The 72,089-nt window shown below is 46.2% G+C and overlaps 1 protein-coding gene and 1 long non-coding RNA gene across 2 annotated transcripts; one reads left to right on the forward strand and one right to left on the reverse strand.

Moving 5' to 3' along the window:
• Positions 1-14,486: 14,486 nt before the first annotated feature.
• Positions 14,487-22,583, forward strand: LOC125947202 (uncharacterized). Its single transcript, XM_049671603.1, has 3 exons — positions 14,487-14,584; positions 17,778-18,000; positions 22,450-22,583. The coding sequence occupies exons 1-3, from the start codon at positions 14,516-14,518 to the stop codon at positions 22,581-22,583; spliced, it is 426 nt and encodes a 141-aa protein (XP_049527560.1). The 5' UTR covers positions 14,487-14,515.
• A 14,269-nt stretch (positions 22,584-36,852) lies between these two features.
• Positions 36,853-39,010, reverse strand: LOC125946960 (uncharacterized). The gene is made up of 3 exons (XR_007468027.1): positions 38,866-39,010; positions 37,682-37,770; positions 36,853-36,896 (listed from the first exon to the last, which is right to left on the reverse strand). It is a non-coding gene; the product is annotated as an uncharacterized LOC125946960 (long non-coding RNA).
• Positions 39,011-72,089: the final 33,079 nt, after the last annotated feature.

Below are 72,089 nucleotides of genomic sequence, written 5' to 3' on the forward strand. Positions count from 1 at the left end.
GGCCAACAAACTGGTCAGGTACGAAAATGTTAACCGGACCCGGTCAAGACGAGAAGTTTGCATCAAGAAGTATGTGCTGGAGATCATAGGAAGTGCAGTTGGTGCTGTTTACAACATCCTACTGCCCTGCAGCAGCAATTATGTAGGACAAACAGGACGACGACACAAGGACTATCTTAGGAAACACGCACAGACCCTCGACACAAGATGGGGAAGCAACCTAGCTATTGATGCTGCTTTGTGCAGTTGTATATCAAGTTTTGAGCAATGAAGAATCCTCATGGCACATGTTCAAAACATACAAAACTCGCAGAATAGCCCCCACAGTGTATACACTAAATCTTCTAGACAAATTAAGGTATTTCAGATGAACTGCTAGAGCGTTCTGAACTGGGCTGGTTGGTGCATGTATAGGAAGGAACTGAATGGTGCCATAGACAGCATAAAGGGAATGTGTTGCTGTGCCCTTCACCTTCACTTCATTGTGGCAGTAGTGCTGTTCATTCCCTTCAAAATATACATATATTTTGGTCATCTGACCACGTGACACAGCTGTGTGCTGAAGCTATATTTTAGCTTGTTATGATACCTTCCAATGTCACACGCAAATCCGTCGAGGCATCTTCACCTATTATAGTAAGCTGAGCAGTGGCTAACAGTGAGCTTAACTGTGGCTACACTTAGTTACCATGGAGCCCATGCATGACAGTGTTAGAGGTCAGTATGCAGGTGTTTTTGCATACTCATAGAGGCAAACTAAACGAAGAATTTTTATTGGTGCATGTTTTATCTGTTGCCTCATATCCCGAAATCTGGTGCTATTAGCGTTTTTTGAACACAACTCATGTGCAACCGAGACAAGTATGAAACAATCCCACTTTCAAGTCGACGTCCTCATGCTGAACCAATTGGTTGCCCCAGGAAGAACAAAACAACATTTATCTTTTGGATGCATCTGCAACAATTATTATACTTGTATAGGCATTGTCATTCAACCAACATTTGCAATCAATGTCCATTAGGACTGCATATGCATGACTGATATACGATAGAATGGAACAGCTTACCAGAACAAATAGCACAATGCAAGACTGCTTTGCCACTGGTGTTGCAAGGAGGCCCCCATGGCTGAGAAACTGAATGCAAGGCGGCACACAGACATCCTTCACTGGTGCAACAGCTGCAAATGAAATACTGATATCAGTTACTTTCTGACCGGTCATCCAAAGCAAAGCACAAACATATTTATATACAATTACACTATTGCATATAAGCTCGTCACTGAGTTACTGTTATTGCTGTGAGATAGCTCGCAGTATTTTATAAAGTGCTAATGGCCTCGTTTAACTTTTTGCAAAAAAAAAACTTTATGAAGCACTTTCTATTAGAAAAATGAGCTGACAAAAATTTTGCCCTGCATAACTTACAACACATGCACGCATTTTAGAATTATTGCAGTGATGCGTGTAAGCTGAAAATTAGGCTATGCAACTCGAGACAGTAAGTGTGAACCTCCCTTCAACATCAGTGTTGACATATAGTTTGGCTTGTTTTTACACTTGTTAGGAATATATATAACTTTGGAACGTCCGTAATGCACGTTTGGCCACCACTATTCTATGTCAAGGTTAAGTTAAAAATTACTTTTCGCATGCATTTGTTTTACAATTACGGCCGCATATGGGCAGAACTTAAGCGGCAATCCTCCCTCCCAGAATACGTGATATGCTGACGTACTGCGTCAGAACGTTAATCGTCAGCCTGGTAGCTGTAAAAAAAAACGAATACAGATTGCCAGGTAGAAAATAATCCGTTTCCTTTGCAATGACTCTTAACGGGTATCACGCGGACAACTTTCAATTGCGATCGTTCACGATTGCTCGGGCTCTACAACAAACGAAAGGACACCGTGTGACACCCGTGTTCCCTACCACTGCAGGTGGCACAAGGTTATGGCAGTAAGCATGATCCACCGTCATTTGATTGTAATGAAGGGGCATGCACATCGAACATGCTCAATGAGGTCTTCATACATGAGCAATCTTCCAATCCCGGGCGTGAACACTGCGATTATGCACGCCCAGCCAAGGCACTGCGTCCGAAGCTTATAATAATGGCAAAAAATTTCACTGTGATGCAATGCGTCACCGAATATTGGTAACATAACGTTGCACCGCGTCGAGAGAGATACTAACGGGTACAACGCCTTCACTTAATTTTGGAACGCCGAGCACACAGCACAACACAGTACTGACTGGAATGCTAACGTCCGTAAACCAGCGGCCACATTAGACGACAAAGGAGCTACTAGAGGCGTCAACGCCGCTAATATTGCCTACACGTCTCAGTTGTAGTGAGTATGCATTCAACACAACAAATGAAACACCCCTTAATCACAGACTCGCAATGTCGCTTTGTCAATCCTCATGGCCAAGGAATCTCGTTAAAAGCGTGCTCACACAACACAATTGAGCCCATCACCGGCCATCGCGGAGCATTTCGCACGCGCGACGTGCACCAACAACGAAAAAAGGACACTTAAATCAGTTACTTGTGTAACAATCCAGCGCCGATTCCTTCCTATTTAGTGTGAAATCACAAATGCGACAGGAACACCACCTCCACCGTCCGCCATTAGCGAGTACTCGTACAGTTGTTTGTGCTGGAGGAATCCAACGCAGCGTGTAGGCGCGACGAAGGGGTGGTAAGCAGCGCCACCGCTCAAACCCTACCTGCTTCTTTTTGTGTGTTTACTATGCTCGCACGCGAATAATGTTCGAACAGCGTTATCTATGGTGATATATGTAACTGGCAGTGAGAGTAGACAGTGTCTTTTCGTTACATTCTTTGCGTGTTCATTTTTCACTAGTAACATGTTCAGTTGCCCTCCTCATGAAATTACGGACGGCTCTCCGTATTTCAAAAACGGAGCTCACGTCCGTCTTTTTTACGTAGAATCCCGCCGTTTTTCATAAACGGAGCTCACGTCCGTCTTTTTTACGTAGAATCCCGCCGTTTTTCATAAAACAGAATGGTCTACGTAAATTTTACGTTGGTTTTTGCTGTAAAATTACGGAAATTTTTTACAGTGTAAATGTAGGAGTCATATGTAGGTATGGTATCCTAACAGGATTCTTATGTGCTATGTTCATGCGTTTATGCTTTTATTAGTCACGTGCTATTTATGCTTTTTTATTAGTCCCTCAATCTGCAAAGTCTACATCCACGCATGAAAAACACGCAATGGGCTTGTCCGAGCTCCTTCGGCTGGCACTGCAGCGTTGCCCTTGAGAAATAAATTGTCGTCTAGGAAATAAGCTCTTTGAATAAGTTTGCGCGAATGAAGACGTCGTAAAATGTATTTGAGATGACCGTCATAAGTATACCAGCACGGGGAACAAACGGAAACAGTGCAGAAGGTGCCCGGACAGCGCCCGAACGGTAGCAGACGACAAACGCGAGTGCCCTGACATCGCGCAAGCGGCGCTCGCAGCGCCCCTGTAGGTCGTTCTCGGAGAATCCGAAACTACAGTTGCAGAAATGTGCAGCGCCACATTAGAGTAACAGATGCCATTAACCTAAATAGAATTGAATGTAGCGTAAGTTAAGTACCTAATGACATTCAATATTTTACAAAATTTCATATTATATTTTGTAACGTTAATTAAAAAAGCAATGGGAAGAACTCACGAGCAAACTGCTCATCGGCAGTTGCGTATACGCCGAGCTGATCCCGCCAAAACCAACCCGTGCGGTGCGAAGGTTTTACGCTTGTCCCCTTGTCTCTCAAAATGACTCACATTCTCGTGAAATGGATCGAGGAAGACAAATGGGATGTCTATCCAATTAAATCGCTGGTCGACCCGCATGTAGGACTGAGGCTTTTGGAAGACCAGAGCGCATTCAGGGAATTGCGCGGGACGGTTCAGAACATACGCTGGAGCCCAAGTGACGATCCAGCGCCGGCAGAGCTTCTCTACATAGGTCAGTAGTATCAACTTTCTAAACTGTGTTTTATTTTTGTATTTTGCGTGTGTTATTACAGTACTACGTGTCTGGTGCTTGTTTCAGGTGAGCCACGGCATTTGGAGCGTAAGCGCGCCAAATTGGCCGCAGGTATTCCGATCGCCGGTACCCCACCCGCAGCAGTGGTTGACGAGGCAGCAGCCTCTTCTCGAGTGCGTGTAAGTTGTGTGGTGCACTGCAACATATAATGTGTTTTTACCGTACTTCATGGTGCATGACACAAATGAAACAGCAAGCACTAGCCACAGGAACCGTGCCGCGAGACGTGCGTTATCCCCGGTTGTGTTCCTGACAGTCGTAACGAAACTTTGTCTATGCGGTGTTCAGTTTGTCACCTGCTGTCGGCCTGTAAAAAGGAGCTAGGCTCAATTTGAAATATGCGTGGTGTTTGGAGCTATTAAGGTAGGCTGGAAGTTTCATTGTGCAGGGAGGAAGTCGACTATAGTCATTTTCCATTATTGTAGCATTGAGGTCATGTCCGTAAAGTTGCACTAGTACAGTAAAATCTGCCTGCAATTGTGAGTTTGTGACTGACCAAAAAATAATTTTTTTTCTCTTTCAAAAGCCAACGTAAACTGCGGCACCGGTAGTTTGCTGTGGCAGGAAATATTGTCGCGGACAGAAAAGTGCTTCACAAGATTACTTCAGAAAGACTTTACCACCTTGATTAAAGTAGAACAGTAGTGGAAGTAGAAGGTCAACGAGTGATATGGCATGACGTGGTCTCAATACCTTGTGTAGTTACTAATCTATAGGTTAATTTAACCTCAAGTAGCAGTTTGAATCACAGCATAAATTGCAGCTCTTGCTATCGATTCCTCATAATTCCATCTAAGAAGTCATGCTTTATTAATTTTCTCCATCAATTTTACTGGTTCATGTTCATTATTTTTTGTACAAAAAGTGCATGCAATGAGATAGTTAAGCAGGACATACAGCATGAGTTTGTTTTACATTCCAATTACAGCCAGTACCAGTTACAGTGTCAAAACACACTGAACAGGTGAGGCATTAACTAGAAGGTATTCACTCAATAATGGTGGTCATTGTATTTGTCTATGCTTTCCATCTTCCCTGGTAGAGCTTGTTTTAATTCACAATGTGCTTGTTTGTCTCAGATGCCACCTGTATTTTAAAGGCGAAGCATTTCTTGGCGATCATTTGCTACTTTGACAGTATCTATCTTCAGGGTGCTTTTTTTTAGCTGCCCCAAATTTTTAAACTTAGAAAAATGTAAATCTTGGTCACGTTATATTTACCATTCGAGTGTACGGACTGGCGGCCTCTAGATACAGAGCAATTTCCGCACTTACGTGCGTAATTAGCGAAGTTACGCTAATTAACTTTCTAATTATCAACAATAGGTGGCTACAGCAAATGAGTACTTTGGGGCCCGTAGTCGACACTACCTAGCCCAACGATAAAATTTTGAATAGCGGAGTTCAAGTGGGAGCTACGCGAACAATTAGTTCCCCGTGACAGGCTGCTTGAAACTGAAACTGGCCGCAAAAAGAGCGTCTGTGTCGTCGATGTCGCCATCCCCCTGCCTTTCGTCACGTCTCCGACGTCACCGCCGGTCCGGCCCAACGAGCAGCTTGCGTTATCTCCTTGCTGTCTGCGGCGTTGACCTAACGCTTCAATGCCGGCGGGCTGCCAAATTTACTTCGTCATTCCGTTGGGCGCACGTAACCCTGTAGCGCTAACCCCGCTCCTTGGGCTTTTAGATACTGCAGGCACGGCGTCATATCAGTCTGTAGCGTCGACTGCGAACGCCGCACATAGCAAGGAGATAACGCAAGCTGCTCGCGGGCCTGACCGGTGCTTACCTCGGAGGCGTGACGAAAGGCAGGGGGGCGGCGACATCGACGACACAGACGCTCTTTTTGCGGCCAGTTTCGGTTTCGAGAAGCCTGCCAAGGGGAAATAATTGGTCACGTAGCCCTCACATGAACTTCGCTATTCAAAATTTGATCGTTGGGATAGGTAGTGTCGAGGACGGGCCCCAAAGTACTCTTTGCTATAGTCACCTAATGTTGATAGTTAGAAAGTTAATTAGCATAACTTCGTTAATTATGCACGAAGTGCGGAAATAGCTTTGTATGTAGAGGCCGCCAATCTGTACACTCGTATGGTAAACATAACATAACATAAATAAGATATGTATCTTTCTAATTTAAAAAATTTGGTGCAGCTAAAAAAAACCCTGTATCTATCTAGCCGCCTACGTCTTTGTGCTCTTATGGTCGTTTCGTTAACTTGGTATGTACCAAAATTGGCATACTATGACAAGAGTATATTACGAACACAAATGATCTCATGACATGTAGGTCATGAAACAGCTGTCTATGTCTTGGTGCTCTCATGGTCGTTTCGTTAACTTGGTAGGTACCAAAATTTGCGTTGTGTGACAGGAGTGTATGATGAACATTAGTGATAGGTTATGTCATGACATGTGTGTCATGTAGGTCATGACAATGACCCAGCGAAAAAGGCTAAGACTCAAAAAACCACTTAAATGGGTTCGGACGTGGGTACTAAGTGAAGAAAACATTAAAGGATTATGGTAGAAGTCCTGACCATGACTGAGCAAAAATGACAATGGCTCAGCGAAAAAAGATTAATAGTCAAAAACCACTGAAATGGGTTTGGACGTGGGCAGTAGGTTAAGGAAAAGGCTAAAGGTTGATGGTCAAAGTCAGTCATGAGCATGGCTAAGGCTTTCACCTTAAGGTCTCTTAGGTGTAGCTAAATGGACTCTTGAGGACTCGTGACATGAACATTATGACATGCATGTCATGTAGGTCATGAAAGAGCCGCCTACGTCTTGGTGCTCTCATGCTCGTTTCGTTAACTTGGTAGGCTCCCCTCCCCGCACATTGCTTCGCATAACATCGATTCCCACAGGGCGTGGGATCTGCTGGCTTTTTTTCTCTGTACGTTTTCTGCTCCTTGCTTGCTTAGGGGCATGGTAAGTGGTGATCCGAACAAGGGTTTGCAGGAAGGTAGAGGCTTGCAGTGATCTACAGGTGCTTTAATAAGGGATGTCTCTGGAGCCAACAATTTGTACAGGGGCCTTCCTCTGGACAAAGTTTTCTGTCGTAATGATGACTTTTGTTGAAATGCTGACTCGAGACAGCCTTTGTATCACTACCGTATTTATTCGCCTTTTTTTCCAGAAATGTTACCCCTAATTATCTACCAACCTATATTCTTGATCAAAGAATCTCGAGGTATATTCGTGATCAAAGCTAGCAAATGTACCGAGCTAATGGAGTTCCACTGTGGAACAAGGCCGCCGCCCAAGCCGCGAGGGTCAAGGCCACAAACCAGAATGCCCCGGCATGCATGTTGATACATTACGTTGAAGCTGCAGTCAGGCAAAACAAATATAATGGAAATAGGAAATTTGCGGCAGTTAAAAATCCAACAAAAGCAGTAGCGTAAATAATAAGTCAAAATGTTCCTGGTTAAAGAAACACACTTGTTTATTGGTTGTCAGTTTGTTTTCCCTTTGCGGTGCCATTTTGCATTAAGTGTACGTGACGGTTTGCATTTGCTCTTGCGTGGCTGGGTGACAATGTCACGTCGGCAGAACTACACCGCTGACTTAAAGTGTCCAGGGGTACCTTTTGCCGAGAACTCCGACAACTTCGCAACTCAGTGCAAGTTCGTCATGAATGAAAAGCTGATTAGGGGTTGGAGGAAGCAGCGGGAGCAACTTTTAGCGCGCAACGGGCGGCGTCGTGCTTTTCGCGGCACAGCAATTGGGAGGCATGGTGCTCTCAAGAAATAACTGAGGCTTCATGTAGAAGACAACGTTCCTGGCAGTTCTGACCAGTATGTGGCTTGTGGCAGCGACTAGCTGAGCCGAGCATATTGTAAATAAAGCTGTGTCATGTTCCAATTTTTTCTGTTTCTCAAAAGATATGGGTCGACCTATATTCTAATAATTTTTTAAAATTTCTCGGAGAGCATAATATATAGGGGTCGACCTATATTCGTGCTCGACCTATTTTCGAGTAAATACGGTCTAGTAAGTGGCGATGGAGTTCGCTAGGGATGCACATACAGAAATACATGTGACCGCACTCGATTATCTGCCGGCAGCCAAGAAAGATGGCAAAATGGTGAGCACAGCCAACAGCAGCAAATAAGTGACAAGCTATCTTGACACCGGGGGTCAACAACAGATGTCACTGATGTAGCATGCAGCTTGCAAGCTCTAGACAGCTGTGTCGGCGTCTGTACAGCAGCCATAGAAAATTAGTCTTGTCAGAGAGAAGCCTCAAGACAAAGTGTAACTGAGCCTACATGTACTTGCAGTGTCATTTTTAATAGAGATGGCCGGTAGTGGCCTCTGGTCTATTAAACACACAGGGGCTTCATGCAAAAAAACAGCAAAAATCACTATTAGCGGTTGAGTGTCTACTTCGCACGTTGTGTCGATCAGCAATGCTGCTTGTGCATGGACTGCTATCCTGTTCATGTTCATTATATTATGTTTAATGCACATTAATAAGTGTTTTTTGCTATGTGTCTATTACCATTGTTTAGCTTCATAAAATTGCACATTTCAGGAATTACAGGACACACCATGCTGCACCTGCTCAAAGCGTGTGCAGGAGCTCGAGGAAGAGAATGAGCTTCTGAAAAAGTGTTTAGATTTGTCGGCACTTACGAAAGGTAATTTGATGAACATTTGCTTACATATTTATGAGTACATGATGAGTGCTGCTTGTAGCTAGACGGCATGTGTGTGTTTGTTGAGTAGTTTGCTGTCATGGTGTGGAAACTACATATGCCCTACCCATAGGAAAAAATATTTCGAGGTTTTTTAGTTGGCTGGTCTTTCTGCAATTGCATTGAGGCAGCTTTAAAGGAGCCATGACATGGTTGTCCAACTATTCTCAATTTACCACCATTAAAATAGAGGGGCCAATGTGCACCAAAGAAAAAAAGAAAATGGGTGCTTATCGCACATTTTAACCCGAAATTTTAACTTGAAATCTTTTCCCCTATGTCCCTCCGATCGATAACGACCACCACTTTGTCCTGGCATTTGCGACATCAAGAAGTGCAAGGCTGCTCCATTGTCATCTGTTTTGAGATTCCAAAACCATTTACATGCCATGTTGAATTGTTTTTGATACGCTCTTGCACATAACGACAGAGCCAGGGTGTTGCCAGTATTTCATGCGAGAAAAAGCGCATAAACCAGAGAATGCCTGCAAAAACTATTTTGGGTGACAGCTGAGATGCATATGGGGAAGTACCCTGCACAATACCACTCACAATTACCATTCAGAATACACTTTGTTTTGTCACTTGCCAGTGCTGTCAGGTTGCTGTATGCTTTAAATGTGATATGACAAATTCATTTTAAAATTTTCTGTCACACTGAATGTGGACGAATTTTGCCAGCTTGTTGTAAGACATATATTGTTTGGTAGCGACCTGCAGCCGCGAGTGAAGACCTCCACCGTGAGGCTGTCTGATCGGTGACTGGGTTATCTAAACACACTTGTGTAGAAGAGCTCTACTGACGCTCTGGAATCGCCAAACTCCAGGACACCATTCAGGCTAGAGCAGGAGTCGCGCATCGTTGGGAGTTTCCCCAGGGCTGGCTGAGTGCTGCTCACTTTTGATGGGTTGAACATGGCTTCCTTGCCAAGCAGCAATGTTCCCCTTTCTACTGGGACACCACTATAACAAGACAAGCAGCTGTGATGTCACAGGGCATTAATGAGACAGCGACATGAGCACAACAGAGAAGAATGAGCCGATTGAGCCACGTGGTTGACTGATACTCTGGAGTGGTATTTACAGACATGTCCTGGGACCCCACGTTTTGTATACCTGCCCTCTCCTTCGTAGCTACAGTTCTTACTGACACACAGCTATAGCTTCAGCCACCACCCATGACTAGATCTTTCAAATTGCAGGCAAAAAACGGAAGACACTTTGTGGAGACTAAAGTGTGAAATGGCAGACGCGTGACACCATTGCCAATGGTGATTTGGGGCGTCGGAAACACCACAAAGGCACACAACTCGCAGCTTGCAACAATGACACCGCGTTCCAATGCCAACACCGCGTTCTGGGAGACCCGCTGCGTGACTCTATCTCTCTCGCTCTCATAGCTCGCAAAACATCTACCTCGCAGAGCAAGAGTGTACAAATGCCCCAGCTGTGGACGAAGACGACGACGCTTGAACACAATCATAGTTCGCATAAATGCATTGTCTGCAGGCGTGACTGTATAGCCTAGTGGTTACGACGCTCGCCTTGGGAGCGGGGGTACGCTGGTTCTAATCCCGCCTCGTCAAGAAATTTTCTTTTCTTTCTTCGTAGTTTCTTGCTACGCGAGCCAATCAGGAGGCGCGCACCTGTGCTTAGCGACAGTGTCGTAACAACAAAGAGGTGACCAATCAGGAGGCCGGAAAGCTGTGACAGTTTCTGCTAACGGTAGATGAAATTGACAATGAGCCATTAAAGGGGTACCTTTTGCCGAGAACTCCGACAACTTCGCAACTCAGTGCAAGTTCGTCATGAATGAAAAGCTGATTAGGGGTTGGAGGAAGCATGTCCTCCTTTGTCAAAGAGGCTGGCCTGCAGGGTCAATAATAATATTGATGTACTCTTCCCTTCACCCCACTAAGGCATGAGGTCATTATGAGTGATTAAAGATGTATTCCTCCATTCATTCATATCGTTTAGCATGCAATGCATAATTCACGCCTTGATATACTGGGCCTGGAAAGTGCTGCTATCCATTGCAGAGCATCAGCCACAAGATCTACGGCAGCAGTTTAGTATACACAGACTCAGCGGAGGCTCTGAAAGCTTTGGCTTGCCTACTGGTCAAACACCTGTCGGCTTTGTGGTCTATCACATCAAGCTTTTGGCTAGAACCATATAGTGTAGGGCTGGCGGGCACAATATCTAAGCACAGGTGGACTGGGTCCTCGGGCACATGGGCGCAGCGGGAAACGGCACTGCCCATGGAGCAGCATGTGTTCTTCTGAGAGTCTTATCTTGACCACGACTACCTGGTTGTTAACGCTCCTCACATGCTGGACCACTCAGAGGTATGCGAACACTTCAAGCAAGAGGCCAGGTGATGCTTACACTCAACCATGCCACCAAAAAACCACGCCTTGCCTCATGGTCTGCACGCGAAGGGCAAATTCCCGTACACCAGGTGCAAGCTTGTGCCACCTAGACTGGACGTACTACTTGCAAAATGGAGGCACTTTTGGGGGAACTCCTTCGATGATACCCACGCGATGGTGTTCATATAGACGGCAATGTTCTAACCATGTATGGGTGTTGTCCTATAGATGACTGCCCAAATATTAGACACTTGTGTAAATGTTCAGGCCTCGATATAATCCGGGATAAATGCAAGCCCAAGGCTGTGGGAACCCTTAACGACTGGCTATACTGTGCAGGCGACACATGCGGCAATCTAATTGCGCTGCGGAACTTTGTCAAAGAGGCTGGCCTGCAGGGTCAATAATAATATTGATGTACTCTTCCCTTCACCCCACTAAGGCCTCAGGTCATTATGAGTGATTAAAGATGTATTCCTCCATTCATTCATATCGTTTAGCATGCAATGCATAATTCAAGCTAGAAAAGTTTGTTAGTTAGTTAAATTGGATTTTATGGTGCAAAAGCGACTTAGGCTTTGCTGTGCCAGTCACAGGGTGGTAAAGTCATGGCACCTTTAAGGTTATGCGGCCACTCTTCAAGTACCCAAGTTCCATATAAGAGGGCATCTTTCAATTTAATTTTTGAGAGGGCCCTACACGCTCCTTTCCTTATTTAAAAATTATACTTGTACTTTTCTTAATTGAAAAGTAGGACTAATTTGTAGCCATACTCCATGTGAAATTGCAAGAAGTCGATACACCTTTACAAATCGATTTCGCATTGGTAACAATTCCTTTACTTTCTTTGCCTCATACTATGTTTTCAAGTTGTAGAATTTTGCTCCATGTTAACTGGGCAGAGGCTCCGACAAGGGGGCTGTGCGACATCTGGTGAAATGCATTTGTATACATTATGCTGGGTGTGTGCCAAACTTCATCCTCGAGTTCTATGACATCCTCTGCTACTTTGACTATAGAAACCAATCGATTTTAGATATCTTAAGACAAAAGAACTTAAACTGTACCTATGAAAAGCTTGCCTAATGAATGACCACTGTCATTCCTTTAACCCTTTCAGTGCCGAATCTCTTTAACATGCAATCTTTTTAACATGCAATGCGTAATTTAAGAAAAAAATTTGGTGTCATCGCCTTTTAAAGAAGGTCCTGTTCTTTTGATGCTTTTAACTGATTAGTTTGAATATGTGGAGAATAGAGCTGCACATTCATGAATACCTTGCATTGAGGTACCTCACACTTATCGAGAGAGGAAAGAGAATGCTGATTTAAGAAACGCAAATGCTGGCTTAAATGCTCCTCTGGCCTACTACTACTACATTGTGCGAGAGTAAGGAGAGAAAAGTATGGGGTGATGATTGGTGTAAGAGGACATACAGATATAATGTTAAAAGGTTCAATACCAGCACGGACTTTTCGAGCATTCAAGAAAATTTAGTACTTGTATAATTTAATTAGCTGCTTAGTAGATGTTTCTTAGCATTTATTGTTTGTGCTCATTTACAATCGACAATCTCTAAGCTACGATGGTCCTTTCGTTAAAAAATGTTTAAATAAAAGCTGCCCTGTGTTTAAAGACCAACTGAAGCAAACTGTTACTTTGGGTAAATTGGCAATAAATGTATAGTACATTCTATTGAAGCAACTTTGGCAAAGTTGCAGAGCTGGTAATTGTGTAACTTTATTTTTGGAAGCCTGTACCTAAATGGGCACTGAACCACCCCTCGAGCTTTGTGAAAAAACAGTCCACGGACAGCATATGTTGCTGTGAACATCTCAGCCAAATTTTGCAGTCGTGCGCGTTCCGTGGAGCTTGCAAGTGGAGCGCCAAGTCAACTTTTTCTCAAATGCTCTTTTGCACAGAAGCCTTCTCATTCTTGTCAGTCTGCCTTATTTTGTAATATTGCAGATTCCTATGCATGGCTGCTATTGGCCAATAGCTGACATTAACCAAGAAGGGTGTTTGGATTAATGCGCTTCCTCCTAATTTCACTGTGTATATTATTGAAGCATAGACAGGCTGATGTAAGTGAAAATCTGCTTTCAAATTATTGATAATAATTACATACTTCCCAAAGAAGCCGACCATCGTCTACTCATGCTCGGCCACAGCCGCCTGCGTAGAAATGAAGCTTTGGTCACCCTGCTTATCGGTGTCATAGCTGTCGGGTCTCGCTAATTTCTACTAGTTTTGAGCACTCAGCTAGCCTCGAACCACGTGAAACTTAAGGTCAGACCACATGCACTCTTGCCAGCATGCGCTCACTCCTGGCTGCTTCTGGTTAGACACCTTAACAGACTTCGCTTCATTTTGAGTTATTTGACAGTGCTTCAAAATGCGGAAGTTGGATGTGGCTGCTATCCGTTGGTCCAGTCGGAGCAGGACAAAGCCCGTCCACACCACGAAGCACGGCAAGACTTGAGCATATGAGCGCCTGTTGTGCGCCAAGTAAATGTTGCGCATATGCACTACAGTTGCATGTAGCTATACCGTCTGCTGCGGGGTGTTGCGACGAGTCCGCTCACTGAGGACAACTGCGTTTGGCACGTCGTAGGTTTCAAAATCAGAAGTAGTGGTGTCTACGTGAACATGCAAAATTAAATTTGAGCTGCGTGCCACATGGATGTTCAGTAGGCGGAGCATTGTGGGCATGCTCTGCACCGCTGTAGTGTTTGCAGTGCTAGGCATTGAAGGAGCATGAGCACCAAGGAAGGGTTGTTTGATTGCCAATAACTCCGCTACTGCTAAATGTATTAAAGTATTTTTTTTTGCAACAAAGTACTTCTGAAATAGTCTATTTTAAATTGAAATGCATTTCTCCACTTCGATAAAAACTGGTTCAGAGCCCCTTTAAGCACATGTGCACGCACCTCATGGTTAGCAGATATGTAAATCCCTGTGCGTCACCTCCAAGATTTTTCCATGCATCGCAGGCGGCACCTAATCTTGGAGGTTATGCCAAGGAATCACGTGCTACGAGTTATGCCTCACTTTCAACCAGCGATAATGGTAGCATTTTTTCAGTATCAGTATCAATAACGTCTGCTTTTGCAAGCCTTTTGTGATGCCTTCACTTATATTGAAAATATAAAATTTTGGATGGAGATTGCTATGAAGCTAGGCTTTTCGTGTTGCCCAAAAGTTTGTTACAGTTGGCTTTTTAAAAACTGGTAGTACAGTGGTATTTGTATTGAGCTATTTATGCTCTTTGCAAATGCGTAAAAGTTGTGCCAGCAGCTGCGCTGCTACAAGCTAATCTTTTTTGCTCCAATAGCAGGAATTGTTAAATTTCTCTGTCCATTACAGACGCCGCCAAAATGGTCAAGCGTCTGAAGTTGATGACAGAGGCCAAAGAGAGAGAGCAAGCTGTGGTGCCCAGTGTTAAGGTATCCAACACTTGAATTGCATTTGTAGTAAAATTGTTTTGCACATTGATTATACAGGAATGAACAGGGGACTACTGCATTGCAATAGCTTGGCTATAATTTTTTTTTCACTTTCGACTGCAAGCAGACGAGGCTTTTCAAACAAATTAAACTTCAGTAATTTGCAGCCACATACCTGGAATGGTAGGTTATTTGTACTTTAAGATCTTTGTATGTATTCCCATTGTGATCTTTGTGATCATAGTAATCTTTAAGATCTTCGTATTCTTTCCCATAGTGGCACCCTAAGGCTTACACATAGTAATGCACCCATTCATGCATATTCCTTATGCATCGGGCGGTGTGTGCTCTACTTTAGTACCATAACCCAGTTGGATTGTTGAAGTTGTTGTGTGTCGTTTGTTGGAAGATGCACAAATTGGAAGTACTGAAAGCGCTGCTGCATACTAATACATAGCAAAATTCTCCGTGCCAGAGGTTCATAGATTTATATCTAGACGAAAATAATGTTCCTGTGTAATTATACCAATGGTATGATCTGTTTTACAAATCAGGCTTAGATCTGTGGGTTCTGGAGCAATGCTGTATTACTCTCTCCAATTGATAATCATACATATAAGGTTCTCTTCTTCTTGCCACTTGCGCTTCACTTTTGTTGTGTGCGTTTTAACAACTCAAACCACTACAGCTATTATTTAAAGTAGTCGCATGATGCTTTCAAGATTTTGTTTTATGTGTCCTGGACCTTAACACCTTGGAGACATATTGGCAAGCGTCAAAGCACCCTAGATAATTGACTTCTTTGAGCCAGTTTCGATTTGTTTTTCCCAGGAGATGTACGGGTCCTCACATTTTGACACAGAAGGTGGTCACATGGGAGAAGGACATTGCAGCATTTTGGCACTTGCTTCAGCTCACTCAGTGGTTCGTTATCCTGCTACATTTGACTGCACAAAACAGCATAGCAGACCAAGTGAGCCGAAGTGGTTGTGTAGCGTCGCAATGCTCTGCTACCACATGGCCACCTTCTGCGTCATGATGTCAAGACACATACACCTCCTGGGAAAGAAAACTGAATTCGGTTCGTCAAAACGCTCTTATAGTAAATTTTAGGCTATTATTATTATTTAAACATTATGCAGCACTATCGAGGTCTAGGACCTTCATTTAGCCCAAGAAATAAAAATGTCATACCAGTACTCACTCAGTCCAGAACTCCAAATTTTTTGTTCCCACAAATTATTTAACTACCCTGCAAGATGCAGGCAGGGCCCCTCTGGATCAGTCAATGCATATCATCTTCTATACTGGTGATCCCATCGTAATGAAAATCAGTGGTGAATTTATCCTATCATTGAGCCAAGTGTATACCTTGTTCTTTATTAAGGGGACACTAAAGACACCCTAAATCAACCTAAACTGATGAAGCATCTTTTCAAATCTTCATTTCAGATAATTTCATGAAACTAGGTTGATTATTAGATAAGAAAATGAAGCTCAAGGTTTCCCAAAACTCTAGCGCTGATGCCTCATTTGACATCATGGATTTCAAGTGCTCTTACGAAATTGGGTCATTTTGGCCCAGTAAATGTTCTTGAAGCTTTCTATTTTCGAGCTTTGGCTCTTTTATAGTACAATGAGAAACGGTTTTATTTGTAAAAGAAAAAAAAGTAATCCCAAGCAGACACCATCGAAATGTGACGTCAGAGCAAGCTGGTGCGAGAACTTGAAGGCAGCAGTGCCACCAATATTTTGTCTTGTGCCTTTTAGAGATAACTGTGCCTCTTGTCACAGTACCCGTGAATCTTTTTTTATTGTGGAAAGGTCATTTACAAATACGTCTGAAATTATTCCCTTTAGTGCTGATCTGCTGTGGTTGCTTAGTGGCTTTGGTGTTGTGCTGCTAAGCACAAGGTCATGGGATCAAATCCCGGCTGTGGTGGCTGCATTTCAACGGAGGCGAAATGCAAAGCCATCCATGTACCGTGCACTGGGTGCAATATAAAGAACCCCATGTAGTTCAAATTAATCCCGAGTCCCCCACTACGGCGTGCCTCGTAATCAGATCGTGCTTTTGGCACGTAAAATCGCAGAATATAGAATTTAATTTCTCTTTAGTGCTCCTTTAAGCTGTAGCATTCATTACCTCTGTAAATATCACCCTCAAGGTGTCCTCCATAAATATTTAACAAACATAGTAGATATGTTTCTACAAAAGGTGAGGCATATATGGCTACTGTCATGGCCTCATTGTGGTAATGCACCACAGGTGGTCTTCAGTTTCTCCAGTGTTTCCTTTCACATGAAAAAAATTGGCAGTGCAGCGAGCCTTTGGAGATGATTGGTGATGCTAATGCGATTACCATTCTTTCTTACATTTGGTGTTTAATTAGTGATGATACTTGATGAGGCTTCTTATGATAGTGAAACTAACGAGAAATAATTCTGAGACATTGGCGAGGGATACTTGCTTCTTAAAATTGTGCTTGTGCAAAAACCTGGGTCCACTCTGATCTGGTGCAGCCTGTGCTTTACGAGTTGATTCATTTCATTGATGAGGTGGTGGTTGGCACACCCTGCCTTTGTGGCTTATGTACACTTTGTACAGCTGAGTAGAATCTCAGATTACTTCTAGGGCACAGCAAATGAATCCGATGTGTAGTAATTACGTTATTGTTGACAGTCTTCCTTTTCACATCCCTACTGATGTTTACCGACATAAGCAGCAGTTACCCAAGTTGGCGCAAAAGAGGTTCATTAAGAGCGGCACATTCCCAGGGTCACGTAGCCCGTGACCCAAGCTGGTCCAATGGCTGGTTATGAACCATTTTCTCTCAGCATAGTAGCACGATGCTTTACTCATTAGACCATGGCAGGAAAACGGTTAGGCATAGGCAATGGCAGGAAAACCCAAGTTAGCAGGAAAACGGTTAGGCATAGGCACCCCAAAGTATGTGAAGTATCCTAAGAATATCTGAGTTGCCTGAATGTTTTGGATAGTTTGGTTTACTTATATTTATCTTGTTTGTGCTTAATAAAACCTTGTTTTCGTGAAGCATGTGATATCCAAACAGCACAAGAAACTATGAAACTAGTCAAGTAAAACTGGCGTTCTATCTTCAGAGTACGGCTGTTGTCTAAACATGCTTAAAATCCTAGAAACAACCTTGCTAACATTTACTTAAACGTGCAGATCGACATAGGTGGAGGAGTCCTTGTGGAGGAGACGGTTCTGGCCCAGCTCACAACGGCCTGCCATGGGGGGCCCGGGAAATTCGCAAGGGCCTTGCTGCGCCATGTTTTTACGGAGGAGGAGCTAGTCGGCCGCTCACTCTTTGGTACCAAAAATACCAAGGGGCAAAAAGAGGCCCTTGACCCGACCAGGGTCAACGCTGTGATAGGTAAGTACCCTGCATGCATTCCAGTTGCATTCTTGTATTGAGTTTGTATTTAAAATTAGCAACTTGCCGTTAGCATAACAAATGACTTTCAAGTAGCCTGTGTCTGTAACTGCATGCTAGAATAGCCTACCATTTGGAATACCAGTTCATATGATCTCAAGTGACATATATCACAAGAAAGACAGTAACCTCCACAGTCAAATGCTCCTAAACTTTAAAAGCTGCCTCAACTGCTAGAAGTTGGTAGCACCAGTCAAAATGTGCATTTGTGCATTAGTAGGGCTACTTGAGTGTGATTGCAATGAAGAGTTCTCTGTAAAGCATGCTACCTATCTAGTGGCATGGGAGTATGTGCTTAAGTAGCCTGAAAGTGTTATTATACTATAGGAATTATGAAAAAGCTATGGTCAAGTACAGTTATTGCTAAACTCAAGTGACAGCATGGCTACAAAACTTCAGCAGTCAAAATGGCCCTCCAGGTTCTGTAATGCAAAACACAGTGGTTTGACCTATTTTAATTAACAGACCACATTGAATTATAGTTGCTCTTGTCTTGAAGGAGGTCCATGTGGTGGCAGACAGTAACCTTTCAGCAGAAGGAGATTAATTGTATGCTTGGTGAAGTGCACCAATGTCATGAGTCGGACGCCGGCGGTGCACGAAAAAGAAGACGACGAAGATTGCGGAGCGTTCCGAACGGCGCGAGCAAACGTGTGGTCGAGGCAGAAGTGAGGCGAAGCACCATTATCGACGTGGCTCTTGGACGGGAAGGTCGCTTCGTCAGCTATGCTCTGACGACGGGAGAACGGAGAACCCGGCCACAAACCCGGCCGCAAGAATCCCTCTTCCTCAGCCGAGCCCGATCAACCGATAATCACCGGGACACTGGGCCGCCACGCACATCGACGGAGGGCGAAGAACGCTTCGGTAGGCCTAACCAGGCAATTGACACGGCAGCGGCGGCTACCGGGGCACCAGCCACGTACTCGGTCAGGTCAACGGAACCACGAGTCGTCGGAACTTACGGCATCAGCGACACCCCGAATGAATACGACTTGGACCCGACGATAGGAACTTCAAGTTGACGGTCTGTAAGAACCCGCATTTCTGCTTTGCGACGCAGCTAGGCTGAAGCTAGGGTGGCCAGACTTTGATGAGTCAGGGCTAAGACGGACTTAAGACCTTAAGACGGCTAGAAATCGAAATAGAATATTTATTGGTAGTTTTGTATTTAGTCCGAATTTTGTATTTCTCACTGAGCGAACATTTTACCGCGCTTTTACCGTCCTTGTACATATTAAATCCTTGTTTGCTGTGCTGCCAGTCGTATCTCTCCTCCCTCGAGGGTAATGCCTGTGCGCAACCCTCCTGCTCCCAAGTAAGAAGGTGACAAAAATTGGCGAGCCTGCCAGTATACGGCCCCCAATTTTTGTCACCTTCTTACTTGGGAGCAGGAGAGTTGCGCACAGGAATTACCCTCGAGGGAGGAGAGATATGACTGGCAGCACAGCAAACAAGGATTTAATATGTACGAGGACGGTAAAAGCACGACGCACACAGAACTAAAGCCATAATTTAACAACAATGTTCGCTCAGTGAGAAATACAAAACTCGGACTAAATACAAAACTACCAACAAATATTCGATTTCGATTTCGGAGCCTAGCTCCGTCTTAAAGTCTCTAAGTCAGTCATAGCCCTGACTCATCAAAGTCTGGCCACCCTAGCCCCGGCCTAGCTGCGTTGCAAAGCAGAAATGCGGGTTCTTACGGACCGTCAACTTGAAGTTCCTCTCGTCGGGCCCAAGTCGTATTCATTCAGGGTGTCGCTGATGCCGTAAGTTCCGACTACTCGTGGTTCCGTTGACCTGACCGAGTACGTGGCTGGTGCCCCGGTAGCCGCCGCTCACGTGTCAATTGCCTGGTTAGGCCTACCGAAGCGTTCTTCACCCTCCGTCGATCTACGTGGCGGCCCGGTGTCCCGGTGATTATCGGTTGATCGGGCTCGGCGGAGGAAGAGGGATTCTTGCGAAGAGGACCGGAACCATGAGCAGCAGCAGCCGGTCCCAGGAGCTTCGCCTGGACGTCTCCGAGGTCTACAGCTACACATGGACCTTGCCAGCGTCACGAGCTTTGTGGCCGGGTTCTCCGTTCTCCCGTCGTTAGAGCATAGCTGACGAAGCGACCTTCCCGTCCAAGAGCCACGTCGATAATGCTGCTTCGTCTCGCTTCTGCCTCGACCACACCTCGGTTCACGTGATTCAAGCGCTCGCGCCGTTCGGAACGCTCCGCAATCTTCGTCGTCTTCTTTTTCGTATACCGCCGGCGTCCGACTCATGACAACCAAGCATTTCCTTACATTAAAACCTGGGCTAATGCTGCCTTTTTTTCACAATAATTATGCCATAACCTTACTCAATGCATTGCTGTGAGAACAATAGCTGTTAAGTTACGTGGCATAATTGTTTGGTTGTTTCGATCAAAGCACCAATAGGGACACTTGCCAGCTTCGTTGTCAACATTGCTATGTTTAGCGATGTCCATTCATTCTAGGCACTCAACCTATTTATTAACATGCAATTCATCACATTGTATTCTAAGATGTGGCAAGAACAAATGCATTTATTTGAGTTTTCCCCATGTTTAAATAAAATGAGCAGACCTGAATAGGCTCTTGGCAGCTACTGTCTAAGGCTTTTTCCAGACCATGAGACATGTTCACAGCTCCCACTCAGAAATTATTGGAAATGTCTCCTGCTTTCTTACTTCAAGGGTGCACTTGCCTGTTTACAGCGTTACTAGCAACCAGTGCTCAAGTACTATGCATTTACATTTATAGAAAAATTGAATGGGCTTTGTAGGTGCTCATGTTTAACCCTTTTAGGATCACATATTTTCTGGAATTATGTCCCCCAATTTAAGGGTTATATTTTTTATTGTGGATTTAAGTTCTTCAGAGTGACTTTTCAGAGGAAAAAATGGGCAAATAATTTTTTACGTCACAAAGTGACAAACGTTTCTTAGTGTCCGAAGTTTTACAGCATGTTTATTGTAGCATGCAGGACAAACTAGCATAACTACATTTTTAAATGTAGTGACTTCACAAAACATTAAACTAGGGGAAGCAGGAATACTCCCAAACTACTGCGGTGAAGGGCACCATAGAGCGAAGAGAAAGATCAGTTTTGGAGGAAGCCAAAGGGCGACAGCCTAATCAGGATTTTTGTAGAAGTCACAGAAGGTTGCAGAATCTGTAACGTGATGCTAGGTGACACTTCATTCTGAAAAGGCATGCTTTTTTATACGTTCTGTCACCGCCTCATACGTATGGCCGTGACCACACGACTTGTTTCTGGCATTGTACATGCATGGCAGTGACCCTCAAAGGGTTAGCGAAGCCAGTTCACTTACATATTTCTCTCAGAAGACTGATCATCTGTTTGTATAGCTGTCATGTTCTGCCTGTGTTAGCGTAACCAGGTTGGCGCGCAACTGCAGTAAATCCTCGTTATAACCAGTATTTTCTTTAAAGTAAAGAGGCATAAGAATGGCCATTATAAGGCAAGAAGTGCACTCCAGTAGCATATGAGCTCGTAAATCAAATTCTAATATACCATACTCAATTCTGGTTGCATAACCGTATTTGGAGCAAGGAAAAGTGCAATGAAGTGCTGCGCATTTTAGTTATGAAAGTTGAGATGGATGGATGGATGTAAAACTAATGAAAATCCTGAGGTACGCGACTCAGTGAGCAGCGGGCCACTCCCACGTTGGGACAGTCAGGCCATGCCCGACTGCCGCATCGTGGGCCCTCTGGACAGCCCATAGTTACGCCCCGGCATCGGGGCTCTTGATAGTGAAGAGCCACTTGTCCTCATTGATTTGTTCCATGCCTCGCAACGAGGGGCAACGCCAGACCATATGGACTAGGCTGGCGAAGTCATTGCAGTGTCTGCAAGAACTACTGGCATAAGTGTCAGGATAAAGCTTGTGTAATAAAGCCGGGCTGGGATATGAACCTGTTTGCAATAATCTGAGGGTCAATGCCTGCACTCTATTTAACTTCTAGTGAGGAAGGGGAAAGTCTCTCCTGCCGAGATAAAAGTTCAGAGAAATAATTTTAGTTGCCAGTATACGTTTAAGTTTTTTCACGAACAGTATGAAGTCTTTTTTTCCGCTATTTTGTTCTAAGCAAGCAAAGTTCACATTTTTCACATCAAGGATATTCATAAAGTTATTCTGTCACAGTGGGCTTTTTCTGTTTGCCTTCTGCATATTGTACTAAGTGGAGTCCTCCAGTGCCACTCCACTTTGAAAGCTGGTCATTCTCTGCAGTTGAACTCGCGAAAACTTTGAATAATCAAAACAAATGAAACACTTTCATTATAACAGGGTGTACTGTATGTCACACTCTTGCATGTGGAACATTGGTCTTAAACCTCATGCTGTTTTCCTTTTTTTTGCAGGCTTTACCTGTCACAAATTCCCCGCAACAAACATGGCCTACATTAAAAACACTCTGGCCTCACTGCTTGCAAGGGACATCAAGTGTCAGGAGGAGTCCAAAGCTGTGGACAGTGCAAGTGTGGTGCTCCCGTAGCCGTCAACATTTAAAAAAATTATTCTTACAGTGTTTCACCTGAACAGCCAGAACATTTTTTATCATACTGTTTATCTAGTCACCTGAAAAGCCCAGGTTGGATGGTTGACACGCAAGTACTGTGCTGTGAATAATAATTAATTGCACAAGTGTTGTGCTTAGTATTTTAGTAGATTTTATGTTAATTTTTAATATATTGCTACCAAAGATAGTGTTTCTTGACTATTAGGTATTTCGGGTCATTTCATGCCAAGACTTCCATGACAGCACACCATTTCAAGTTTGATAAAGTAAAAGTAGGCACATTGAGAAATATTACAAAAAATTTGGCTTCATACGTGCACCTGAAAGTGGAATGTGTTCTATTGTCAGAGTGGTTCTGTTTAAGTAAAACTACATATTAACATAAGTTTGTAGTAATGATTTATTTGCTATTTCAAAACAGTAAGAATTAAGAGGTAAAAGTTTACTTAATTTCAGAGTGCAACAAAAGCTCTCGGGTCAGCCAAATATGTGCTTTCTTTCATGTGCGCATGAAATCTGATGTTTTGCAAATTCTTTCATTGTAACTTCTTTTGTGGCACTGATCAAAACTTAAATGGAACTCACATGAGGAAAAACATTTTTTAGTCTTCCAGCAGGTCACTAATAGCCACGGTCTATCTGATAGAAATCTTAAGCAGTCAAAATTAATAAATCGCTTGGTATGTAATGACCTGCCCGGGAACCTATTAATCATGGCAGAAAACGCAACTGGATCGTGCGCCAAGCAATGCAGCACCCATAAACTGCTGCCATGGCACAACTTATCGTAATTTCCATGTTATTTAAAAGGTAGGTAATGTTTAGTAAAATTGGCACACACCATTTAACCAATAAATAAGAGTGTCTGCAGTGGGCTTATGCAAATTGTGCCATGATTGCTATGTCACTGGGTACCCAATAGAGAAAGCAAGTAAATTTTTAATGTTTACGGTCATGCTAGTCTGCTTGTATATTTATTTTCTATTTATTACAATTTTGACAAATGTGTTTTACTTTAGGGCCTTTATTCAATTTCATGATTGTATCAAGCTGCTGGTAGTTTGTAGATTACATTAAGAAGTTTTTGATCTCAAGGCACACATGGCTGTACAGTTTAAAAATGTTTGGCTAAAATAAACACTTCATCTAGAAAAAATGGTTTTTGTCCACATCAATTTTGAACTGTTGATTTTGTGGAGTATTGACTGTGTGTTAAGCCAATTCAAAAATGGGACAATGGTTCTGCTAGAAACTCTAGAATATGGTTTATTACAGGCTCAAGTGATTTCAGTAGTGATGCTCAGCACTGCGGTTTCAATATTGATGAAACTGCATGGTTCAATAATACTTCCATGGGGTTTCAATATTGATGTTCAACACTGCTCCAATAACACTTCAATGGGGTTTCAATATTGATGTTCAACACTGCTCCAATAATATTTCAATGGGGTTTCAACATTGAAGTTCAACAAAGCTCTAACATTATGTCAATGGGGTTTCAATATTGGAATTCAACATATTTCAACAATATTTCAACAGGCTTTCAATATTGAAACTCAACACATCTTCAACAATGCTTCAATGGGCTTTCAATATTGACATTCAACGTGGTTTCAACAATCCAACAATGACTTCTCAAATTGAAACGACTCAATGATGTTTCTACGAAATGTCGCGGGCCAATTTTCAACACCTCTCAACAATTTCCTCAATAATGTTTCAACAAAGCCTCAATGTGGTTTCAATGCCATTTGTTGACGTTGACCAATGACTTTTCAACAACATTTCAACAATTTTTTTTGTAAGGGAAGCCCTACGCGGCAGACTACAAAGTTCCACTCCCTAGCCCACTAACGCGCAAAGTCCGAGCGTCGCGGTATACGGCCCCCCAGTGGTCGCTCACGTGTGGTCGTGATGGCCTTGACACGCCGAATGCGTCGGAGGTGGCTTGGGTAGGCAGTGGTGGTGACGCGGCGACAGCCGCTTGGTTGGTGGCTCAGGATTCTGACGCCGGAACTGTGAACGCAGCAGACTCCCGAGAGCACAGGAAGTGCCAGATCTCAGGAACCGGCCAGGCAAGGGACACGGGCAGGACCTCGGTTCGGGTGGCTTGCGACCCGTCACGAGGCTGCCCAGCGATACACCCGGGTAACCCTCTCGGGACTGCTTCCACGAAGCTTCTTCGGCCCTCGTTCGATCGGCCCTCGTGGCCGCAGCTGCCCGTTCGCTCGTGTCTTCCTCTTCCTTTTCCTCTGCCACCAACCCTCGTGCTCTCTTATTTGCCGCGTCGTGTCGCATATGTAGCTGCCATCGTCGTCGTCTTTCACCACACTACCCCCCACACAAGAAAGTTGTTTCACTTTAAACAACTTTGTCATGCAGAGTGGGCTTGCAGCAGGAGGACTTGACTTGTTGCACTGACACATAGCGCACACAGTAGACAGTTCACAGGTTGCACACAGTTCACACAGTATTAAAAAAGAAAAACACGCACTTGTATATAAACAGTAACAGAGGCTATGTACACACATATAAACTGGGATAACTAAGACACTCTGCTTAGGTAGTCTGCTCCAATATTGTCACTGCCTTTAATGTATTCGACAGTGAAGTCATATTCCATAATCAGTAAACTCCAGCGCAATACTCGGTTGTTCACATGCTTGGCGGAGTTAATGTATGAAAGTGGTTCATGGTCCGTTTGTAGCAAGAAGTGCTTGCCATAGAGATAAACATGAAATTTTTGGATTGCCCAGACAAGGGCGAGGCCTTCCCGTTCTATGGTAGAGTAGTGTGCTTCTCTGGGCAGCAGTTTCCTACTTGCGTATGCAACTGGGTGCAGAACGCCACCGTGGCGTTGCAGGAGGACAGCTCCGAGGCTTGTCGACGATGCATCTGTACGTAGGACAAACGGCTGTTCTAAATCTGGAGATCGTAGAATGGGCTGCTCAGAAAGTAATCGTCGTAGTTCGTCGAAAGCTTCCTGGTGACGCTGCTCCCAGACAAGTTTATTGGGTGCACGCTTGCGGGTGAGTTCTGTGAGGGGTGCTGATACCTTGGAATAATTTGGCACGAAGTCGCGATAGTATCCGGTAAGGCCCAAAAATGACCGGACTTCTTTTTTAGTGGTTGGCTTCTTAGCCGTTTCAATTTTCTCAAGGGTCTCGATCTGCGGGCGTAGGGCACCGTGACCTACAATATGCCCTAAAAATTTCACGGAGGTGAAGCCAACTTCACTTTTGGAAGGCTTGATAGTTAGACAGGCGTTTTTGACTTGCTGGAAGAAACGCCGAAGGGTGTGAACATGTTGTTCCCATGTTTCGGCGGCAATTAAGACGTCGTCGAAGTAGTGGTAGATGTTGGGGATACCGTCCACTACTTTTCTCATAAGCCTTGTGAAAACAGCTGGAGCTGTCTTAATACCAAAAGGCATAAAGCGGAACTGATAGAGACCCGACGAATATTGGAAGGCTGTCATGTGCTTGCACTCGGGATGCATGGGGACTTGCCAATATCCTTTCGTAAAGTCGAACTTGGAAAAGTACCGACTCTTGCCTAGCTTGGCGAACAGCATGTCTACTCGTGGTATCGGTTCGTTATCCATGATGACCACACGATTTAGCTGTCTAAAATCAATGCACAAGCGCATGCTGCCGTCTTTCTTCTTCACGACCACCACCGGGGATTGGTATGCCGAGTTCGACGGTTCTATAATTCCTTGCTTTAGCATTTCCTGGACTTCATCTTCTACAGTTTTTTCAATTGCAAAAGGTACCGGGTATTGCCGGACGTGCACCGGCGTGTCCGTTGTCGTTTTTAACTGGCACTCTACGAGATGGGTTTTTCCAGGTACGTCCGAGAATATGTCCTGGAACGTAGACAACGTTTCCTTTGCTTCACCGGCTTGCTCATCAAGTAATTCAGTGGCAATCTTGACGTCTCGGTAAGTTTCTTTCTTCAATACAATAAATGGCGGGTCGTTCCCTTCATCTTCTCGGGTGTTGACCGCTACAGCAGCTTGGTGTTCAGCCGATGGTAAGGAACATCTTTCCTCATACTTTTTGAGTAAGTTTATATGAAATGCACTTCTTCGTGTGCCCAAGTCAACGACGTAATCAAGGTCGCTTCTCTTTTCAATGACGGTGAATGGTCCCTTCCACGTTAGGATCAATTTGTTGTTCTCAGATGGTAGCAACAATAATACTTTGTCTCCCACAGCAATGTGTCGCGCCTTTGCCTTGCGATCATAATATTGTTTTTGTGTAATTTTCGCTTTTCGAAGCTCCTCGTGGGCTAGTTGACATGTCTGCTGCAGTCGTTCCCGCAGCTCTAATACGTAGCCGTAAGTCGTTTTGGTCTCTTCGTCCAAATGTTTCCTTGACCAAAGCTCCTTCAGGATAGTCATCGGTCGTCGTACGTAACGGCCATAAAGGAGATCAAACGGTGAGAAACCCAAGCTTGTCTGTGGGACTTCTCTGTATGCGAAAAGCAGTGGTGCCAAGTATCGATCCCAATTTTTGGGGCTTTCTTGACACATTCGCCGAATCATCTGCTTCAACGTACCGTTAAAACGTTCCACTAAGCCGTTTGCCATTGGGTGATATGGAGTAGTGGGTAGCCGTTTAAAGGTAAGTAGGCGGCTTAGCTCTTTCATGAGTTGTGAGGTGAATTGTGCACCTCGGTCGGTAACTATTTCCCGTGGGATTCCAACGCGGGAAAACATCGCAAGCAATGCCTCGGCAATTCTTTCCGTGTCAATGCTCGGTAAAGCAACTGCGTCTGGGTAACGCGTTGCGAAGTCCACCATGGTAAGAACAAATCGGTTACCATTAACGTAAGTAGGGGAAAGGGGTCCGATAATATCAATAGCGACTCGCTGGAAAGGAGTATTGATTATCGGCATGTTTCCAAGAGGAACACGTCCTACAAGGTGTTTTGGGACGGTCCTCTGACAAATGTCGCATGATTTCACGAACCGGGTGACATCTGCTTGGACGCCAGGCCAGTAGAATTCTTCTGAGACCCTGTCGGCCGTTCTCTTTGTCCCTTGATGGCCAGAGAGGATCCCTTCATGCGCTATCTTCAGGACGGAACCCCGAAGATCTCTCGGAACAACAAGCTGTTCGATTTCTCTTTTTGTCGCAGATTTATAACGCCGGAAGAGAATATCATTCAGTAGTATAAATGTAACAGTGGCCGATCGCGTAGTTTTGATCTTGCCTACGTCCGCGAAGCAACCACTGAGACTTCGAGCTTCCTTCTGTAACTTTGCCAAAGCATCGGGAGTGACGTTTAGCGGGTTTACAAGGGCTACTGGCAGCCTTGACGCAGCAACCATAGTAGTATCTTGAACTGGGTAGGTTTTCTCGTTGTCGTGCGGCCCACCCTCAGTACTTTCTTGGCAATGCAGTGCGGTAGGCTCCATCTTCGCATCTGTGCCTCCAGGTAACTCGAGAGAGGGGCAAACACCGTTAACAATGCCCAGAACAACATCATACAATGGACGCTCCATGCATATGGCACGCACAGTGCCTCTAAAGAACGGACCGTCCACTTGGACTTCAGCTTCGGGAAGGTATCGTGCAGAACTATCTAATAAATAGACAGTGCGCGTTTCCCCAGTAAACTTGTTTGCTGGCACAAGAGAGCGCTTTACAACGACAGTGTCGCAACCGGTATCTCTCAAAACAGTCATGGGTTGGCCTTCTAGACGCCCTTTTGCTGTCGGCATTCCTTCTGTTCGCAGTTTCGGCCCAACGGTGCTTTGCGCACCTGAACCAATCTTTTCAGAACTGCGGTCTTCAGTGTTTGCAGCATGTGTGCTCTGTTCTTGCCACCCATCTTCTTCGGTTGGTTGGTGGCGTTCAGAAAGAGAACACGAAGCCTCGTTGCGGTCCTTGGGGTTTTTGGTAATGCCTTCCGAACCAAGGCCAGGCTTCTTCCCTTTCCAACCCGTCGCAGCTTTAGATCCGCTAGTCCTAGACCAGCAGTCCGACGGCTTGTGTCCTCGCTTGTTGCATATGAAGCAATGGGGCTTCGCTTGACCGCTTGATGGCTCATTAGCTTGCATTCCACTCTTCACATACACCTTTTCTTCTCGACCTCTAGCCAGATTTGTCAGGCCTTGCGCTTCGAGATAGTGATCCGCTGTTTCTGCTAAACTGTCCAGACCTTTGCAACCTCGCTCCTTCAAAAAGATGGCAAGCTTCTGATCACATCGTTGCAAGAATTGTTCGGAGACAACCTTGTTTCTCAAGGCGTCATACGTCTTTTCAGTTTTGGCCAACTCTTGCCAGTGATCAAAATACCCAAGCAACCTGCCTGCAAATTGGCGACCTGTTTCGCCATTGTCCGGCTTGGCCTCTCGAAACTTGATTCGATAGCCCTCTTCCGTGAATCGAAACCTCTGGAGCAATGTTGCCTTAAGCTTAGCAAAGTCAGTCACGTCTTCAGCGGACATGCGCCCGACGACAGTGAGTGCCTCCCCCGTTAAACACAAACTCAAAGATAGGGCCCACTTGTCGCTAGGCCACCCTTGGTCTCTGGCCACTCGCTCGAACCTCTGAATGTATGCGTCAAGCTCATACCGAGCTTCATTGAACGCTGGAATCAACTTGTGCGGGCTTCGGAAACCTTGATTACTCGCTTCCCGATCCCTTGAGTCGGCTGTGACTGCTTGACTTGGCTGCTGCGATTCTTGCACGCGCAGCCGTAGTTCCAACAACTGGCGTTCTCCAGCTTGCCGCTCCAACTCTCGTGCATGGTCCTCTTTGGCAGCCTCACGCTCTTGTGAAGCGGCGTTCTCTTTCTCTGCTACGCTCCTCATCCATCCAGTGCTGGAGTGCCTTGCCTGTGAGTCCCAACTCTTTACCGAGACCAATCAGTTTTTCGGCATCCATCCTCAACCACCGCACGCGAACAAAGTGAGACTCTCAAAGGTGTTACGAGAGTTTAGTCCTGTTCGCGGACGCCAGATAATGTAAAGGGATAAGGTGGACCGTCACGTTTGTTGACGTGCAGTGCGGTGAGGAAAGACTCGAGGCGAAATTGGGACGGGTTGCACAGACACACATATAATTCACACTATTATTTTACACAGACACAAGTACGATTCTCTAACACCTATTATTTGCTAGCGTATGAAGCCCTACGCGGCAGACTACAAAGTTCCAGTCCCTAGCCCACTAACGCGCAAAGTCCGAGCGTCGCGGTATACGGCCTCCCCAGTGGTCGCTCACGTGTGGTCGTGATGACCTTGACACGCCGAATGCGTCGGAGGTGGCTTGGGTAGGCAGTGGCGGTGACGCGGCGAGAGCCGCTTGGTTGGTGGCTCAGGATTCTGACGCCGGAACTGTGAACGCAGCAGACTCCCGAGAGCACAGGAAGTGCCAGATCTCAGGAACCGGCCAGGCACGGGACACGGGCAAGACCTCGGTTCGGTGGCGTGCGACCCGTCACGAGGCTGCCCAGCGATACACCCGGGTAGCCCTCTCGGGACTGCTTCCACGAAGCTTCTTCGGCCCTCGTTCGATCGGCCCTCGTGGCCGCAGCTGCCCGTTCGCTCGTGTCTTCCTCTTCCTTTTCCTCTGCCACCAACCCTCGTGCTCTCTTATTTGCCGCGTCGTGTCGCATATGTAGCTGCCATCGTCGTCGTCTTTCACCACACCTTACATCGATTAACTCTGCTGACAGAACCTGACGCACCAACCAGAATGGGTAACAGTGTAAGCAGTAATACCTGCCCCGACCTAACAATGATAAAAGGGTTGACTCAATGCTCCTGGAACAACTTAATAGAGAACGTGGGAGTGACCGCAGCATTCTAGCCACAGAAGTTCAACTGGTGGCCATACGCACCCCAGAACGTGCAATCAGTATTGTCACGAAGTTAGCAGTCGAGGCCTTGGCAAAACGGTGTTCTTTTTAGTCTAGGCTGACACTCGGGGAGCGCGCGTTCCAGAACACACTTCGTCGTTCTCGTTGCAGCGGCCGGCGGCCGCATGTGCCAGCCTATCTCGCGTCATTTCCCCCCTTTCAAAAGCGACCGTCCCGGTCGGCAGGGTAAAATAATGTGCATAAGGTGGTAGGGCAACTCTAATGGCAAATGGGGTCACAAAAGCTAAGGGTAACCACAACACTGCGTAGGGCGGCGAAGGGTTTGAAATGTGCACTTCACTTGCGGGTGTAGTACGGCTTCATCCGTACTGCGTGCACAACTTCGGGGCGGGGACGTCGTCGACTCAAGCGAGGATGAACGCTTTGGGGCAGGATCTCGTAATTCACATCGCTAAGCCGGCGCACAATCTCGTATGGTCCGAAATATCGTCGGAATAGTTTCTCCGAGAGCCCACGGTGACGGACAGGTGTCCACACCCACACGTGGTCACCGGGGTTGTACTGGACATTCCGTCGGCTCTGGTTGTAACGACGGGCATCGGTACTCTGCTGCCTGCGGATGCGGTTCCGAGCAAGCTGGCGAGCTTCCTCTGCTTTCTGGATAAAGCCATCAGCGCCCTCGCTTGTCGTGGTGCCGTCGTCTACTGGAAGCGTGGCGTCTACAGGTGTCGTGACGCGACGTCCATAGACAAGTTTAAATGGGGTGAGCTGGGTGGTCTCTTGCTGAGCTGTATTATAGGCAAATGTCACGTATGGCAAAATTTCGTGCCATGTCTTGTGCTCTACATCAACATACATCGAGAGCATATCGGCCGCTGTTCTGTTAAGGCGCTCTGTCAATCCGTTAGTTTGGGGGTGATAAGCCGTGGTTTTCCCATGGTTGCTGTGCGTCAGCGTGACCACTTCTTGTATTAAATCAGCAGTAAATGCTGCACCGCGATCAGTAATGAGGACAGCGGGTGCACCGTGGCGCAGTACAATGTTGAGGACGAAAAACTTGGCGACTTCAGCAGCGGTTGCCCGGGGTACAGCTTTGGTCTCAGCGTAACGGGTTAGGTAATCAGTTGCGACGATTATCCATTTGTTTTCCGAAGATGACGTGGAGAAGGGACCTAGGAGATTCCTGCCCACTTGTTGGAACGGCGCTGGAGGTGGATCCAGAGGTTGGAGCAGACCGGCGGGCTTGACGGGTCGTACTTTACGCCTCTGGCAGTCACGACAGGTTTTCACATAGTGCTGAACAGACGAAAATAGCCGTGGCCGGTAGTATCGCTGGCGTATGCGCGCTAGTGTTCTGCTGAAGCCCAAGTGTCCGGCGCAGGGGTCGTCGCGACATGCCTGCAAAACTTCTTGGCGCAATGCCGTAAGAACGATGAGAAGGCACGTTTCCTGACTGTTTTTAAAGTTTTTCTTTTAAAGTACACTGCCCCGCAGGCAGTACGATGTCAGTCCTCGTTACAGCGGGCGTGGGACCACAACGTCAGCTCCTTGAAGATACTGGATAAGAGCAAGCAGGTCTGTGTCCGCACGTTGTAGGTCGGCCATCCGCACCGTGTCAATGACACCAAGAAAGGGTAAATCTTGCTCCAAATCTGATGATGTCAGTGGAAGCGGAGCACGTGACAGGCAGTCAGCATCGCTGTGCTTTCGTCCCGATCGGTAGACGACAGTTAGGTCATACTCCTGTAGGCGGAGACTCCAATGAGCGAGGTGGCCTGATGGATCCCTGAGATTGGCAAGCCAACAAATTGAATGGCCGTCTCTGACTGCTTGAAATGGCCGGCCATACAGGTAGGTCGAAATTTACTGATGGCCCAAACGACTGCCAAACACTCCTTTTCAGTGGTCGAGTAGTTAGCCTCTGCCTTTGTGAGACTACGGCTTGCGTAAGCGATTACACGTTCCGTCCAATCTTGCCACTGAACAAGATTGACTCCGAGACCAATGTTGCTGGTGTCCGTGTGGATTTCAGTTTCAGCATCATCGTCAAAATCCGCGACCACCTTAGCTATTTGCAGTCGTTTGCGTAATTCTGTGAACGCCTGTTCTTGTTCTTCCGTCCCCAGTAAGGGCACATAGTGGTGTGTTAATCTTGTCAAAGGCTTAGCGATTTTTGAGAAACCTTCAACGAGACGACGGTAGTAGGGGCAGAGTCCTAAAAACCTCTGAACAGCCTTCTTATCTGTAGGACGAGGGAACTCAGCAACGGCAGCCAACTTCTCAGGATCTGGCCGAACGCCCTGGGGGCTGACCACGTGTCCCAGAAACTTGAGTTCCTGAAAACCAAAGTGGCACTTTTCAGGCTTGATGGTGAGGTTTGCCTTGCGGATAGCATCAAGAACACTCTTCAGCCGTGCCAGGTGTTCATCGAACGTGCTTGAAAACACAACGACGTCGTCCAGGTAGACGAGGCACGTCTGTCACTTCAGTTCAGCAAGTACAGTGTCCATCATTCGCTGGAATGTGGCGGTAGCGGAACGCAGGCCGAATTGGAGGACTTTAAATTCATATAGCCCGTCAGGTGTCACGAATGCAGTTTTCTCGCGGTCGCGCTCCGCGACTTCGATCTGCCAGTACCCTGACTTAAGATCTCACGAGGTAAAGAACTGGGCATGACGTACACGGTCTAAGGCGTCGTCAATCCGTGGCAGGGGGTAAACATCACGCTTGGTGACGTTGTTAAGCCGTCTGTAGTCGACACAGAAACGTAATGCATTGTCCTTCTTTTTTACCAGAACGACGGGGGACGCCCACGGGCTTGTCGAAGGCTGAATAACGTCATCGTTCAGCATTTCTTTAACCTGGCGTTTAATCGCCTCTTTCCATTGGCGACACGCGATATGCATGCTGACGAACTGGGCGCGCCGATTCCTCGGTGAAAATATGGTGTTTCGAAACGGAGGTGCGCTGAACTTTAGATCCTGTAGAAAAGCAGCTAGAGAATTCGTTCACGAGGCCTAATAGTCGTTGCTTCTGTTGTTCCGACAAACCGGCATTAATGTGAATGCGGCTGCTAAGCGTGGTAGCATCTGTCATGTCCGGTGAAGTCACCTCTAAAGTGCCGACGTCGGAGAAGTCCGAAATTTCGTTGAGAAAGGCGACAGCCGTGCCTTGAGGGACGTGCTGAAACTCGTTGCTGAAGTTCGTCAGAAGAACTAGTGACCGTTTGCTCTGCAACTGAACAAGGCCTCGAGCTATGCAGACATACCGTTCGAGCAGTAACGAAATGTTTGCCTCGGCAATGCCCTCATTGTCGTCGAACGCGTCGCAGGTTGCAAGGGCGAATACGCTACTCCTCGGCGGTAAAGTGACGTTGTCGTCGACGATGCGCAAGGCGTCGTCATGACTGTCATACTTGTTGCTTGCTATGGTATGTGCTGTCGAAAACGTTACCCGCGACTCTTGCAAATTAATGATGGCTCCATTAGCCTGCAGGAAGTCCATTCCAAGGATCAACTCTCTCGAACAGCTCGGCAGTATAATGAAATCTCCGACGTACGTAAAGCCGCGAATATTCACTCGTGCTGTACACCTGCCCACGGGATTTAAGAGGTGTCCTCCGGCAGTACGGACCTGCGACCCAGTCCACTGCGTGTAAACTTTTTTCAGTTTAGCGGCAAGTTCTCGGCTCATAACAGAGGTGTCCGCGCCAGTGTCGACTAAAGCTGTGACTTCGTCGTCTATGCTGACTGGTATATCCGATGTTACGACGTGCCTTGGATTGCCTCAGTGCGTTTGAACGTCGGTCTGTTGTCGTCGCTGTCGTCGCTGTCGTCGCTTGCGTCGTAATGGAGGATATTCGGAACACTCGGCGTCAAGCGGCCTCACCTCCGGAGGGCGCTGAACTCAGTTTTCCCGGTTTGCAGGGCTGGCCGAACGGCGCCTAGGGGCATCTCGACGGAAGGCAGGACTTGGCGACCGGTATCGTGACGGAGCCGGTGACGAAGAGCGAGGCTAGTGCCCTGGATGTTCGAAGAAATTGGGACGAATCGCCAGGAAGCTCTCGATCTCCACCGGACGCTCACCAGGTCGTGGACGCGGCGCATTCGGAGAGAACGCACGGAGACCCACGCGTCGGTAGGGACACGTCCTGTAGATATGGCCGGCTTCGCCGCGATGAAAACCGAGCGGGCTGTGATCAGGAGCGCGCCAGACGTCACTCTTTCTTGGCCTGGACTCGTTGATAAACGGCATATTACGACGGCTGAACCCGACTTCTGTCTGTTCCGTGGTGCGCACGACGTTTGAGGTATTACACAGCGAGGAACGTCGTACGGCTTCCGCATAAGTCATCCTAACTTGCTCCTGCGGCTGCGGTGCCCCGAAGCGTTCAGGAACTTGGATGGCTTGCCTGATCTCGTCTCGCACCATCTCCGCCACAGGAAGTTGCGCGACCGGGGAGGGGACTTGACCGCCTGCATTTTTTGGAGCTCTTCTCTTAAGACCGCTCTTATTAATTCTCTCGGGTCGCTGACGTCGCTTCCCAGTGTCACGTTAGAGACGCCACTCAAAATTGCAGTCACGTTTCGATTGTACTACCTGGCGCGCTGTTGTAGTGCCCTTTCCATTGCAGTGGCTTCAGTGAGAAAGGCTGCAAGCATAGTCGGTTAAGGCCGGCAAAGATTTCCTGCTTTACGCCTCGCATTAGGTGTAGAACTTTTTTGTCTTCGGGCATTGAAGCGTCTGCACGTCTGAAGAGCCGAGCCATATCTTCAATGTACGTCGTGACGCTCTCATTAGGGGCTTGAATTCTTGGCTGCATCGCCAACTCCGCTCTCTCCTTTCTGTCGGCAGCTGGTGTGGGCGGCAACTAACTGCCGACGAAATTCGTCCTACGATGTCAGTGTCGCCTCGTGGTTTTCGAACCACGTCTTAGCGGAATCTCCGAGAGCGAAGTACACATTACGCAGCGTGCGCTCTTGGGACCAATCGTTGAATTCGGCAACCCTTTCGAAGTGGTCAAGCCAGTCTTCGACGTCTTCAAGAGCACCTCCGTGGAACACTTTGGGTGTTTGCGGCTGTTGTAAAAGGATCTGCGTCGCCTTGGCAAGCGCAGCAGTAGACGGTTGGTGCATCGTGCTGGTAGGATCAGGTAGCAGACCATGCTGTGGCTGGAGCCCCTGAAAACGACGGCTGGTACGGACGTGTACCGGGGTGAGCTCTGTCGGAATACGCACTGGTGACGAGTCAGGAGTACGCTGCGTCTCGGGTGATCGTATCATTTACCCAGCAACTCCACCAGAAAATGTCACGAATTCTTGGCTGACACTCGGGGAGCGCGCGTTCCAGAACACACTTCGTCGTTCTCGTTGCAGTGGCCGGCGGCCGCAGGTGCCAGCCTATCTCAGGTCAATATAACGAACTCGGACGCCTTTCGACACAAGAGACGCAAGTCTGAGCAACAGGATACACCCTCCCTGCAGGAGTGGATACAACCGCTACAAGCAGACTTTCAAGCTGCCACCAAGCAACTCACTGCAACAACGGAGACACCGGATGTAGAGAGACATCTGCTCCACCTCTGGGAAGTGCCAAGAAGCCTGACCAAACGATGGAAGATGCATCAGCACAACTGTAGGCTGAAACAAAGGATCGCACAGATCACAGCAGAAGTGGAATAATACGCCATCAACCTCCATAATAGCAATTGGCACTGTATCGTTCGGCACCGTTGGGCCATCCTGACAGTCCGAGCGTAACGGGAAGAATCATGTCCTGTTTATTGAGCAAGGCTTCATATACATGCCTGGATCGGGAGAGGGCAACACGTATATAACTTGTACTTATCGGCACGTGTAGTACATGCGGATATCACCCGATACATCCTCTTTCGTTTGAGAAAACAAAAAACAGAACAGTTAAAAGTTTCCATCAGAAGGTTAACAAATAGAACAGTGTACTCAAGCGGCAACGTTCATTGCACGCCGCCTTGAGGCTAATCACGACACCTGCACAAAGTTTCCGTCATAGGGCAACCGTTGGGGTGGACGCCGTCGTCTTGTCGAGCATCTCGATGCTGCTGTGGTGCTTGCCGCATTGGGTGCAAGTGGATAGGCGGGTCCACCACTGCAATTAGCATAATTAGCATTTTGTTCGCCGAAGTCCTCAACGCTGTCGGAACGTGTACGCCTTCGGAAGGTTTCGCCGGTCGGCAGTAGGTGCTGGCGGTTGCGCCGGAGCACCCTTCCTTCCTTTGTGACCACGTGATATGACCTGGGAGTGTTGCACGATTCGAGGACTTGGGCTTTGGTTGCCCATGACCCTATTTTAACCCGAACGGTGTTGCCTGTTCCCAGCGGCACTAGTGTCCTCTTCCAAGTGTTGCTTTGGCGATGTTTTCGGACCTGCAGTAACACCTCGGCAGGTGAAGGGGCGCCCTCCATCGGTGTCGTCCTGTAAGCGAGCAGTCCAAGCCGGAAGTCTTGTTTCGCGGCAGTAGTTTTTTTTTTTTAGAATGCGCTTAACAACTTGCACACCTTTTCCGCGAGACCATTTGACTAAGAGTATCCCGGGCTTGAAGTGACGTGTTTGAAATCGTATAATCTAGAAAAGGCCGCGAAGTCATGACTTGTGAACTGGGTGCTATTATCGGTACAAAGTTCAACTGGCACGCCGTACCTGGCTAAGATTGCACGTGTACTTGCTGCTTCTATGACAGTTCTCGAAGATGTGTCTTTGAGCAAGTCCACCTCGGGAAAGTTGGAAAGCGTGTCGTAAACGCACAAGTATGCTCTACCGCCGTATTCGAAAAGGTCCTCCCCTACACGGTATCATGGCTGGGGTGGCGCCGGGCGCATCATAACGGGCTCTGTCGGCTGTTTTTAGGTGTACTTTCGGCATGCTGCAGATTTATAGTTGAACGATTCTATATCTTGATTCATTCCAGGCCAAAAAGCAAGCTACCTGGCTCTCGCTTTGCATTTTTTGACACCTAGGTGGCCTTGGTGAATGCGTTCTAGCATTTCACGCCTCATAGTAGCGGGTATTACCACCTTACAGCCTCTCAATAGTACTCCTTTAACTTGGGATAGTTCTACTTGAAATGGCTTCCATTGACCATTGATATCCCCTCCGGACTCTAGGTTCTTCAGTGCTTCCTTAAGCTGTTCGTCCCTTTCTGTTTCTGCTGCCAATCCCTTCCGAGTCTGGTCGCTCACTAATGAAGACATCACACTTACTGCGTGGAGCTCTACGTCGTCGCTGTCGGTGTCACCCGCTTGCCTGCTTGTGGCTCTCGAAAGCATGTCGGCGAGGACAAGCTGCTTCCCTAGAATGAATTGCAAGTCAAGGTCATAACGCAGCAGACGTAGGAAAAGACACTGTTGCCTTGGCGGCATATCGCCCATTGGTTTTCGAGCGATGGCAATCAAGCGCCGATGATCGGTCTCTGTAGTTACTTTGCGGCCGTAGATGAAGTGATGGAATCTTTCGCAGCCATACAGCAAAGCTAATGTTTCCTTTTCGATTTGTGAATATCGTTGCTCCGTTTCGCTGAGCGCTCGCGACGCGTACGCGACGGGTTTCCACGTGTTATTGTGGCATTGCAACAAAGCAGACCCAAGCCCGTTTCGCGACGCGTCGGACGACACTTTAGTTTTCCGCTGAGGATCAAAGATTGATCGAAAAGGTGCTTTGCTCAAATTGTCGCATAAATGCTTCTATTCTTGATCGTGGTTGACTCTCCATTCGAAAATGAGGTCTTTTTTGATCAGACCCCTCAGTAGTGTTGTTCTTTCAGTGAGCGACGGCAAGAACTTGCCGAATTGGCGACGCCCAACATTCTTTGCACCGCAAGCTTGTCCACCGGTGTTGGTATTTGCAACATGCAATTTATCAAGGATGGGCTTGGCCTCATGCCATTTTTGTCAATTACGTCCCTGAGAAAATCTATCTTTTCGACAGCAATCGTGCACTTTTCTGGGTTCAATGTTAGACCGGCATGATGAGCTGCTCGCAGCACCGACCTTAGGCGTTCGTTATGCTCTTCTATGGATGCACCCGAGATAAGCACGTCATCAACGTACACTCTAACTCCGGGAATTTCTTCAAAAATTTCATTCAACGTTCTCTGGAAAACCTCTGAACCAGATGCTATAGCAATGGGTAAACGCATAAACCAGTAGCGGCCGAAAGGTGATGCGAAGGTACAAATTCTGGAGGTTTCTTCATCTAGAGGGATTTGGTGAAATCCAGAGTTTGCATCCAGGCGCGAAAACACTGTCGTGCCGGCGAGATCTGCTTCTATATCTTCTCTGCGAGGCATTGTGTAATGCTCTCGTTTTAGGCACTCATTTATGTTTCGTGGATCGATGCACACTAGGATTTTCCCGTCCTTCTTTCGAAAAATAACGACAGGACTCACCCAGTCTGTTGGCTCAGTCACTTTCGTGATAATGCCTGCACGTTGCATGCGGTCCAGTTCCATCTTGAGGGGTTCCTGTAAGGCCACTGGAACACGCCTTGCGGCCTGGACGACGGGAACGGTGACATCACGCAACACCATCTTGTATACTCGTTGCACACACCCGGTTCTGGTAAACAGATGGCGAAATTTGTTGAAGATGCTTTCAGGGCTGCTCTTGGATACACTGTGTACATGCGGCACAAGTCCCATCAGTTGGCATGCTTGAAGTCCGAGAATCGCTTGACGCCCCTTCCGGACGACGAAAAAATCGAGTACTGAGGTCGAGTCATTCAGTGTGACTTCGGTACGTATGACCCCGATGTGCTGAAATGCACTTCCTCCATACGAACGCAACACCATGCTACTTGGATTCAGCGGCGGTTTAGGACGCATCTTGAGGTAGCAGCCCAATGGCAGCAAAGTTGCTCGTGCTCCAGTGTTGACTTTTAGGTATACTAGCACGTTTTTAACATGAAATCGCGTCGACTTTTTCCAGTCGTGTCGACTATTTCCCAGATTTGACACGTCCAGAATGTCAAAACTGTCTTCGGAGCCTAGGAGCGCGTGAACTTCCGATGAGGCTTTGAAGCATATGGCGAAATGGTTACGCCTATGACACTTCCTGCACATCTGCCCGAAGGCTGGACATCTTCGTGGTGCATGCCTGCGCCCACACTTCAGACACTTGGAAACGGCGGGTTCTTCTTTTGATGGAAAAGATTTGCGATTGGGAGCCACGCCTACCGGATCTACTTGCTTATGTTCGCTAACCCAGATTTCTTGATGCACTGCTGCTTCTTCGGCGGCTTTGCATGTCAGCTCTGCCTTTTGCAGGGTTAAGTTGTTATCCCTTAACAGCTTTTCTCGAAGGTTGCTGTCTATGGTCCCGTACACGATCTGCTCCCTGACCATAGACTCCTTAAGACTGCCAATGTTGCACGCTCCTGCCTGAGTCCTCAGATCCCTTACAAAATGTTCAAAGGTTCTCCTGGCGTCTGAATCCTTGAACGAAATACATAGCGATCGTGGACTTCGTTACTCTGTCCTGCAAAATATGCATGGAAATTCTGCACGACTGCTTTGTAGTCGCTGCTATCCTCATTTTGCTGGTAGTCGAACGTATTAAAGATCTCTGTAGCTTCCTCACCTACGACGCTTAAGAGGAGCGCTGTCTTTGATGCTTGTGTTCGAGGTTTCGCACTGGGCTCCGACGCAGTCAAGTACAACTCGAAGCGCTGCTTGAATAGCTGCCAGTTCTTGCTGATATCCCCTTTAGTACGTAGTGGGGACGGGACGGTGGTTTCTAACAATCCATGCTGTACTTGTTTAGGCGCTAGCTTCGATTAACTTCTAACACCATGTATCGTTCGGCGCCGTTGGGCCATCCTGACAGTCCGGCCGTAACGGGAAGAATTATGTCCTGTTTATTGAACAAGGCTTTAAATACATGCCTGGATCGGGAGAGGGCAACACTGATATAACTTGTACTTATCGGCACGTATAGTACATGCCGATATCACAACCTCTGCGATCGCCTTAATGGCACACTAAGTGCATCGAAAACATGGTCCTTCCTCAGAGCACTACTCAACCAAACGCACACAACCAACACCGTCCGCACTATCATCCACAAAAAACCAATGGATGACGACGCTCTCCTCCAGACACTGCAACACAGATATATAGCTACAGTTCACCGACCAGAGTACAAAGATTATCCGCACGATGAAGAAACCCATTCGGACGCCGATATTACAGAGGCAGAAGTGAGGGCAGCCCTACACGGCATAAGCCGTAAAACGGCGCCCGGAGCAGACGGCATTCATTATGCCCTAATACACAACCTCGGAGATCAGGCCACCCGGAAACTCACTGCATACTACAACGACAATTGGAAAAACGACACGCTTCTACAAGAATGGCAACACGCCAATATTACCGTAATTCCGAAACCCGGGAAGCCCGCGTCTCAGACCCATTTCACTGACTTCGTGTATCGGCAAACTCTTCGAACATGTAGACCTTATGCGCCTCCAATCTTACCTCGAGGTCAACCAGCTCTTCCCCAACAACTTATTCGGCTATCGATCAGGTCTCTCTGCGCAGGACATGCTGCTACAGGAGGATGTTGTGAAGTACAGCTTCAAACCAGAGCAATCCTGGCTTTCGACCTGAAGGCGGCCTTCGACAACGTCTCCCACGACCTCATTCTAAACAATATTTCCTCCTCCCGATGCGGAAAGCGCATCTACGATTACGCCCGAGCTTTTTTATCGGACCGCACGTCCACCATCGGCCTAGGTGAAATTCGGTCACAGATCATAAAGCTTTCCGGAAGAGGTACTCCGCAGGCTTCGGTTCTCTCACCCACCCTGTTCAGCATGGCCATGGCAAAGCAACCACCGCTCCTCGACAAACTTCCGAACGTGCAGCACGTCCCCTCTGCCGATGATGTGATAATCTGGGTGGCCAGAGGGTCGGATGGCGCTGTTGAAGATGCATTACAGGAAGCAGTAAACAGTACAAGAGTATGCAACAGCCGGATGACTCACCTGCACTGCTGAGAAGTCGGCCGTTATGGACATTCTTGTGTTCTAGTAGGCATTATTTTGACTTCCTGTTGCTCAATCAACAAAATTTTTGCTGAAATACCATTGGCCCTTCATTGTATATTTGTTGAGCAGTATTTAAAAGTGGCCACCGTGGAACCAATGAAATTTCTTTTACGAGTTATTGCGTTGATTTCATATAGAATTTCCATGGAATAACCATGGTACTTCCATAAAATTCCCATGGGTGTACCATTGTACTTCTCTGAAATTCTCATAGATGAACCATAGTACTTCAATCAAATTCCTATGGATTAACCATAGTACTTCCATGAAATTCCCATGGAAGAACCATTGTACTTCCATGAAATGTAAAGTGGAATACACCGTTAACTTATGGATTGTAAAGTGGAATGCAACATGAAATTAATAAATCTTGATATTCTCCACTGACATCTTCAAGGTGCATTTCCTGGATTTCCATTCCAAGGCCTCTTTCCCTGTAATGTTATGGAAAAGAAACTTCCAACTTCGTGACTAATAAAAAGCACATGAATCGGGGTTCTTTTGATACAATGGCTCAGCAGTTTATTTCAGTCGTTTCTTTCAATTCCCTTGCGAGTATTGAAGAAAGACTATTCTTGATGTACGAGATGCTGGCCGAAGGGAACTTGGAGCATGTGTAGTCTGAAAAAGAAATACAGTATTAAACTACCAAAGCATCAGAATTTGCAAACCTAATCTTGTTTGTGACAAGCACTATGTCTAATAAAAGAATAACTTGCTATGCTTAAATGCAGGCTACACTGCTACTGTAAGGCCCGTATTAAACAACGCAACTTAGGATGAAGCTCATGCTTGACTTGATTTAAGTGACGCGTGTCGTAAACGCACCGGAGAAAAGCCGTGAGTGCCCTGGGCACGTTCACGCCAGGCGTCACTGAGATCAAGCCAAACATGGGGTTTAACTTAAATTGCGTTCTTGAGTACAGCGGTAAGTCGTAAAAAGAAATTGAGGCCCACAACTCCCTCCCGGGCAACGAAACCGTACACATCCTAGCTCGAGAGTTAGCGAACCGAGCAGGAGCAGGAGCAACGCGGGGCCCGAGTGCGGAGAGAGACCGCGTGGTCAAATATAATGAAATTACCAAACACAACAGAATAGGGAGGCAGCATTACCCTCCACCACACTCCTCATTAAATAAACAGCAGGCGACAACATCGCGCCTACTACAAACAAACACCTTCCTAAACCTGATCGCTTATAATCATTGTTATCCAGAGCTCAACTCAGATAAATGCAAAGACTGCAATCAGCGGGCGGACCTCAGACACATAATCTGGGCTTGCCCCAACATAGTGGAGGAGCCAAACAACACATATACCAACGCGGAACAGTGGGAGACCGCGCTGCTCAGTTCAGACAGCGAGCACCAACTACAAGTCATCAGGCAAGCCGAAGATGCCGCTAGGAACCAAGGGCTCCTGGCCGCCATCTAAGGAAGGGGAGATACACTCCTCTTACACTTGCCGTTTTCAATAAAAGTTGTTTGTCTCTCTCTCTCTCTCCTGTGAAAACATTCAGTGGCTGCACATACACTAGGCAGCTTTCATGCTTTGAGGTATCTGCAATGCAACTTTGCACAGTGCCTTCAAATTGTCCTATCACACAGTCATTCAGCTATGCTTTGAGTCAGGGTCTGCAGTTATCAGGTGCGCACCATAATGTTGTTAATTGTGGGGACAGAATGAAGGCAAATGTCTCAGTAATGACACGAAGCTCCTTGCCACGCCGGAAACACAGATTGATGTGTTAGCAGCTATTGAGTGAACTTTTATATAATTCATTTACAGGTACAGTTACCCCTCGTTATAGCAAAGTCAGTAAAATCAGCACTTCACTAAATAGAAATTTATTTCAATGAAATTCGACCTTTTATGCTTTGAATTGTCACCGACACAATTTTTTTACCCGGAACAGCGAGTGCAAATGAGAAAATTATCGAGAAATTGGTAAAAACAAACTTCAGTGACAAAAAGTCGCAGTTTCCCATGAAAGGGGAAGAAGTGATAGTGACAGCAAAGTGTCACACAACTACACGAAGGTTGAGAAGCCTTGTTCGTGAGGTAAACTTAAGATTGCATGATAAAACAGCAAAAATAGCAAGTCTAAGTGAGAAGTGTGCGAGCATGCTTTGAATTGCTTTGTCAAGAAAATAACTATTTTCTGAACGTGATCTAGAGTGCAGAAAGCCCTTTACCGTGCACGCAAGCGTATTTTGCATGCATATAAAACTGTGCACCCGTTGCTAATAGAGCATTGGTTCAAGCTAGCGCTTGTGTGCGTCCACTCGCATGTCCTTCTTGTAAATGTGCTTGAACAATCCTAATAAGGAAGTATGGTTTGTAGTTTTAGCGGATGTATAAATTGCACTAAATATTCGCTAACTAATTAAATTAGCAAGCATCGTGCCATGCGTGCTCACACAGGCAAACATGAACAAATGTCACTCGATGACTGCAACCACTCGCCATCACAACACTGCAAACAAAAGGGAGTGAATGCTATGGCCTCTTCATTCCATGCGTTTCCTAAAACGTCATATTACACGAATTCCAACACTAGGTGTGTTCGAAGACTGCGGACGAGTGGCTGTGCAATCTTCGTGAATACGCTGCCATGGCTGAACACCCTTTCATGTCAATGCGCTGAAATAGCTAAAGGAGAAGTGCCGAGGTTTAGCAGCCTTACACTACAGTAAATGAAAGAGTGCGAATACTTCAAAAGTTGTTTTTGCATGCACTGGGGCGTGACTTGCGTAGCACTACACCAGCTGGCATGTGTTACATGCAATGACTGCTCATATAAATGTAAGTAATGAACCATATGAGTACGTAGAACAAAGAGAGTAAGTAAGCCAAACTGCAAAAAACAAATCAGTCACATATAGACACCAAGAGGGCTGCCCAGCTATTCTTTTGCATATCTCTTACTAAATACAGCATGAGGAGCTGCCAATTTTAAAAATAATCGTTCAAGGCTGCAATTTGCAGGTGCACCCACAATAAGATTGACATACATATCACAGCTTGAACGCGAACAGGGTCCAAGGCCTCCTTGAGTGGTTAGCTAAGGTGCAAATTACTTTGGCCACCCAGCAGTGTACTCCCCCGCAGTTCATCCTCTGTAAAGACAATTCGCAAAAGAGCCCTCGCAAATTTGCCAGGGCCACTTTCATAGGCACGGCTCAGTTTCTCGAGCAGGCCTTTTTTTTTTACAGTGACGCCCCGCCCCCCTATGTCCACCTGGGAACATAAAAAAATCATTTGGGAGCTGTATAGCCCATACACTTCTGCAGAGCAAGAGATTGATAATTTGCTGGCAGCTTCATATCTAGGAACAAATAGCAGTTTGAAGGACCTAAACAATGGGGTAATCTGCAGCAGTTACTGACATGACCTACAGCCACAAGTTGTTTTTAGAGCGCAGCTCTTAATGGCCGTTCACTGCAGCGAACATCAGTGGCGGCGTAACCGACCGAATGAGCAAAACAGCAAAAGATGAAAGGCGTGAGCCGCGAGCAGCGCAGGCCAATGAGAGCGGCTCCTTCAGTGACATGCGTGCTGGAAACTGGTTTCATGCGGACCCGCCCGACCACTCCATGCGTACTTGTATCTGGTCTCAGTCGAACGACTAGATTTGTACGATCGTCTGCTCACGTTAGCCCATCACTCGCGCTTGTTTTGTCTTGTTTCGATTACCATAGTTAGCAATTGTTCCTGATTGTGTAGCACTTTCTGGAAGCCAAGAGGCACCAGCGATTACACTGGAACCTTCGATGAGTCATGTATAAAAGCCGACGCGCTTGACCCGCAAATCAGATATACGACAATTGCCGACTCTACTACATGTCTCTCTCAAATTCTTTTCCTAAAAATATCGCGAAATGAAAACACGTATAGGCCTACGCTAATATTTCACATTAGGGAGTACTGTAATCGTCGGTATCTTTTTCCTTCCACTTTCATTTTCCTTTATTATTTCTACACTTAAAGAAAAACACGATAACTTCCCCTCTGCTATACTTGGCACATCTGTTGGTTTCACATGAATGCGTCTCACAAAAGTGGGCATTCAGTTCCCTTTGTCGTTCATTTCATAGCAAGGGTTTTGAATCACGCCGATTTGATGCCTTCAAATAACACACGAGAGTTTATTGGTCAGCTGCTTACTGATAAACTTCACATACTACGTGTTACCATTGGCCAGAAGAATTTTCCACATCCACTGGATTGGCCTGAGTGGCACTCGCTAACACTCCTAGAGCTACACATACATAAATACCAAAGAATGTGGATGTTGGAACAGTTGCTAGACTTGGAGCTTGCAGAGAACATAAAGGATAGTGCAAAAAATTCATTTTTCTCACAGTATAATTTCATATATTTATGGCACTAGCTAAGACGGCAGGATAGGATAGATATATCTACCTTTGGGAAAGCAAGAACAGCTTCAGCTGCTTTTTCTGTTTGGGTTTCAGCCTTTCCCAGGGTCTTTCGGAACCTTTTCACCAATATGGCTGCCTCTGAAAATGCAAAATAAATCAGTTATGAAACTATGAAACTAATCGTGTAAGGTTTTTTTAGTGCACACTTAAATCACAACAGACAGGCACTGTTGGATTTCACCACAGTCAAACTGCACGCACGTGAGCTCGATGCAGCTGAAATAGGTGCAGTAAAGGTGTTTTGACACAAAGACCATTTTTCAGTCATTTTAAATTCAGACGCACCGATACACGTCTTGTTAGTGGCTATTTCAGTCTTAGAAGTTTTTAGCAAGTGTTCTTCCTCGCCAAGTTCACGTCTGAGCTCCAGCAGGCCCATTCCATTCAGTTCTTAGCCCTTTGCATACATTTTAATTAAAGTGACCACATCTGCTGGACTACATGCCAAGATCGAAGAAAGCTATTCTACCCTTCAATTCCTCACATTCGAAACTGATTAAAAGGGGAATCGCAAAATCATATTTCAGGTCGGCTCTTGTGAAGTCTTGCCTACACAGGATAACAGAAAGCTTCGGTCACCATGCAGAAATGTTGTAGCAAGCTTGCTACAACATTTTTTTAGCAGAGCTAGAACTCAGCTGAGTTCTAGCTTCTGCTCCTTTAAGCTGTCGCAAAAACGCTCCTTAATCAGCTGCGCAAAGATCCTGCAGTAGACATTTTAGGTACCCCGCAGAAGAGGTATTTGTTTGAGGTTGTGCCATATGTGCATAACGTTTTGCACAACTTACGGAAAGTCGCAGAGAAGAATGGAGGGGATTTTGTTTTCTGTGCCATGAAAGTTGGCAAAACCATGCAAACGCGAGATGGGCAGTCAAATAACGAAATACTGCATGAAGAAACACGAATATCAGTATGTCCCATGCGCTACTTCTGTTGCGTACAGAATTCGTTTAAGCTGCGGTCATGATTACTTGGGACAGGCTGGCCAGTGCTTGAACCAGAGCCAGTGTTTTGAATGAAGGAGAAGGGTCGAATCTTGCTGTACGCTCAAAAAGTTGATGTTGCTATTTGCAGTTGAGGAAGGCAGGAGTTGTAGACTGTAGAAAAACTAAACTAGAATGCAAGCTTTTGGAAGCGCTGTTAATAGAAAATTCTGGATCTCATATGTGCGTTAGCATGACTTCGGTGGCACATTTAAACAAAGAAGCGCGATTTATGGCTAGGCGTAGCCAAGCTGGTTGATTTACTTCTGTATTGTTTTTTATGCCTCTAGTGCGCAGTTGACAGAGTACACATTCTTCTCAATTATCATGTTTCATGAAGAGATCGTGCACATGTGGTTCGAAATTGTTGTCGTATCTCCTTGTTTTTGCGCCTGCTTTGTTGCTTGTTTCGGGGTGTCTTGGGCGCATGCGCGCATTATGCTGCTGTAGCAAAATTTTCCAATCAAGCGTTGTCAGTAGTGCTTGTGCCCTCTGTCTTGCCTCACAATGTTACATTTATTGCGCTTTCCTGTACTCAAATGAGGATGCTGCTACATGTTTGATATATAACAAGAGATCAAAGGATAACAGAAAAAAAACGCAAATGCAGCTACTCGCACAAACAATCGGAAAGGGGTAACAGAGAGCACCATGAAATAAATTGAAAATGAGAGCTTATGGCATGTCAATAAAAAATGTTTTAGAAGAACTTTTTGTGGGCCTACTGGTGGATACTTGATAAACTTTTTAGAGCGAAAACTGGAGACACGGCACCTGTCCAGGCGCCTGTCCTGTGTTTCACTTCTCTTTTGTGCCGTGTCTCTTGTTTGCGCTCTAAAAAGTTTATCAAACAAAATGTTATCCAACTGTGTGGTGCAGTCAAAGACTGAGATAGACAACATTTTGTTTATTGACGATGCCATGAAGCTGCGATTTTCATTTTGTTTATTTCATGGTGCTCTCCGCTACCCCTTTCCAAATTTTTGTGCGAGTGGATGTATGTTCATTTTCTTGTCTCTCTACATTTAACCACTTGCTATATTTAAATCTGTAGAATTAAACACGACGGTTCCTGTGCCAATAAACAGAGGGCAGTCCAAACTGATCCGAAGTTGATTCCTTCAGTGCTGGGGTGGTTACAGGCATCATCAGTGAAGCAGAGCTGCTAGATTACATTGTATTGACAAGCATGGCGGTGTCTGCTAAGGTCCGGCTGAGTGTCCTTACATGACACTAGGCAGCGCATTGACACCGAATTGTTTGCTATTTGAGATTATAATGTTATGTGTCAGAACAATTTTGCTCGCTTTCATTGTGCTAACTCATCACATTATGATCTCATAACTTGGTCGTCATAATGCAATGATTAAATTTTGTTAATTATTGCATTCTGCGCAATTCTAACTCGTTTAGCGCAGGTTGTAAGCAGCAAACACGTCAGAGTCAATGCACTGGCTGGTGCCGTGTAAGGACACCGAGCAGGTCTTCTTTTCTTTCTGTGCTTTTACGTGCAGGTCATTAGCAGACAGCGACATGAATGTGAATACATGTAATCTAGCAGTTCTGCTTGACTGAAGAGGCTCGTAGGCACCCCCGCACTGAAGGAATAAACTTTGAATCAGTTTAGCCTACCCTCTATTTATTAGCAGAGGAGCGCTCGTGTTCATGCATTCTTTGTCGCCAAGAGGCTTCCTCAAATGATGAGACATATTGTTAATTTCGAGACCGGCAGAATTAACAGCACTTCAAAAAAATGTTTTTCTACCTTTAAACAAAATTTTTCTAATAAAAGTTCCTCAGTGTAAAAACAAATTAATGAGCTATCAGAGGAGGCAGTGATATTGCATATGTTTTTCTATGGCTACTTCATTGTTAAAGTAGCAGATTGAATCAGTTTTTTTTTTCAAATTCTTCACCTGTGTGCCCTATTGTGCCATATTCCATCCAAGCAAATGTAATTGCGTAGTAGCGTTCCTGAGACCTTGGCTGATACAAACTTTAATCTCTTGCTGGAAAAGTGCCTACCTACAAGTTATTTTACTTTATGGCGTACAAATATTCTAGAAATCGCGAATGATGGATGAATGCATTTTTGCGTGAGGCTTCTCTTATCCTGAAAAATTTTTTTGTGTTCTCATAACAAAGGAACAGTGTTTTTGCCAGTGCCTTTTATAACATATAGTTTGGCGCCTTATGACAAAGTTCACATGGTATGAGCGGAAGTAACATCTTTTTTCTTGAAAAATGTTTCGTGGCATGAATTTATTCCTTATGTTCAAAAGTCTCTAACTTCTTTAAGAGCACTGGCAAGTGATAAAGCACCAAGGTTGTGACATTTGGCACGGGAAGACGCTATGATGTTGTGACAGCATATGTTGAAAGGCATTTACCAGCAATGTGATCGCGCTCCTCTGTCGTCCGCTTCATGCTCTCCTTCACCTCTGAGAGCTTTTTAAAATATGGGGTTTTACGTGCCAAAACCACGATATGATTATGAGGCACGCCGTAGTGGGGAACTCCGGAAATTTGGACCACCTGGGGTTCTTTAACGTGCACCTAAATCTAAGTACACGGGTGTTTTCGCATTTCGCCCCCATAGAAATGCGGCCGCCGTGGCCGGGATTCGATCCCGCGACCTCACGCTCAGCAGCCCAACAGCATAGCCACTGAGAAGCCACGGCGGGTACCTCTGAGAGCTTTATTTTCTTTCAGAAGCTGCTTTACTTGAACAGCACAGGTAATGCATGGGTTGATCTGAAATTAAAAAAAATGTGTTTATATTCTAAAAACAGAGTGAACAATTGATTTAGGTGCTCCCACAGCGTCCACACAAAAAATATCTGCGGCAGTTCATTTTCACAGACTTTCTATGAAGTTCTCAACATGTCGGTTTTTTTAGAAACACCACATAATTCAATATTTCCAATGGTAGTTGACAAACTGCTTTGACACCATCAAATCAAGAGAATGGGAATACCGGTTATTCAGTTGTTTGATGCACAAGTTATTGATGGGTTAGGCTGCCTGGTTAGGTACCAAACAATATCTGAATATTCGGATGTCCCGTTGTTCTTTTTTACCACAAACCTTTAACTGGTTTCAACGGCCACCAATGGTCACTTTCTCATACTGCGTCAGGTCCGTCGCATTTTCGTGTCAATTTTAGAAACAAGTTATTTGCTTATGTAGGAAAAAGCATCGAACATAGCCGCTATTTTTTAGCGATGCCTCTTGCCGATACCAATGCCTTTAAATGCTTTTCGCATTCCTGAATGGCTCCTTTCAATGATATGCACAAGGCGCAGCATCGCTTGGCCACTCACGAAGACGAAAAACACTGAAAGGCATTGTCCTTGGTAAAGTTAATTGCTACAGAAACCTGCCCACGCTTTTTTCGACTAAATAAGCCTGGTTAAGTACCAACCTTGTTACGTAATTAGCTTATTTGCAAACAGTCATAAATGAGGGTTAGTATCTTAAATTTACATGCATCTTCTTTTGGTCATAGTGTGATGGAATAGCCAGCATGTAATCAAACCTTTAAACATCCCTGCTCTTTATTTCACATGCACAAACACATATATGTTGTTTTTCAATAAATGCACCACCACCCATCTGTAAATAAATTTAAAATAGCACAAAGCAATGAAAAGATGCAGCCTGAGGTATGACTGCCTTACAGAGTAATAGCAGCATGGTAATGCTGAGGATGAGAAATATGGCTTTACAGCATAGTAATATCGTTCTGGCCTGAGGGCATTGCGTGCATTACTGAATGGTGACAAATGAAAATGTGTCACTGCTGCAATGGGTCTCAGAGAACTGCACAGCTTTACTACAGTAACTCACCGACAAATTTAAGGACAACTTCGGGGGCTCTATGATTAACCAGAAGTATCCAAGAAATCCTTCACGATTTAAAAATTTTTCTAAGCTATTTTGACTCTGCCCCACAAGCTTCTTCAGATTGTTAGCAAAGTTTCACCCCACATATTTAATGGATGTTCAGATGCAGATGTCGCAGTTGAAAAAACAGACTTGTAGTCCCCTTTAAGTGCAAAAGCACACGTAAAGTATAACTGAAGAATTTAGAGCGACATTTTGGGCTGTGTAATAAACATAGAATTTTACAGATTATGAATTCTTGCACTTTGCATGCGACATTGTGACAATACAAGTTTTTGAAGAAACTGTTCCCAATACCAAATGTGTTCAAATATCTGCCTAACCAGTTATTTGAACCCGATATCCTGAATACTCGTTTTTTATAAATCCAGATAACCAGTTTTCAAGGCTCAATTTGTTTCCGTCTAGTTTAACCGGATGCAGTTTTACTGATTATTTGTAAGCACCCGTAGAAACTGGAGGCTCAGACCGTTGCAGCTTAGAGCTTCTGCTTTTCTGTGTAGTCATTCTTTCCAAAGAAAGTATAGACACAAACTCTGCTGCAAGAGGGCATCTTCGGCACAGGAAAAAAGATGTCTATTATTTTAAAATTTTGTGCGCACAAGCACTTTTCACATGCAATCGTTTGCCCAACCACGCTCTTGATATTATCTGCGTTCAATCAAAGTATAGGTGACAGATCCACCATTTTCATCTTATTGTTCAGATTCATACAAGATGGTCAATGAAACTTAACCAGATGGTATACGCACGTTTTCTGTTGGCAGATCATCTGATTGCACAGCAGCCTTCAACGGGAGACGAGCCTTCTTTTTTTTAAAGTTGCTGTGGATTTCCTGTTAAATAAATGGTAGATGCTGGACTTTCATTAAAGTTTTACATCCATCCATCCATCCATCCATCCATCCATGCTGTTATTTGAGGAGTGTTTCATAAATCCGCCCACATATTAGCTGCCCAACCAAATGCCATCAGGATAAAAAGAATAACAAGGACCTTTCAGCAATAACGCCACCAAGTACTTGCTGCTAGAGACACCTGTGCTGACAATAGTATTTCCATGTTATCGAATGAGCTGTTGAAAAAAAAGAAAATTATTGAGCCACACTTTTAATGAATTATTCAAAACATTTTGGTAAGAGCTCCCGAGCACAGAAAACATACTTACATATATGCGCGCACTCACACACAAACACAAAAAAAATGTCCCCCGATCACACAAGCACATGTAAGATAAGAGAGGGTTCAAGCCCTTTGTAAAAATACACTTAAATACCCTTGTTTGGTGTTATGTGGGTGGGTGCATGTATGTGAGTGTGTTTTCTGAGCCCGGGCAACTGTTACTACGATGGATTACCCACCAGCTCAGCTAAAAGTTTTACATTCATAAAGTTGGAAAGCAGCCTAGCGAGGCAATCAGAATCAACGTCGTGTTACAGCAGTTATGCTGAGATATCTAAATAAAACTGACTTCAAAGAAAGTTCCTTCTAAGCTGCCACCTAAAAGGTGTTCTCTAGGCCAAATATAGCGGCACAGTAATTTTTGTTTTCGGTGTTCTGCAGCGGGAAAAAGGACGGATATGTCGCGAAGAGCTATTTTTATTTCATTATCTTTCAGACTAACTTTTGTAGATTTTGTTTCGTGAGTGAAGGAATCTACACGGAAGCACGCGATTTGCGTGTTCTTCATACGCAGCAACTGTCTGATTAACACCTCAGTGATTAAATCCCCATTGAGTGAGTACAAATGAACTTGATGAAAGTATGCCATTCAAGGCTATGCTGTGTTACGTTGCCCTGCTCGGGCACAGCTATGAAAAATATCAACTTCTAGCACAGACACTGGTCGCGTCGAACATTTTCTCTATGAGACGCTTTTTTCCACATCTTATACCGGTGTGGCATGTACTACATTTCTGATCGCAATCGGGGGCAATCCGGATCGGATTTCGTGATCGCGATTGGCTCCCTCGCGCACCTTGCGGAAATGAACCAATCGCCATAGAGTAATTCCATCCGAATTGGGCTTGATCGCGATCAAAAGTGAGCCGCGTGACACCCTTATTAGTGATCGACTGATGATACCTGCAACACGCTACACTGGCATCCTGGGCAAATCACAAATTTTTTTTACACCGGTTGTGTGCGCCCTGAGTGAATCGAACAGGCCTTTAGTTGGGACAGCTGTCAAAAAAACACTAGATGTACTCACCGAAGGCAAGAAGTACTGCCATGGCCGGTGGCGCTCCTTCTTTCCAGCTCATGCGGTGAACGGTTCCGCGTTTGTTGCTTGATACATCCCTGCTGGGATATTAAGCGGAAGGCCACATCCGCCTCGGCCAGGGCATTGACGGCATATACGTCCCACTTCTCGTCCTCCACCCATTTCACAAGAAAGTGCGACATGTAACGCTTCCGTGGATTACAAAACAAACGCACGTGCTTCTAGCAAGGAGGTAAGGGCGGGAAGAACTGAATCTCTACAAAATGGCGACAAAAAACGCAAACAACAGAGGTGGTGTCATTGTTGCCTGCTCACTTTTTAGATATGGCTAAGTTTGGTCTAAAATGGTAAAAAAAGAAACAAAAGACGAAATCCTGAAACAAAGCTTTAATAAATATTTGTAGCCCATGTCAGTGGCACATGAATATCTAATACGTTGAAATGCGTTTTTCTACACTTAACTTGTACATACGTTGATTTAACTTTTCAGTGTTGAGTCGGTAGTGTCGAGACAGCTGGCTGGCTGGCAACGCATTGGTCTAGCCAGTAGGCATACCAGCGGGTATCAGCGTGTGCACGTGCGAAATGTAGGTTGTGGTCTCTTCTGCTATTGTACTGCTCCGCATTCGCCGTTCACTGTAGTACTCTGTGGTGTGCGCTGAATTTTGTCGTAAGATTATCGTGCAAGCTCCCGTAGGCTCTGTGCCTGCGTCACTCGCGGTTGCCGCCCAAAAGGTAATTTGTAAAGTACTTATGGGACCCGTCAATCGACGTTCCGATACGCTCAATATAGAGGTTAATAAAACGTTCATCAGTTGGGGATTCGTCTACCGCGTTGGACAAGGAACGAGGTTTTACTGATGCCAGTGAACAAAGTTTACGTGAAAGCGAAGCAGGCGCTGACACAGGGCACATAGCACCATTCACTACAACTGCTAGTGCAACTAAACATAGTCATATTTTAGAAACCACGCGTGAAGCCTCGTCAACCTCGTCCTCCGAGGACAGCGAATCGGGAGGCGACGTTGATGTATATCCTGAGCACGGCGAGCAGCATTTTCTGAGAGGCTGGAAGGATGAGTTGGTAAGCGTTGTGGTGTCAAGCGTCGTTTCCAAATATTACTTTGTGGCTGTAACATCTTGTTGTTTTGAGCCGCTGCAACGCCTGCCACTCATTACCTCCTGTAGCTGCAGAAGCTTGGTGCCCTAGTTATGATATAGTGAAAATAATGTGATGGAAGTGTCAAGACTACTATTCGCGTTAGTGTTCGCTGTTCAAGAATAAAGAAGTAGAGAGCGTACCGATGCGATCATTGCTTGCAGCAGTTATTTTTCTGCACTCAGGACAAAATGACGCTGTTAAATTGAGTTCGCTCATGTAAACGCTGTTTTGTGATATACTGCGAGACAAAACTGGTGCTGGTAAATGGGACCAGAGAAAAGAACAGAGCACTGCAGAGCCTCAGAATAAGTAAGGTGCTGAAATTTTCTTGCCAACGGTTGTGCTTCAGTGTTCAGTATATATATATATATATATATATATATATATATATATACCAGAACAAAAGCGATTCTGGGTCCGGGGAAATATTAACAGCGATGCAGACGCGCGTATGAAGCGATTTATTGACGTTTCGGCCGGGGCCCGGCCTTCATCAGAATGCAATGCATGGCGTTAGTACACTTTATATACATGTGCATATCAACCGAATGAATATATGTTTACATGATAAACGATAAATATGGGCGAACAAAATGCATGTCGATCGTTCAAAGGACAGCTGATACGTGTATAAACAGATGGCATTTGCAAACACATCATCTACAAATACAAAGCATAAAAAAGCACAGAATGAAGTGCAGAAACCAATCGTCAGGTGACAACAAAAAACGTAACCCAATATGTGCTATGTTACCAAGCAAACATACAAAAAAAAAAAGATTAGGGACGTACTAGTAGAAAGGAGAAACAAGTGACGGGCTACGAAGACAGGCAAATCAATTAGGGGCGAAGCTGCTTATAGCGGCACCCGTTCCGTCCCCGTCGTCGTAGTAGTAGTGTGTAACCCGTAGTGTGTAACCAGTCTGAGAAAAATGAGAAAAAAAATTCCGAAGTTGTGTCCGTAGCGCGGAATCGAACCAGGGACCCCTCGCTTCCGAGCGCGCAGAGTTAGCCCACTACGCCACGAAGCGGACATGGACACACGCACCACGATGGCAATAAATACGCAACATTAACGAAAGGCCGCGTTTCTAGCGCCTTTCTAACGCGTTTGTGCTAGCGCGTTACGGCACGTGTAAGAAGCTGGTGTAAGACGCTGTGGCCTCTCCGCCTTACCTTCAACGCGTTTCGAACGCGCTGCCCAAAGCGGTGGCAAGTCAAGTTCAAGTCGAGGAGCGTTTATGAATACGGGGGGTATACTCTCTCAGCAGTCATGTGATGGCGTCGGCAAACGCGGTGCATGTTCCGGCATGTGTAAATGGCTGCGTAAGACGCTGTGGCCGCTCCCCCTTACTAGAGAGTACTGCACGTTTCTAACGCGTTTGTGCTAGCGTCCTCTTAAGCGGGAGATCCGATGATTCCCTCCGGAGCTTCGCCCACTCATCATCATTCACCCCGTGGATATGCTGTGATTTTTTTTCCTACACTAGCTCTCATTCAAACCACACGCGACGGTATCAAACTTATAGTTAACGAAGGATTCACGGGCTTCTCTATCATCATTTGAACGAAATCCAGATTCAAGTAACGTGACTTTCACTTTATCAAATGAGTGGTCAGGGAGGTGCACGTGTCTTGAGATGGGCAGGTAGGGAAACGTGTTAGCGTGGGATTCATGATTGTTATAGCGCAATCTAAAAGGCCCTTCTGTTTGTCCCATGTACTGTTTTTTGCACACCTTACATTCAAGCATATATATTACGTTTTTAGTGTCACAGTCGAAATCGCCTTTCATATTTAAACGAAAATTTGAAGCCGTACTAGTCACTTGTTGCGATGTGCACATGTAGGGGCATACTTTACATCGCGGCTTTCGGCAAGGATGGCATCCGATGGCATCAGGGCAGTCAGTCTTAGGTGATGATGAGAGTATATCTCGAATATTTCTAGCTTTACGGTATACTGCTTTAGGTGGTTCCGCGAAAATGTTTTTGAGGCGTTCACTTTGCATTAAAATATTATGGTGTTTCTTCAGTACATGCGAAACACGTGAGATTGACGCAGTATCGGGTTAGGACAAGAATCGTCTGAGGTGAGGGAGTTGGTTTGTTCGCAGTGCAAAGAAGCGTCCTTCGGTCATGCACGTCTGCGCGTTTTATTGCATCGTCAATGAATTGTGGGGGGTAATTTTGTTTGACTAAAGCGTTTTTTAAGGTACCGCGATTTTTTTAAAACTGATTGTTCAGAACAGATTCTTTTAAAACGTAAGGCTTGACTATAAGGAATGCTCGTCTTGCAATGTTTAACGTGACTGCTATCAAAGTGCAAATATTGACATCTGTCTGTCGGCTTTTTGTATAGGCAGTAGATAGCTTATGATTTAGCAATGAAACGCTGACGTCAAGGAAGTTAATAGTGAAGTTAATAATAGTCAAGGAAGTTAATAGATGCAGAATACGTGTGAGAAAATGATATAGATGGATGGGCATTGTTAAAGTCAGATATGAAGGAAAGCAGTTCCTGTTCACCATGAGACTAAATCAGAAAAACATGGTCAATGTAACGCTTGTAATAAAAAGGTTTTAAGGTCCTGGTTAGCAAAAATTTATCTTCTAGCTGACCCATAAATATGTTCGCGTAGTTGGGGCCAATTCGCGTACCCATAGACGTCCCGTTAACTTGGACATAGTGCTGTCCTTCAAATTCGAAGTTATTCAGTTCTAAAATAAGGGTTAGCAAAGTTGCCAATGTGCCACTATCGATGAGTTTCTCGGGTGCTACTGCTTCGTAGCGATTGACGACTGCCATGATGCCATCCGAATGAGGAATGTTAGTATACAAAGAAGCAACATCAAGTGTGACCAAAAGAGAACCTTGAGGAATAATGAGATCGATTATATCTGACAGAAAGTCGGTAGTGTCTCTTACGTAAGAAGTAAACGTAGCTGGGATAAAACAAATCCGCAAGGATGTTACTCAAATTAAGCTATCGGACTATATAAGCAGTAATTGTCTTCGCGGAGCGAGTTTGGCAGGCGTGCCTGGATTCAACAGAATATATAGGGCAGCGTAGCGGTATCCTACCCGACACAATGATATTTTTGGTTTCACTGAACAACAACCGTAACGAGCACATAAATATGCAGCAGTGACCTTTGTTTGCGCCTCCTGGCAACTCCACCGCTCCGCTTCGTCGTAACGGTTCCCGCCAAACTGGCCGACAACACTGTCATTTCTAGCAGTTCGCATCAGGCGCGGCAAGCGCCTCTGCATTGTGTCTGCCACCGCGTGTCACAGCTAGTCACAAGACTCACAATGAAAACCGCGCCGGCGAGCCGGCGAGGATAAAGCCCCTTGATGTTAGAAAGAAGCGACACGTACGCATTGATCTACGCCGCAACACCCTCGCCTGCGTGGTCAATCTCCTCTTTTTCTCCCCCTCTTTCGCGGAGGCGGCGCATCCGACACGCTGAATGGCTGCGGCGCGCGATACTACCCCATCAGGTGATCCTGACGTGCCGAAAACGGCGCGAAACTTGCTTTCGCGCGCCTTCAGTTTCTCCCGCCCGCCATGCGCTGTCCAAGTGGTGGTCGCCCTGCCGCTCCGAACGTGCGTTTACTTGTTTTCCCGTCTTTCCATGAGAATCTAAGCTTCGTTCTCTGTGGAAATGCCTTGCTTCTGCGCGTTTCAATGCAGCAGCAGGTCAGAGAAAGGGCTAGCATTATCTTCTATTTCCCGAGGAGAACGGAATGTCGTTGTCCGGTTCCGTGGCTCCATAACATCGGGAGAAAGGATTTGGCGCCTTCTAAGCATGTCGTTCTTTGCGAGGTGAATCTTACAGCTTTCCTTATATTCGTAGGTGAATTTGCATAGAGATTTTAATGCTCTTTGCACAGCCTGACTCTGACACAGCCTGACAGAGTACCTATAACTGTGCATATATTTGTTCTTTTTTTTTCAAGTGAGTCGCTTAACTTTTTTGTTGACTCTTCGTGCAGTGACAAAGCTTTTTTGTGTTCTCGCGCGTGCGTTCGTTTTCAAATGTATGTAATTAAAAGTTAATGGCTGTAACTCCTATTCTGAAATGGTGTGCGTGCGTGTATGTGTGTACGCGTGTGCATGTATGTGTATGTATGTGTCTGTGTGTGTGCGCACCAAGGAGAAATACTTTGTAGTTAACGTGGTACTTCTTTTTCTAACCATCCATCGGCCTGGTCCGCAACCTTCGGTGCCGCCTAGATAATTTTGTAGTTCAGTGCCGTCAGATACGAAATACTGGTAGCGATTTTCATCGTGCGAAAATTAAATGAAACAATTATCTTTCTTCCTGCATATATATATATATATATATATATATATATATAGGCATATGAACTTGAGTTGGTTCAGCGAAAGTATTAACATCAGTCAATTAACAACCGCTCAATGATATCTTGGCATCCGCCAGTGAAGTAAAAAGCCATACGCACGGTGGCGAAGTTACGTATCTGGCATGCATTATTCGCGCATGCTCATAAAGTACAAGGCACGTGCTTCTGATAATCTTCCTCAATTCTGATAAACTTGACATCTTGAAGTCTGTAAGTTAATTATCAAGTGCCGTAGTCTTGGAAGTTCCCGTGTGAGCAATCAGCCTTTTTTTTAGAGACTTTGGGTACTCCCAGAGGTGATGGAATGCAATTTCTCGTAGTTTCATAGTGACGGAACACAGGCGCGTGTGTAAAGTTCTATGCTGGGTGTTTCGCAAACACAGCACGTATGCACGTATTTTGCACAGTGGCATTGGTACAAAGGCTTTTGGCCCACTCATTTTGGCGAATTCACTTTAAGTAAACTATCACATTTCTTCTTGGTTACCTTGTCTGAGCCTTTTAAGAGCCAGGATTATGAACCAAATTCTCGCTTATACTCTACGCAGCTTATATTATATGCGCCCAATACACATCTGCGCTACGGACAACCCAAGTGGCGACGTAGAGGCAAACAACTCGGCCTCTGCCTCCCACCCATTTTTCGGAGCGCTTGCGATTGTATTTATCGAAGCGTCCTCAAAAAAAATGTCACGACGTTCTATCGGAAGCCTACTTTCGTCATGACAGTTTCACAAGGGTTAAATTCCCATACAACGCTTCAAAAGGCCGAATAAACAAGCGCGCGCATTGATGCTAATGCGGCTGCAGCGAGCCAAACGACGGTTCAGCGTGCCGTGCGCACCGCGCCGGCCCGGGGAGGGGAGAAATCCGAGGTGAATTGAGGAGGAAAGCGCGTCTGCGGAGGAGAGTGTCGCTACTCTCTAACATCCAGGGGTTTTAGGCGAGGAGACCTCGTCAGACGTCGCGCATGCGCATCTGGAGGTAGTGATTGGAAATGGCGCTGAGCCGTGCTCCCTCAAGGGCTGCAGAAGATAGCGCCAACCTTTCCCTTTCCCTCAAGAACCACTTACCTAGTGATTGGACGGGCGATGTGGCCTGGGTCCAGCCCACGGAACAGCGCGTGAAGACGGCGCGGCCGTCGCTGCTTTTTTTTTTTATTGCGATAGCAATTATATGGACACTCAAAAGAAGATTTCTGCCGTCGGCGTCGCCATCGCCGTGAGGTTCCGTATGACGTCAATGGAGATGAAATCGTCGCCGCGCGCCGAACGCTGTATGTGCGAGTGAAAGGGCGCGAGGGACGCGCGCTTTCACGGGGAGTGAACGCACGGCGGAGAACAAACGCACGTTCTGCGCTGTGCTCCCTTAAGGGCTGCAGAAGTAGTATAGTGCCTGGAATATACTTACAAAGTATATTCTAGGCACTATAGAAGTAGGCGTCTCTTTCCTCCTCTACAATCACCATATATGTAGAGCAAACGTGCCTTCTTCCGACGCGCGACAGGTCGTGGGGAGGGGGGGGGAGGGAAGGGAGGCGACGTTTAGCTGTGGCACCAAGTGCTTATTTATATCGGAGGCTCCGGCAACAGTCACCAACGCCGCACGCATTTTGAGCGAACGCGGGCAAAACGCCGACGGCGTCGACAACAGTTCTGCGTTTTGCCGGTGCTGCTGCATGTCCAAGTTTATACAGCTGATAAATCTGCTATCATTACTCCGTATAGCTCTCTTCAAATTTGCTATCGCAATTGATGCTTCGCCTTTCAGGTGAAACTGCGACAACTTTTTTGTTTTGTCGTCGGGAAATGACAACGCGCCGCGCGCCCTCAGGGCGCAGTGTTTAGATATTAAAACGTTAATACACAAACACACACACACACACACACACATATATATATATATATATATATATATATATATATATATATATTGTACTTATTACATACAATATACGTATACAGGTGTTAATGCATATTATAAAGATATTGACAGACCACTTAACACGTTAATTTCAAATAAAGTTGTTTCGCGCTGCTGGCCATGAGCGCGCGCAATAACCGTACATAATTTATGAAGAAAGCTTTTCAGCGTTGCTGTTTACAATAAGCGCAAAATGTACGCTTCTTCATTTGCTGCGTTTCCTTAACCATACCAAGCCTGGTCATTACCAACAATATATAATGCGACGCCCTTTGATATACACATGACAAATTACTCACGGATAGCCTGGGGAAGGTGTACCACAGTTTATTAGAAAGTAATGCACCGGCCCGTTTCAAAACAGTTTTTTTTCCTCCTAAACGCCAGCACTGCAGGAAAACAATAAACAAGGCAGCAGCAGGAGACGGAAGGGTCATTAGGTGCGCTACAGTTACCAGGAAGAAATAGATATTTACACTGCGAATTTTTCCTTTACTGTAGTGCATATTTTAGAAAAATAGTAGGATATCAGTATTAATACACAGAGTTTACTGCATATACTGCGAAGTACTTTAAGTTCTCTAAGTTTAATTTCGTTCCCCACTTCTGAATCGTATAGAGTCGACCGTTCCCTGCAAACTGATATTTTTGTTTGCTTGTGAAAATAAAAGAGCCACCACGAGCAGGCAAATGCAACCACACTTGCATGCGCATAAGCATGCGCAATATGCCGCAACGTGACCCAAGGAAGCATTATAACTGAAGGCTGTAGTGCTTGACTTATTAGACAGTTTTAGTTACACGTACGTGGAGACTTCATCGTACGCAAACGCGAACAGTTTATACGTACCTTATCTGTACGCCATCTGAAACGCTTTAGGTACACGTACGCGACGCACCACGTAGCTACATCTGTCGGGAAATATGAACAATCCAATTGAAGATGAGTATTTCAGCGAAGCCAGTGATGTGCATTGATGCGTGCCGGTCATCGTCTCCGCAATGCCCGGAAGTGTGTTGTGCAAGCGTTATCTGCTGACATCGTTGACAGGAGCCGTTATTCTGGACAATTCGCCATTTTCTTCGAAGCGTGACGTACGCGCGACGCTTACAAAATGGCGCCGATAGCCCCGATTTGCTTTCGTAACGTGACGCAACCTTGACGTTTCGCCTAAGAAACTGTAATGTAGGCATTGAACATATAGCGTGGATGATAAAGCAACACAGCTTTCCTCCCCAGCAAAAATAAAGCAGCTAGCTCAAAGCATACGATTATTCCATCAAAATCGTTTCTCGCTTCCGTCGTGTGCATGCGCGCAGACTGTCGTCTGCTTCATTAGCTAGGATGCGTGTCCTCGGGAAACTGAATGAGACATCGTATATTGGCGCCCACGCGCTTGCTTTCTACCTTGAGACAACATACGCGACCTGCCAGTGATGATCAGCGCACGTTCTAGGCCGCGTTATCGCTATCTCGTGATCCGCAAGTGACTCAGCCCGACTCGTCTGGCTGAGAAGCGGCCGAATATCATCGATAGCGTTGCGCGCGCCACAGGTATCCGCTTGAGCGACGCAAACGCCGGCACTGCCATCTCTTGTGCACTTCGCTGCTTACTCGCACCGCGAGAGGAAACTTCAAGGCGCCGTCTTGCGTACGTTTATTTTTGTAAATTAAAAAGTTACCGTTGTCATAGCCTTTGATGACGCGAAAAGTCCTTAATATTGATTACAATATAAACGCAATAGTGAAAAGTGCAAAAATTCGCAGACAATTTGCTACTTTCAACCAATATTATTTCAAATAAACGTGTTTTTAATAAAAATGATGGTGCAAAACACAAATGCCAACACCACCCGAGAGCGATGCAAATGCTATGAACACGCGTTGTGAACATAAGATTTTTATGACCCGAAATGACAGGGAAAATGCGGCGATACTCATGCCTCTCCACTGCCATTGCATATGGCCGCTCATTACCATAATTCGCGCGGCTCGTCGCACCACAAATTATGGCGGAAAATCTCTGCAATGGCGGCCCAGCGGAACGTCACGCAACGTCAAATTGACGTTTACGAAACGGCCCTTCCTGTGACGCTCCTCAGGGGATATTCCTTCAGCCAATGAACAAGCTGACATGCCGGCTATCTTAAAACGCCACCACACATTCGCGAAATTGCAGATGCATTCCACGAGCTTCTGCACGCTACCGTCCACATTCTTTTTAAAGCGCTAAAGTCGCAATATAGGTGCCAAGGACCACAAAAAAGTATTAGTCGATAAAACTTGCAGCTCCACGTCAGGCTTCGTCATTCTGACGAAAACGCAAAATTGCATTTTGCAAAACATCCGTTTCCCGGCACAAATTTCGAAACACGTGACCTCTAGACAGCCAATGAGACAGCCAAGATGGCGGATAATGGCGGCCGTGCAGCCGCCATGCGTGTCCGGAATAGAGCCCATGGAATGAAATAGATGACCAGTTATCCTGTCGCCGTGTTTCCATGCAAGCCATCTGCGCGCGCTCAGCATGCTATCGCTTGTTTGTGATATCGCAACACACCCTCGCGAATCTGTCTACGTGCGCAAGAAACGTACGTAAAAAATTGAATCTCACCTACGTCCGTGAGACCAGCGCGCAGCCGCTACGTTCTGCGCATGCGCACTGCTTACACGTAGAAGCTCTACGCATGCAAAGCCTCTACTTGCGTGTAACTAAAACTGCCTATTGCTTCAGCGTTGAAAACTGTGTACAGGGTCGTCCACTCTTGGGGTGAACACGGCTCCGCGTGGCCGCGCTCCGCGCAGTGCCGCTGCCTGCGGCGCGGCCGCGCATCGAAGCAAATCGGCGCGGGCGCACAGGGGCCTAGCGGAGGTGCTTCGCGTCGTCTGCTACAGCGCTGGCGCGCGCCGCTCTGGCTTTGCAGTGGAATGAATACACGGCGCTAAACGCAGGCGGCCGAGCGCCCGAGGTGGCGTCGCGGGAAAGCGCGCTTCACTAACCGAATAATTTTCCGGCTGGTTTTGTCTACAACTTGTGAACAGCCTGCTTAATCAATGTACATAAACAGAAGGAAGCTTCTCTGCACATAAACCACTTTTTTTTTGTAATTGACGAGGGTAAACGAGCAAAGTTATTGCTTGCGCGCTCTTTATTAGGCCAGGCCCATTTTTTTTTTACTGCCACAACTATTGGTGCCGTGCATCCGGAGAAATCCATCAGGTGCGCTTTTCACGATTTGTGTCATGACGTGTTGAGACTAGCGCGCTGTTTCGTGCATCTCTTGATGCTATACCGAATTTGGTTATTTGACACCAGCCATAAATTTGGCAGAGAATTTGAGAGCGATTGTTCATTCGTGCTTAATATATTTGATCATGGTTGTCATCGATTCTGCCATTAAGGCGGGCAAGAAAGAGTACTTTGACAGTAACTAAGGGGTGACATCCGCTGCTCCAAGGCTCTGTTATGGCCGAGTTAATACCGCTTGTAGGTGTGCGTGGATCGCTTTACGTTATGTAGGAAACTGCTTTCTCCGGCATAGCAACTGATTTGGAATTAACTTTACGCCAAATTTTCATCTTTCTAGATCGAATAAAATACAGTTTATTTTTATTGTCAGACTGCATGTAATACTGCCGAAGCGGTGCCGGTCCTTCGACGCATACATTACGCTCCGGGAAGTCGCGTTCTCAATGAAAGGGATCGTCGGTCAATTGTTTGATAGCATTGATAAGCTCGTGTAAAGTAGGTGGCACGGACCTTTCCTTATTCATTCACATTTTTTTTTCGTATCCCTGGAGTCAGTGCACGAAGCATTCGAATGCTGTGTCTATTCATTTTGAATAGGTGGTTGGAGTGGGAAATGTATAATCGACGCCTCAGTTTTCCAGCTTACATTACGTCTTGCCGGGTAATTAAGTCGTTATTCGCTTGCACTTCATTTCACCATTACCTCGGAATAGGTCAAATGCATATTCCCACTAAAATTTAATAATTTGGTAATTGTGGGGTATACGAGCCGAAGCGACACATGGCCTCTGCGTTACGACATACAGGTGGACAGCGGATAAATTTTGTATGATGACTTGATTTATCTTTTTTTTAAGTGCGTGAGAGGGGAGGAGGTTAGGCTGAGTGGGTGAAACCAAATTATGAATACCGTCAAAGGAACGACAGGAGCGCACAAGCCATGCTGCTGCCGTCGTGGGGAACCGAGGAACCCGGTTCCCCACGCAGTAGTGGCTCCCGCAGTAGTGGCTCACATGTGCCGGCCAAGCATATTAGGATAATTAGCACAAGCACAATTAAGATAATTGGCAAGAGTGGTTATACGCTAGCTAGATAACTTTTGGAAGCCTATCACATAAAAGAGAGAGGCAAGAGTTGTATTAGTGATACGTCTGTTTTTCTGTTTGACAACGAGATGCAGGTGCTAAAATCGTCACTGTAATCGCCTCAGACGACACTGACACACGCATGCGCATTTGGTGAACCCCTCTTGCTCTGCTGTAAGAATAAAACAGTTGAAGTTCAGCGCCTAACCTGTCGTTTCCTACTTTTCGTTCCAAATCTTTCTTTTCCTGTTCGCGCAACCATGCTTTCCTCAGATGTCAACCAACTCGCCCAGCAACAAGTTCTACTCAACTATATCCTTTGCTTGCGTCGTTTAATCTTTCTACGGCGTTATTGAACACGGATTTTTTAATGTAAAATGACATCAGTAAATATCCTCCTTAGCAGTTTATAAATGCCAACTGCTGTAAGATAGCTTCAGATACAGCGTAAGTTTCTGCAATTGTATATGCCGTGTGTGTATGGGCCAAGCGCATCTCCGCCCAAAGAGCGCCAAATTTATATGTGGTGCAATGCACACTTCCCTGCAGTGCACCCGTTACATGGAACAAGACACAAGCAAAAAGTATACAAGCGCACTGTCTAGAAATTTTACTGGAACCTAAGTGGAACGATAACTGGATCACACAACACCGCCTTCCCCCGCCTACTGAGTTCCAGATATGAACGATAAAAATAAAGAAAACAGAACGAACCTTGCACATAAGATCCACTTATATGTCTCGTTCCAGTTATTAACAGTTCGGATCGAGATAAAATATGTGGATCACCTTTTTAACTGGAACTTATATGGAACCCGATTAAGAGTGTAGGTTGAGGCACGCTAGGTTGACCTCCTCTCGCAGTTGTTACGAGCATTGTGCGTAATGTACTGTCGAGCGCAAAATATTAGTCCACGAGAGCGGCGACTAAACTAAGTAGGCTCCCTAGACTAAACTAAAGTCCCTATATAAGAAAAGTACCGCCATCTACTCTTTCCTCCACCGCCTCCTCTCCTAAAGCGCTTGCTTTTTTCTTTACTTTTTGCTTGCCAAAGCCAAGTCGACGGTGGCGCACCTAGAAAGTCCACGTTGAAGCTTTCAGGCCGGGCGCGCGCCGCCACCGCCGGCGGCGACTGCGGCTGCGCAGAGGACATTCAACATGGCTCTGAGCCGGAAAAAAAGAAAATATAAATAAGTGAAAAGCGCGCGCTATCATCGTCCAATCGGAGATACAGGAGAGAGAGAAGCGGCGTTTATCAAAGGATGGCGGTACTGTTCTTATATAGGGACTTTAGACTAAACTACATGGCTGCGCCTTCTGACGGCTGCGCGCCGAATTTCGAGAGCGCGTACTGCGCACGCGCGTCCTTTCTTACCTGCCAGCCTGCTCGTTCGCTCGCTTCAATTGCGCGCGCACCGGAACGCGTGAGAGAGCACAAGGTGTCACTTATGCAGTCGCCGTCGAATCTCCCGAGTGATGATGTCGTCATATCGTGATGAAAACACTTAATTTACACTGGCAACGCACGGAGCGCGCCACTCTCTTCGCCTTGCGTCTTGACGCTCAGCGGCGCGAAAAACATGCTTTGCGTCACTTTTTCTGAAATAGAGTTTTGTGATAAGGTCAGAAAGCAGCGATTTCTTTTGTGCTCCACTTCCGGAAACTTAAGCATGATGCAATTATTTGTGGTACTCAGTCCATATATCATATACCCAGACACATGCGTGAAACCACCGAATATCGAGCAGCTTGAGAGAAGAGCCAGGGAAGAGAACGGGGAATCATCGCAGAAGGCACGCGTGCAAGTACCAAGTGTCTAATCTGCCGGGTTGGATTCAATGCAATGCATAGTTTAGTAGGAAGAATAAAGAGTCCCGCTCTGCTACGGCGCTGGGAAACGCCAGACACGCTTTGTGCCGCAACACGGGATGTCGCAATGTATTGCGTCTGACAAAGGAGTTTTTAAAATTTGTTTTGTTTCTACATGGGACTTCAATTTAATCGAGCACTTTGAATTGAATTGTGTTTACATGCAATTCAGTTCGCTATGTTACTGAACAAGGCAAGCGAAAAACACAGTGTTGCTTGTAAACCTCTCTTAATCGTTTAATGGAACAGGTCTCAACAATTCGATGCGGTAAATTAAGTCACTCCATGTGACCCAAATGATTACCGCGAATGAACATCTGACTATTTATTCGAAAGCGTTAAACCGCCTAGCATCACCATCATCCACTTTTTTTTCAGAGCACAGCTCTTAATTAGGCGCCCGTTCCTGCGGCCAGCGTCGGCGTCGGCGTTTTCCGCCGGCGTAACCGAGCGAACGAGCGAAGCATGAAAGAGCGAACGCGGAGCGCCGCGGGGTAATGAAAGACGCGAGGAGGAAAGCGCAGGAGGCTACCGTGAAATAGGTATTTGCAGAGTAGCACGCGTCGTCTGGGAGGTCACTCGGCGGCAGCAGGTCTGAATCGCACCCACGCGTCACCCACACGTTGGCCCTCGCGGTTTCCAAATTATGCGAGGCTGTCGCGCCACACTTCGATCGTTTGCAACGCGCCGCATGAGGTAGATTGTCCGCGCCATCCAATATATAGCGAAATGAAAACACCTGTAGAGGTGCGCTCAAAGTTCGCATTAGGAATAATCGTAATCTTCGGGGATTTTTTTTTTAATTTACTGTTTCTGAGAACAAATCTGCGATGATTCCCCGTTCTCTTCCCTGGCTCTTCTCTCCAGCTGCTCCATATTCGGTGGTTTCACGCGCGATTGTTTGCATGTTGCTGCCCTTTGCGTTGATGACCAGTCAGGGTGCTCGGACTGGTCATCAACGCAAAGGGCAGCAACATGCAAACAATCGCGCGCCTGAGGGCGAAGACGGAAAACATGCTCAGACTCGTCTCACGAGTGACGAGCCGGAGGGGTGGCATCAGCGAAGCCAACCTCCTAAGGATCTACCACGCCTTCCTCATGAGCCATATCAACTACGTGGCTTCCGCACTAAACTGGTCGCGGTCTGAGGAAAACAAGATGGACGCACTCATCAGGAAGAGCATTAAACGAGTGCTCGGTATCCCTGTGACGACCAGCACGGATAAGTTGATGCAGCTCGGGGTCCACAACACCCTGAGCGAAATCGTAGAAGCACAGAAAACGGCACAGATCGTTCGCCTGTCTGCCAGCAAGTCCGGCCGCCGAATACTCGAGATGGCGGGCTTCACCGCCATGGCCGCGCAGTCGTGCGCCGTCCCCCTCCAACAGGAAGAAAGGGATGCCTTTAGAGTCTCCACATTCCCGAGGAACGTTCACCCACAACACAACGAGGCCAGGCGCGCAGCCAGGGCCCGAGCACTCATCAAGACTGCCCTGCAGAACCCAGAGCTCGCGTCCTTTGTCGACGCGGCGCAGTATCCCAGATCAAACTCGTACGCGGCCACGGTGGTTGACCCCCAGGGCAAACTCCTGAACGCAGCGTCCATCCAACACTCGACGGCGTCCGTCGCAGAGCAAGTCGCAGTGGCGCTGGCTCTGTGCGATCCCGGGCGCACCCAGATCTTCACAGACTCCAGGTCGGCGGCGATGGCCTTTCTCGCCGGCTCGGTCTCGGCCGAGGCTGCGGCGGTGCTTAGGACCCGCAAGCCAGGCACGGTCCGTCACGTCATCACTTGGTTCCCGGCTCACATGGGCCGGAACGTCTCTCCCGGCTCGATCAACCCCAATGAGCTGGCCCACGACCAGGCGCGAGGTCTCGTCAACCGCGCCGGTCTGAGGGGCCCGGCTTCGCAGGGGATCGACCGGACCACGGACCCGCTGCTTACTTTTCACGACATCACGGCTCACTACCAGCTGGGACGCAGGCAGTTCCCGGCTCCTCACCCGAAGCTCGGCAGACCCCAGGCCTCGGTGTTGAGAATGCTGCAGACGGGCTCATTTCCGTCTCGATCTAGGCTGAGCCACTACACTCCGGGTGTGGATCCCCGCTGCCCCGACTGCGGCGAGGAAAGGTCCACCTTTAATCACATGCTGTGGCAATGTTCAGCATTGCACCACTCGCCTTTTAACAGGCAAGAAGACTGGGAAGAAGCCGTCAAGAGCGACGACCTTTCAATCCAGCATCGGGCTGTCCAAAGGGCCTGCGAAAGGGCCGAAGATCACGGTCTTCCGCCCCCGGTGCAGGTGCGGCCCGCGACTACGACATAGTCCCTTAGGACAAAATAAAGTTTCTTGTCTGTCTGTCTGTCTGTCACGCATGTGTCTGGGCACATGATATTTGGACTGAGTACCACAAATAATTGCATCATGCTTAAGTTTCAGGAAGTGGAGCGCAAAAGACATCGCTACTTTCTGACCTTATCACAAAACTTGATTTCAGAAAAAGTGACGCAAAGCATGTTTCTTGCGCCGCGGAGCGGCGAGAAGCAAGGCGCAGAGAATGACGCGCTCCGAGCGCGGCCAGTGCGAATTAATTTTTTTCGTCACGATATGACGACATCATCACTCGGCCGATTCGACGGCGTCTGCAGAAGTAGAGTGACGTCACTCTAGCAGAAGTGACACCTTGCGCTCTCTCACGTGTTCCTGTGCGCGCGCGGTTGAAACGAGCGAACTGGCAGGCTGGCAAGTAAGAAAGCACGCGCGTGCGCAGTACGCGCTCTCGAACTTCGGCGCGCAGCCGTCAGAAGGCAGAGCCATGCATTTTAGTCACCGCTCCCGTGGTCTCTAATATTTTGGGCAATAGCTGCTGACCCGCGCGTGGCACCAGCGAAGTCCAAGTGGAGAGCGCTGCTGCCACGCACGGAAGTGACGTCAGAGTTGTGGCCACGTGATCGTGACGTTGTTTAAACAAGTATGGCGTGTTCCGGTTTATAATTTTGCGCGCGATGCAATGCGTGCTGCTGGAGCTGCTTCAATTTTATGGTTTCTTAGTGTAATGTGTGCTAGAATATTCTTCTGTCTAGTTGCGTTGGAAGAGCTGGATCGTGTCCGAGCTTGCGATCACGAGCGACACAAGGGCGCAACCCTGGAGCCGCTCGTTTCTTTACGCCTTGCAGTGCGTTTATGGTTGGTATCGCGTGGTCTTGTGCATTCCGTTTTTCAGTACTGTTGCTCTTGTTTGTTGAATTTGCTGTTGTGAATTAGGCGCATGTGTGCTCCCAGCTAGGCAGCACTTTTTTGTCTGATGGTGTAAAGGTTTAAACTCGTTTTAAACGCTTGTTGCTGCCGTTGCCGCTTAGGTTGGCATCGATCGGGAAACAATTTCGTTTCCTCCTTCGTGAGACTTGTACGTTGCAGATAATGCGCGAGTAAGTGAGCTGTTGCATACTTCTTTATGGCACTCGATGTAGCGTTTACCTCTACTGTTGCTTGCCTTGCATGTTCTGTTTCCCTGTTTATCTCGGATTTTGGTTGCTAGCGAATCACGACTTGCTTGAGCAAGTCTCGCCACAGTTCAAAAAGCACATGTTGAGTAACCCGAATATAAGCGATAAAGACAAATGTTGGGGAACGTGGCCCAGCCGCTGATAGTTCTACTCGGGCCCAATTTTGCTGTAAAGTTTAGCTGCCTTGAAAACCAAGAAATTTTCTTAGATTTATTCCAGCTAGCTTGCTAAGCTGCTATCTAGCATTACTTCTTTTGGTGCTATGCGAGGTACTAATGCTTGTAGAAATATACCTCGCATCTTGTATGCAAACACGACGTAGGTTTATTGCAGGAACCTGCACTATGTTGTAGATGTAATATCCATGCAAATATGACCGGTGTAGGTTTGCAGGCCCATGTCACTCTCAAGCAAATGGCAAGTTTCCATTGTATGAGTCTTCCTGCACTTCACAGGGCTTGTTTGGTTATTCCCTTGATCTGTACAATAGAATGCTGATAAGTCTTGAGCCTTACCCTGATCCTCTTGTCTAACAAAAACATTTTAGGCATCGCATTAGGACATCTATCTGAGTGACAATGTGACAATTTTTGCCTCTATAACCTTTCTTTTCTCCCATATTTATCAGTAAAGTTGTCAACCACTCGTGACTTTGTTCAGAGTGCCGTGCAGTGACAGAATTTCTCTCGGAAAAGAAAAGCCCGTGAAGAAAAATTTTGAGACTCGATAGGACTTCCTCTTGGGCAAGTTGGTGAAGTCTGCTAAACAATGTTCTTGTGTGCAAAAATATATTTACACAGGAAGAACACATGCACACGAAAGTGCGAACTACCAACTGATTTAATGATTGAAAGGATGGAACATACGGTGCAAATTTTGTGCACACGCAAGACATGAATGTTGTGACAGTGCTAGTTTGTCTCGTAATGCTACAAAGCGGCCTTAAACAAGTGCATCTCTGGGGAATATAAGGTAATTGAAGTGTTACTAACATGTGCAGGATCTTTCTGATAACGTATGCCTTCATGAGCTCATGTGCTGGTTTGGTGCTGCTTGTGCCCAGGATCATAATGTGCGAAAGCACGGCTCACGTGAGCAGGCCTTGCAACGTACGTGGCACCACCCAGTTTATTTCAAATAAATTGTTTGAATGAATGCTCCCTCAGATAGTCATTTAAGCATTGGCCCGTTTAGCCCACATAGAACTTGCCACAGCTGAGAGGTATCTCATAGACCACAGCACAGTGCACGAAATGGTTGGCATGATTTTTCATACACCCTTGTCTCGTGGTACGAGAACACATTTGGGCTAATTTGACGGGCATAAAAAAAACAACTGGGACATCGTACCTAGCAGGCACGACCTTAAATCGGTGGCTAAATTTGTGTACATATTGTCAAGTGCCTTGTGAGAGAACGGGCGACGTGACGTTTATTGAGGGTAGCAGCTCCTGAAAAACACGGTGCTGGGAGCTGGCTATCGAGCGGGCGGAGAAGCACGCGCACTTCTTGTCCATGCCTGCCTTTTAGCACTGTACCCACTACTGCTGGTGGCAATATGGCAACCTCAGGTCTTGTGGCGTCTGTACCTGTTACATCTGATTGGCAAGTCCTTGTCAAGCTGCTCTGCAGCTTTCAAAGAATGGATCCGGCCATGGCATGCATGATCTATAGGGTAAACCTGCTTTTAAAAGGCTGTCCATCTGATCTGCCTCATTTTGTTCATCAGTGATAAATTGACAGCTGTTACTATAGCACCCACTTACTACAGATAGTTCAAGGTGATCCCTTTTTGGTCACTTTACCTACAGAAATTTGGATTTTCTTAGGCCGAGGGAACA

The sequence above is a fragment of the Dermacentor silvarum genome, chromosome 7, assembly GCF_013339745.2.
Source record: "Dermacentor silvarum isolate Dsil-2018 chromosome 7, BIME_Dsil_1.4, whole genome shotgun sequence".
NCBI lineage: Eukaryota > Metazoa > Arthropoda > Arachnida > Ixodida > Ixodidae > Dermacentor > Dermacentor silvarum.

What these genes read in the sequence shown, in the direction of transcription:
- LOC125947202 (XM_049671603.1), top strand. Translation starts at nt 14,516, where the DNA reads ATGGTCAAGCGTCTGAAGTTGATGACAGAGGCCAAAGAGAGAGAGCAA. An exon ending in CTGTGGTGCCCAGTGTTAAG is followed by an intron (nt 14,585 to 17,777) that starts GTATCCAACACT and finishes TTAAACGTGCAG; the next exon opens with ATCGACATAGGTGGAGGAGT. An exon ending in GATAGGTAAGTACCCTGCAT is followed by an intron (nt 18,001 to 22,449) that starts GCATTCCAGTTG and finishes TTTTTTTTGCAG; the next exon opens with GCTTTACCTGTCACAAATTC.